The sequence below is a fragment of the Schistocerca serialis genome, chromosome 7, assembly GCF_023864345.2.
Source record: "Schistocerca serialis cubense isolate TAMUIC-IGC-003099 chromosome 7, iqSchSeri2.2, whole genome shotgun sequence".
Taxonomy (NCBI): domain Eukaryota; kingdom Metazoa; phylum Arthropoda; class Insecta; order Orthoptera; family Acrididae; genus Schistocerca; species Schistocerca serialis.
The window spans coordinates 331,235,506-331,307,594 of record NC_064644.1 but is presented as its reverse complement, the minus strand read 5'-3'; the positions used below and the strand labels follow the sequence as shown (position 1 = coordinate 331,307,594).

General features: G+C 42.3%; 1 protein-coding gene across 1 annotated transcript; it reads right to left on the bottom strand.

Moving 5' to 3' along the window:
* Window positions 1–33,025: 33,025 nt before the first annotated feature.
* On the bottom strand, window positions 33,026–55,984 carry LOC126413056 (myrosinase 1-like). The gene is made up of 11 exons (XM_050082954.1): window positions 55,825–55,984; window positions 51,176–51,309; window positions 46,981–47,115; window positions 46,765–46,887; window positions 45,601–45,784; window positions 43,108–43,202; window positions 39,740–39,887; window positions 36,565–36,713; window positions 33,981–34,115; window positions 33,443–33,549; window positions 33,026–33,152 (listed from the first exon to the last, which is right to left on the bottom strand). The coding sequence occupies exons 1-11, from the start codon at window positions 55,982–55,984 to the stop codon at window positions 33,026–33,028; spliced, it is 1,497 nt and encodes a 498-aa protein (XP_049938911.1).
* Window positions 55,985–72,089: the final 16,105 nt, after the last annotated feature.

The window sequence follows — 72,089 nt, the reverse complement described above, 5'->3', positions numbered from 1 at the left end:
GGACGAGTCTGGAACGATGAAAAAACTGGCAACGAGAGCTTCGCAGTACATGCATCAGAAAGTTAATCTTGAGATGAATCACAAGATCGCTACGTTCCTCACACCCCCTTTTCGAAATATGAGAATGCCTTCCTCTCCAGCAGAAAAAGAAGAAGAACGATCACCTGATAAAGATCTCTGTAGGAGAATTCCACAAAGTACAGTCGAAATGCAGCAACTAGACGAGACAAGGAACAAAGAATTCCAGAGGACCAGAACTGTTCACGACAGTGAGCGTACGACGCTGATGAAGCACAAAGTGACGGTGTGTCTGTGTATCAAGTAATTCACAAATCAGACTTTGACGACGATCGACTCCTTGATTGATGGAGAAAAAATCCTCAACACTCCCAAACTATCACAAGTAGAAAAAAATATATTTGCTATTCCTTCTACCAGTGCTGTGGGTGAAAGGACATTTAGTATGGACGTAACATTATTCAGGAAAAATAATCACGAATAAATCCTCAATATGTTCATGAACTTTTGTTCATTAACAGTTACTATAAACATACAGAGAACTGATTTCATACTCGTGATAAATCGTAATTTAAACAATGCGTAGATAGAAGGTAATTGTTAAATGTTTAGTATTACGATGCAGCTTCTCGTGTGTTAATTTCAATTCTATAAGTAAAAAGAAATCACAAAATAGTGCATGTTTGTTCTAATTCGATAAAAAATACATCTCATGTAAACACCTATGAATCTGTTTGCTTTTACGCTGTTGCACAGTACACTGATATTTTCTCGTATCTGCTTTCAAGTTTTGTACCTATTTGTTCATGATTCACAAGTGTTACGTGCGTTTCTAATGTCGTTATAAATGATTAACAAACCTTCTTGCGACTAGAGGGAAATGTACTCAACCACAAAATAATGTGGGTCTGAGTCGGGTTTAAGCTTCTGGGTACAGATCCGATTCAGACGTCTGTAGACCCGACTCAGATCTCATGGTATCTGGTCATACCCACGGATAGCAGACGTCTGCAACACACCTATACAACAGCGGCGCCAGGTCATTTACGAAGAATGGATTGGTGGCAGATCTCCTTCGCAACTATGGCGCCATCTACGTGAGGCTGTTTTACCCGCCATTGTGCTAGATGACACTCTTTGGTCCATCTGGCTGATCAAATTACCACTTCTAATTGAGGCCGCTTTGATTTCAAAGGAACACTATCTGATGGAGTCAGTTAAGTTTGGCTGACAGCAGTGGCGTGCATTCAGGAAAAGCAACTGGAACATTGCTTCATTAATGCAATCTGGGGCAAACCTATTCTTCTCATTTGATTGACAGGTCATTAACCTATTGTTCTCCTTTGATTGACAGGTCCTTAACCTATTGTTCTGCCAAAAGGATCCTTCCTTTTCATTGACAGGCACTTAACCTATTGTTCCCCCACTCCCTCCCACTACCCTCCCCCCTCAGCTAACCTCTAACCCCCACGCTGCTACAGGTACACTTTCAGGCCTGAGTTACTGGATAGCCGCTCTCACTCTTACCAATTTGACTACTTAATTAAATGGATCAATTAATTAACCTCTCCCCTCTGGTAAACCCCCTCCCCTTCCGCCCTCTCTCCCGAAAATAGGTATGAAAAGGACTCAGTTGATCGGTCATTTGGAGGGAATTCGATTGTAGTGTATGGAATATTGTTTAAACAATTCAGACAATGTATCGAATATTGTTTAGTTATTTATGGCAGTGTATGGATAGTTTATTTATTTAGTTAAGGAATTTGTTTGGAAATCGATTGCTGTGTATGGAATATGGTTCAAAAATGGCTCTGAGCACTATGGGACTTAACTTCTGTGGTCATCAGTCCCCTAGAACTTAGAACTACTTAAACCTAACTAACCTAAGGACATCACACACATTCATGCCCGAGGCAGGATTCGAACCTGTGACCGTAGCAGTCGCGCATGGAATATGGTTTAAACAGTTTAGACTCTGTGTGGAATATTGTTTATTTAAACAATTTAGGGGTTCAAGGCAGTGTATGGAATAGAGTTTGATTATTTATTTAAAGAATTTTTCAGGAAATCGATTACCATCCTCGCCACCTCATCCCCGCCCCCTCTCCTCTTCCCCTCCCTTCCTCTACCTGGAAATTGGCGGCTCTGCAGTGGAGGGGAAGGACCTCACGAAACACATATCATACGTAATTACACAGTTAAAAATCTTTAGATTGCGAAGCACGCACCGCCCACCATCCCCTGCCCACTGGACCTCGCAGGACGCTACCGCACACGCTCCCAGGAGTCCGGTTGCACCGGCGGCCTCCACGAAGTGACGACGCGGCTGCCGAACCACGCGTAGTGGTCAGTTAGGGTCCCGCAAGGATGAGGCGGTAGCATCCCTTCCATACATTACACCTGAGAAATACCTGTCAAAATACGTGTTCATCTAGGCACCATTGCTGGCGCAATGACGCAGACCTGCAGGTCCAGCACTAAGAGGGATGTTTGCATAGCGGTCACCCTCACAGGCGCAGCTAAAAGGTTCTCAACTTTATACTGACATCACATGTGTAGGTAAATAAGAGCCAAGTCTACCTCTCGGAAATAGTAAAGTGCTGCAGAAACAGTTAACGTCGCTTTTGTAGGAACTTTCGTGATTTCTCAGCTTGTCTGCATGGAAATTCTGGTTGCCTGTATGGAAATTCTTATCCTAACAGGATCTGTTTACGAAAATAGCCAGAATAACACCGAATGCATTCTTCATGATGATCGTAATGGGACAGCCCGTCTCTTATTGAATTTACCCGTCAAACTGCGGCTGCTGCCAGTGTGGGAGCATTGTCCGCCGTTTTTTTTTTTTTCTGCAGACGAGACTTTCAGCGGCAAAACTCTATTTTGTACAGATCGCCGTATTGCACTGACAATTAAAGCCTGCAAAAGTGGTCTACATATCGTCACATACATCCCACAGACTCACTGTGCCGCAGCGCAGCGCCGACGGCGGAAACTGTCCCCGTAATACAGCCCATGACCGCAGCCGCAGAAGCGCGTGTCAGCCAGAGAGAGACCAACTTGCCGTGAATGAGCGCCCACCCCAGGAGGACCTAAGCGATAGGTGTTCGAATGCTATCAATACTCCCAGTGTAAACACACGTCCATATTGAATCTTCTCAAATTTCCACGCTATCACGAAAGCTATCCAACACATACTAAGTATTAGTTCGCTATTCGGCCGTCTACAGGACGACACGGTTTAGTCAGCTACATTCCTGCATCCCAGTAGGCCTCTCCATTGCGACAGCTCCTAGTGTTAGTCGGAAACGTGAATCATTCTCGCCACAGGCCACTGGCGCATACAGAATCATCCTAGGAAACCGGCCACATATGTATTTTATCACTGTACTTACAATTAAATATTACGATCACAGTCTCAACTGGATGACATTCGACAATGAGCGAAGCATCGGAAGTACACCCTGCTGACGGCTGTGGCTCTGGAAATAGAAGTATCTGTACCATTCTTATTACTTGACATACTTTCCCCTTTGCTATCACAGCATTCCATGTCAAATAGATACCTTCCATACGACTGGACATAGTCATTCCCTTTGCCCATGTCAGAACACACACACATACTTTATAAGCCTGATGGTCAAGGCAAGCCGGCCGCAGTGGCCGAGCGGTTCTAGGCGCTTCAGTCCGGAGGCACGCTGCTGCTACGGTTGCAGGTTTGAATCCTGCTTCGGGCATGGATGTATGTGATGTTCTTAGGTTAGTTATGTTTAAGTAGTTCTAAGTCTATGGGACTGATGACCTCAGATGTTAAGTCCCTTAGTGCTTAGAGCCATTTGAACAATTTGAGCTCAAGGCAAAACTATCACGCATCCCCTACTACTAAGTATAATACTAGGCCAATAACTGATTGCTAGCGATACGAAATAATACTGACCGAAAATCAGCGATGGGTGGACATATCTCATAAGCTTTTCTTGCAAGTGGTAGCACTGTGTCTTAGAAAGAAAGACGCAATCGTCTTGCAAGCCACTAGATGTTAAAAAACACGACCATATTACTATCACAAGCGGTCTTGGTTCTACAGGTGCACACAAGTGTCCATGTTAAAAGCTATACCAGCTTTATAAATCGAGGTATGGCATTACCTCCAAATGAAGTGGTTTTTTCAGACAAATACCGCGACACTGAGTATAGACGGTGATCGTCAGAGTGTATATTATCAGACCAAAAGTGCGGTTACACGTCGCCGACGGTGCATCCTCGTAATTAAATTACCGAATTTAGAAAGTGATTCAGCTAAGGAATGTGGTATGAAACCAGTGTTTTCAACTCCCTAATGCCACCACTAGATATTTCTCCAGTGTTTGTAATGCATTATGTCTCGATGCCATGTCAGAGGTTCAGTGATATATCAACTGGGTTATAGGCGATGATTGATTGAGAAGGATCACGAACAGTAGGTGGTGTGCTAATTGTGATCGTTAGAAATGATACTAGCTTTTCAGATCTCTAGTGATACGCTTTCAGTAGAAATGATGTCTATGATTTGAAATCAAGTCTTTCCATTCAACAACATACCTGCACTGTATCTGATGAAGTCCTTTAATGATTACAGCCACTAGAGAATCATATTTCTGACACTATCGTATCTCTAAACGAGTCATCTTTTTCGAACCTATCTGCTACAGTAAAACTTCAGATAGTCCCTATAACAGATGGACAGGATGTATGGCTCATGTCGTCTATTTACGCTCAGTACTTCTATGATATAGAACCTTTCTTAGACGAAATAAAAGACACTGAACGACACTCAGAAAGAAAAAGGCTGCTCATTGTAACTGATATCAACGCAAAATCCCCCTTGTGGAACTCAGATAGAACCTACAACAGAGGGCAACTAGTGCTTGACGTGGTAAATGACTGCAACCTCTTCATACTGAATAGGGAGGGTCAGCCACCTACCTACTGCGGAGACGCCGGTGGTGTAAGTAACACAGACCTTTCTCTAGGGAACGCAAAGTCTTTTCCACTAGTCAATACATGGAGGGTATTAGATAGAGCCAAACGCAGCGACCACAAGCAATCGTCATAACCACGGACAGATATATCAATACACGTAACATGGACCATGAACATCAGCATTTACTCATAGGAAGAGCCGACTGGCAAAAAGTTCGAGATATTGTTGAGACGTCGTCATTACACACTGCTCAAGGCAGTATAGATTACAAAACGCATGTACTGACAGATATCATACAAAGAGCACAGGAAGCAGCTATACCATGGGCAAAAACTGGGTGGGGACAAAAACAATCCTGGTCGACTGAACTGGCAAGACTAAGGAAGGATTCACTGGACAGAAGAAAGTACTACTAACAAGCAAAGACAGCTTCAGAAAGACAGATAAGACTTGATCTGTATCGTGACGCTAAACAAAAATACCAAAAACAACTAAAGACAACAAAGCTAGGCTACTGGACCAATTTTGTAAAAACCCAGCTACAGAACGACATCTGGGGACAACCATTCAAGATAGAAACAGAACGAGTTAAGACACCGACAGTTCTGTCAACACCAAAACAAGCTGACGGCACAATGACCAGAGGATGGAGAAGCACTGCAGAACATCTTCTGAACAGGCTCCTCCCAGATGACGACTCCACACAAGACGAGCGACACCACGCTGACCTAAGAGAGAGCATGAGGCAACCATAGATCAGTGAAAGTGTAACCATGCCATTCGTGCAAGCAGAACTCCCGACGGTAATCAGCAGGCTTAAAAACCGAAAAGCACATGGCCCAGACAAAATACTTTCAGAAACATTAAAACAAACAGTAACACAAATCACACCTTTTCTTACTAACATGTTCAACGAGGCACCACTAACAGGCAGAATTCCAAAACTCTGGAAAACTGCTAATGTAGTAATAATTAGGAAACCACAAGACAAAGAGCCAACAGACCCCAAAACGTACCGACCGATCTCTCTTAAACAGTCTCGGCAAGGCACAGGAAAGGCTCCTGTGTGACTGTTCACAATCGCGCAGACACCTCCTCGGCCTAACGCCCCATCAATTCGGCTTCAGGGAAGGTAGATGAATAGAAGACGCCGTCAACCAAGCACTGGCAGTTACAAATAGCATCAGCGACAAATACATGGCCGCCATACTAATCGACATAGGCACGGCTTTTGACAACTTGTGGAGGCCGTCCCTCTTTGCCAGGTTAAGGGAAATGAGGCTATCAGCTTCCCTCTACAATAGCCTCCTCGACTACTGCAAAGGCACAGTGGCGAAGTGGAGGGCTGGTACAAGCAAGGTTGTCAAGATAATAACAAAAGTGATGTCCATAGGGCTCGATCTGGGGAGCTATATTATGGGATATCGCAATCGAACCCTTGCTGAATACCCTGGACAGTGACGACAGTGTAAGAGGTGTGATGGCTTATGCAGATGACCTGCTCGTAGCAGTGTCAGCCAACTCGAGAGCAGCACCAGAGACAAAAGGCACGCAACTCCTTCAGAAAACAAACAGCAGGTGCAAAGAAAATAAATTAAAAATAGCTCCCAACAGAACTGTATACCGGGTGATCAAAAAGTCAGTAAAAATTTGAAAACTTAATAAACCACGGAATAATGTAGATAGAGAGGTAAAAATTGACACACATTCTTGGAATGACATGGGGTTTTATTAGAACCAAAACAAAAACAAAGTTCACAAAATGTCCGACAGATGGCGCTGGACAGCAAAACGTCAGTGACTGCGCATGACAATCGTGTATAAAAGGAGCTGTAATGAGAGAGAGAATCAGGTGGCTTCCGCCAGCAGTCGCAGGATGTTGACGTTACCTGAAAAGGCGCTTTTAGTGAAGCTGTATTATCAGAATGGGGAATGTGCTAGTTCAGCGTTACGATCCTATCGCCATAGGAAGGGGATTCGAACAGGTAAAGGTCCGTTGACAAATGCAGCTGTGGCGAGAATGATTTCGAAGTTCGAAGCCACGGGTTGTTTAGACGATAGACCCCGTAGAGGCCGACCGAGCACAAGGCGTAATGCTGCTGAGACAGTTCAGGAAGAAATGGAGACTGTAGCGGGTTCGTCTATGCACGGGGAAGTCAGCGCTCGTGCAGTCGCACATCGCACCGGCATTCCATACACTACTGTTTGGTTGGCACTTAGGCGTACCCTCAGATGCTGTCCGTACATCGGATTCATGAACTGTTACCTGGCGATTTAGTCAAGCGTAGCCGGCCGCGGTGGTCTAGCGGTTCTAGGCGCTCAGTCCGGAACCGCGCGACTGCTACGGTCGCAGGTTCGAATCCTGCCTCGGGCTGGGATCTGTGTGATGTCCTTAGGTTAGTTAGGTTTAAGTAGTTCTAAGTTCTAGGGGACTGATGACCTCAGATGTTAAGTCCCATAGTGCTCAGAGCCATTTGAACCATTTTTAGTCAAGCGTAGGGCATTTGCGGTGTGGGCGTTTCAAAAGGTGGCGGAAGATGACGATTGGTTGAGTAACGTGTTGTCGACCGACGAAGTTCATTTCACGCTCTGACGGTCTGTCAACGCCCACAACAGCAGAATTTGGGCTACCGAAAATCCTAGAACTGTCGTGGAAACTCCATTGCACGACGAGAAAGTCTCGGTATGGGTTGGATTTACTACATCCACCGTTATCGGGCCTTTTTTCTTCCAGGAAATGCGTGATTCTGGTTTTGTAATTGCTACCGAGACGGGTGAGAGGTACGCCGATATGTTACAGAATCGCATCATCCCCAGCCTGGCTGATAAACGCCTGCTGGAACGTACGATGTTTATGCAGGATGGCAGTCCATCCCATATTACTAGACGCCTGAAAGATCTCTTGCGCGCGTCCTTTGGTGATGATCGTGTGCTCAGCCGCCACTTTCATCATGCTTGGCCTCCCAGGTCCCCAGACTTCAGTCTGTGCGATTATTGGCTTTGGGGTTACCTGAAGTCGCAAGTGTATCGTGATCGACCGATCTCTAGGGATGCTGAAAGACATCATCCGACGCCAATTACTCACCCTAACTCCGGACATGCTTTACAGTGCTGTTCACAACATTTTGCTCGACTACAGCTATTGTTGAGGAATGATGGTGGGCATATTGAGCATTTCCTGTAAAGAACATCATCTTTGCTTTGTCTTACTTTGTTATGCTAATTACTGCTATTCTGATCAGATGAAACGCCATCTGTCGGATATTTTTTGAACTTTTGTATTTTTTTTTTTTTGTTCTAATAAAACCTCATGTCATTCGAAGCATGTGTGTCAATTTGTACCTCTCTGTCTACATTAATCCATTATTTATTCAGTTTTCAAATTTATACTGACTTTTTGATTACCCGGTATCTACTGCTGAGAGGAACACGACAGAGGAATCCAATTCTAAAATTAGACAATACAAGCGTACAGATGAACCAAACCACAAGTTATCTCGGACTGCATCTTGATGAAAAACAGCCTTTCAACCATCATATAAAATTGACAACTGACAATGCCTACAAAATTATGCACAAACTAGAGTATTACCTATTAAGACGATAAGGACCTACCACATTGCGATATTTGAATCCTTCGCATGCTTCGCCGCAAGTGCTTGGGCTCACAGACTGAAAATACAGACTAACAAGACAACTGGAAGACGAGGTCCACGTAGTGTACTCCTGAGAATGAGAAGAGCCTTCAACGCCACGTCACTTGAGGCACTTTGCGTTGTGATGGGGACCTGCCCTATAGACGTAACAGTAACGTTATAGAGCTGCACTTTACTGGCTTAAGAGGGACAGGCTCGATAAAGTCACTGAAATTACGGGAACCAACATTATGAACAAAATACAAATGAAACAATGGCGGATTCAAATATGGCGGAGAGAGTGGGATGCATCAGACAAGGGTCGCCGGGTACACTCTTTCTTTCCTGATGTACGCGAAACAACTGAAACATGTCGACCTAAGCCGGGGGGATGGTCCATTTCCTGAAAGGCCATAGGCCGTATCCGGTACATTTAAACCATATGGGACTAATTAACGATGAAAAATGCTCATGTGGAGAAAATGTAACACCAGAACATGTCACACTGCTGTGGAACACGCTAGCACAAGTGAGACCTATACAGAACCACAATGACATCGCCAGAATAATACATAATCCCGATGGCTGGAAAATAATAAATAGCATAGCCGATATTGTGTCGAACACTCTGCAAGAAGAATACAAGTGCCGAAACCCATATGGAAGGAGGCATAGACAAGCGCAAACAACACAACAAACCACATGGAAGGACACAAAGACTACCACAGATTCCGAAACCGAGGAAGAAACACTAAGTGAACATGACTCAGTAGGGATGAACATGTAAGGAACCAAACCCAACACTGGATAACACTGCATGCCACAACACAGTTACAAACAACACAACAATCATAAAACAAATAAACACCAGCACCACACATGTACTTTTTAATATCACCCTTTCGACGACACTCACTTTCGGGAGCAGATGACTAGACATTTTACCTCATGATTTTGAGGAATATGAAATATATTTTCACTTCAGTTCAGGTATACACTCGATGAAGCATAGTGTGTTCATATTACGTTACGTTGCCTCGCCTTTGCAGTTGTTACTTGTAAGTAACTGAGAACCTGCCATACTTCACTCACACTAGTTCAGTTGCCTGAGCTACTGAAGCACGACTCACGCCCGGTACTCACAGCTTTACTTGTGCCAGTATCTCGTCTCCTACCTTCCAAACTTTACAGAAGCTCTCCTGCGAACCTTCTGGTTCTCGTGATACCAATTTTCTTGGAGGTCCATTACTGTATTCTCATGTTTGGTTCTTTATTATGATATAACGTCATTCGTCCCAGAAAATGAAAATTTGCACTTTAAATTGAACGAGGTTAAAAGTAGCCAATAGCGCGGAATGAAACACTTCGTTTCAAATAAACTAACTGCCTCAGCGGAAAAAAAAATTAACTGAAGCAAATTTCTCTATAAAACAGACAGAAATAGCTTCATTAAGACGTTAATGGTTGATTGCTAATAACGTGGAAATAATATAAAATCAGAAAATTGAAACTACTAACTTATTTTGGTCTCTCATGGTTCTGAGAAAGGATATTAATTCACTTGATGGCTCCCGGCCACAGAAATCTGTTTTGTTTTCATTTGGCGTGGGAGCTCTAAACGAAGACACGAAACATATACACGGCTACGGGTCACGTGGGGCTTGGGAGGAGAAGGCTTGAAGAACTTTTATTCCAAGGCTCCTCTTCCCCAATGACATACTGCATAGAGTGTAAAGTATACTGCACACAAGCAGTAATGTATTGCTCGTCTTATTGTGTGCAAGCAGAAGTACAGTATATTCTCCTCTCTATTCAAAGCTACAATCAATGAATTTTATATATCAGAAATGTATTAAGTTATTTAAGGAATATTGCATTCAAGAAGCAATGGACTATATTCTATTTCTACTAACAAATTACGAACATAAGCGTATTTTTCATGTGAAGTTAAAATTCATGTATTCCATGTATGAAGTGCTGAATCAGTATTTAATCTGTATAATCTGTGTAAACATACATTAGCACAAACTATTTCAGATGAGAGTAGCTCGAGGTTGTACCGAGACCTTCTCATCTGAAGTAGGTAGAAATAGACCATTATCAACCAACATGCTACTTAGACTGCATTACACATCCAAATACTACATACTGCAAATTATTTTCACCACTCTCATTGTATCACATTTTATTATTTTCATTTTTCTTTGGAATTTGCATTATATAAATTATATTCTCATCTACTAGGTAGTAACAAATTATGTGGAACCATTTTAACAATTGTTAAGCATTCAATTCGCTGTAACCTCAGAGAAGTCTTTATATATTATGTTCTTTATATTATTTCAAAAAAGCATTAACAACTATATACCAATAAGATTGTAATAATGAGAAGTCTTTGCTGTTAGATTGCGAAGCATCTGACCCACCTTACATTTCAAGGCAGAGGGTTACTCTGCACTGTTAATGAAATAAATAAATAAAATAAATGCTGTAAGTCGCAAGAGACGCTCCATGTGACCCTGTGTCGTTGTTTGAAACATTGCTTTTATTCTACTGTGACACACTTTGTACACTGCCATACATTTTATTTTTCAGCCATGACTTCGAGGTCGGTGCCAGGATCTAAACTGTCACTAACTCGTTCTAATCCATTGCTTCTTGCAGAAAACTAGACATCGCATGTTGTAATTCATGTTGTTACTGCTGTTACCATAAGACACCACACACACACTGGACGATTTTAAATAAAAGACAGTTACAACATAAGGAACGTGGAAGAGTTTGGCAGCGTTGTGGAGCGTTTCAAAACTGCAGTCTGAAGGTGATTATGACCTCTACATTTAAACTCATCTGCCACAATGACAGAGTAGCTGAAGGCTCTGCGTTCTGTTTCGACTGATTCCTCATATTGCAGTCATGTACGCGATCACTGTTTCGGTGCTAGCTGTCTCCAGAAGGTGTTGCCCTTCCACCAAAACTCTTTCTCCATCTCAAAGAAACGATGTCAGTCAATCATTATGTGGTAACCAACAGCATAACAGTGGACGAATGCGACTGAAAATACACAGTCATTTTACTGTAGTAATAAGCATCAAAGTTGATAGTTCAAACAATTTTAGCAATTTTACAGTAATTTCAACACCGACCAATGATGCGACGGCATGTTTCCCAATTTCACTATCATCACTAAACTGCCCATTCTCTACTTTGCTAGTATCATTGCGAATGTAGATAGATGACTTTGTATTACATCCATCCATTGTTAATTCTCGAACATATACATCATCAAATTATATCAGACAGTGCTCTCGTATTTCTAGCACCTCGAACATAGTGCATAATTTAAAATTTATTTCTATGCGGATGGTAGTCACAGAGCATTTTCGCAGTCTTAGGATAAAATTAGAGACTGAAAGACCCCGTCACACTGTCTTTGATCAACCTGCCCTGCAGCACCTTTACCAAATTAATCTGCAGCTGACCAGAATTAAACCGCTACGTTCTGCGTCTCCTCGATGAATGGACCTTGCGAGTACTCGCCCATCCAACTGCGCAAGATTTCTCCAGATGAGCCATGTTGAGGAGATAAGCAGCCCTTATCAGTGTATAGTAACAGATTTGAGTGTTGTAATAGCAGACGGTTAAGAAGATCAAGAGACAGGTGGTTTTTATGCATGATGGAGCTCCAGACAGACAGATTCCGTAAATCACGTAAATCAACTACACTATTAATTTTAAAATATTGCTCTAGTGTCTGGGATCAGTAACAGGAGGTTATTGGTAAGAAAGAACATAAACACACACACTCCTGAGGATACATGCTTCTGCACTTAAAACAGGTTATAATGTGAGATCGCTTCAGTTTCCGACTTGTCTGTCTGTGGAATGCTGCGCTGTTAATATCCCACTGTAAGAAAATATATATCCAGTGCATGATATATACCCTAATGCAGGTTTCTCTACGATAAACTACGGTGACAAATTGTCAAATGACAAAAACTACTTCCTTAGAAACACCGACTCTGTGTGATACATGTGCAATATAGGTTTACAAAGATGTATAGTGTCCACTGTTCACATCCGATCACGGTTGAGAAATTATACGACGCCCGCATCAGTCCTATATAAAATGATCGTTAGTAACGGAAAAACCTCTTACAAGGAAACAGATAAAAACATATCGGCGGCATCCAACGTAAAATTACGCGTCATGCCGCCACTAACCCTGTAAACAGCACATCTGTCAAGGTCTTAGGTCTTAGGTTAGTGGTGTTTAACGTCCCGACGAAAACGAGGTCATTAGAGACGGAGCGCAAGTCGGGTTAGGGAAGGATGGGGAAGGAAATCGGCCGTGCCCTTTCAAAGGAACCATCCCGGCATTTGCCTGAATCGATTTAGGGAAATCACGGAAAACCTAAATCAGGACGGCTGGAGACGGGATTGAACCGTCGTCCTCCCGAATGCGAGTCCAGTGTGCTAACCACTGCGCCACCTCGCTCGGTGCACATCTGTCAAGCAAATGTATACAAGAGGATTGAAGTCTCTTACTAACACCTACCGCTAACTTAGAATCATCATAGTTATGAAACTGAAGTCTCGATTTTCTATCCAAGATGCAACATGGAAATGGAATACATCGCATAAATTTTCGTTCGTTTAGAGGAATGCGTCGAAACATGATGGGAACATGATGGTCACACATCACACATGAAGGAAGTTCTCTGATAACCGAGGGGCTGCTATCGAGTGGTGGAGTGTTCGTCGCTGTTAGTAGTAGTTTATCCTGTAGTGAAGTAGAAGTGGATAGTTCCTATGAATTATTATGGGTGGAGGTTACACTCAACAATCGAACTAGGTTAATAATTGGCTCCTTTTACCGACCTCCCGACTCAGCAGCATTAGTGGCAGAACAACTGAGAGAAAAATTGGAATACATTTCACATAAATTTTCTCAGCATGTTATAGTCTTAGGTGGAGATTTCAATTTACCAGATATAGACTGGGACACTCAGATGTTTAGGACGGGTGGTAGGGACAGAGCATCGACTGACATTATACAGAGTGCACTATCCGAAAATTACCTCGAGCAATTAAACAGAGAACCGACTCGTGGAGATAACATCTTGGACCTACTGATAAATAACAGACCCGAACTTTTCGACTCTGTATGTGCAGAACAGGGAATCAGTGATCATAAGGCCGTTGCAGCATCCCTGAATATGGAAGTTAATAGGAATATAAAAAAAGGGAGGAAGGTTTATCTGTTTAGCAAGAGTAATAGAAAGCAGATTTCAGACTACCTAACAGATCAAAACGAAAATTTCTGCACCGACACTGACAATGTTGAGTGTTTTTTGAAAAAGTTCAAGGCAATCGTAAAATGCGTTTTAGACAGGTACGTGCCGAGTAAAACTGTGATGGACGGGAAAAACCCACCGTGGTACAACAACAAAGTTAGGAAACTACTGCGAAAGCAAAGAGAGATTCACTCCAAGTTTAAACGCAGCCAAAACTTCTCAAACAAACAGAAGCTAAACGATGTCAAAGTTAGCGTAAGGAGGGCTATGCGTGATGCGTTCAGTGAATTCGAAAATAAAATTCTATGTACCGACTTGACAGAAAATCCTAGGAAGTTCTGGTCTTACGTTAAATCAGTAAGTGGCTCGAAACAGCATATCCAGACACTCCGGGATGATGATGGCATTGAAACAGAGGATGACACGCGTAAAGCTGAAATACTAAACACCTTTTTCCAAAGCTGTTTCACAGAGGAAGACCGCACTGCAGTTCCTTCTCTAAATCCTCGCACAAACGAAAAAATGGCTGACATCGAAATAAGTGTCCAAGGAATAGAAAAGCAACTGGAATCACTCAACAGAGGAAAGTCCACTGGACCTGACGGGTTACCAATTCGATTCTACACAGAGTACGCGAAAGAACTTGCCCCCCTTCTAACAGCCGTGTACCGCAAGTGTCTAGAGGAACGGAGTGTTCCAAATGATTGGAAAAGAGCACAGGTAGTCCCAGTCTTCAAGAAGGGTCGTCGAGCAGATGCGCAAAACTGTAGACCTATATCTCTGACGTCAATCTGTTGTAGAATTTTAGAACATGTTTTTTGGTCGAGTATCATGTCGTTTTTGGAAACCCAGAATCTACTATGTAGGAATCAACATGGATACCGGAAACAGCGATCGTGTGAGACCCAACTCGCTTTATTTGTTCATGAGACCCAGAAAATATTAGATACAGGCTCCCAGGTAGATGCTATTTTCCTTGACTTCCGGAAGGCGTTCGATACAGTTCCGCACTGTCGCCTGATAAACAAAGTAAGAGCCTACGGAATATCAGACCAGCTGTGTGGCTGGATTGAAGAGTTTTTAGCAAACAGAACACAGCATGTTGTTATCAATGGAGAGACGTCTACAGACGTTAAAGTAACCTCTGGCGTGTCACAGGGGAGTGTTATGGGACCATTACTTTTCACAATATACATAAATGACCTAGTAGATAGTGTCGGAAGTTCCATGCGACTTTTCGAGGATGGTGCTGTAGTATACAGAGAAGTTGCAGCATTAGAAAATTGTAGCGAAATGCAGGAAGATCTGCAGCGGATAGGCACTTGGTGCAGGGAGTGGCAACTGTCCCTTAACATAGACAAATGTAATGTATTGCGAATACATAGAAAGAAGGATCCTTTATTGTATGATTATATGATAGCGGAACAAACACTGGTAGCAGTTACCTCTGTAAAATATCTGGGAGTATGCGTGCGGAACGATTCGAAGTGGAATGATCATATAAAATTAATTGTTGGTAAGGCGGGTAACAGGTTCAGATTCATTGGGGGAGTTCTTAGAAAATGTAGTCCATCAACAAAGGAGGTGGCTTACAAAACACTCGTTCGACCTATACTTGAGTATTGCTCATAAGTGTGGGATCCGTACCAGATCGGGTTGACGGAGGAGATAGAGAAGATCCAAAGAAGAGCGGCGCGTTTCGTCACAGGGTTATTTGGTAACCGTGATAGCGTTACGGAGATGTTTAATAAACTCAAGTGGCAGACTCTGCAAGAGAGGCGCTCTGCATCGTGGTGTAGCTTGCTCGCCAGGTTTGGAGACGGTGCGTTTCTGGATGAGGTATCGAATATATTGCTTCCCCCTACTTATACCTCCCGAGGAGATCACAAATGTAAAATTAGAGAGATTAGAGCGCGCACGGAGGCTTTCAGACAGTCGTTCTACCCGCGAACCATACGCAACTGGAACAGGAAAGGGAGGTAATGAGAGTGACACGTAAAGTGCCCTCCGCCACACACCGTTGGGTGGCTTGCGGAGTATAAATGTAGATGTAGATGTAGAACTTGGAACATATACAGATTGCGGTTGTTGCAATTCCTATCTGTGTTGTATTCCTTAGAACTTGGTTATATCCCCAACACAGCAGCGTCCAGTTTGTACAGTCGAAGAGAACTGGTTCCACTGGTTCAAATGGCTCTAAGTACTATGGGACTTAAGATCTGAGGTCATCAGTCCCGTAGACTTAGAACTACTGAAACCTTACTAACCTAAGGACATCACACACATCCATTCCCAAGCCAGGATTTGAACCTGCGACCGTAGCAGCAGCGAGGTGCCGAACTGAAGCGCCTACAACCGCTCGACCACAGTGGCCGGCAGAGAACTGGTATTAGCTTACAGTATGACTATCCTCCTGTAAAGCAAGTTATTCTACAAAGATTTCGATTGCCAGATCTGAAAGAGCATTTGAACTTTAATTTTTCAGAAATAATTTTGCGTTTACTGAAATGAAGTTAACCATCTTTTGTCAAACTTTTTCAGAGGCAAGATGGATGCAAGGTGGGAAAATACTATGTAGTAAAACGACTACCGTCTTTAAAGTTTTGATGTGTTCGTGCTGGAGTTGATTAGGACGGGAAATGAGCAGAAAATGTGGTCTCCGGTGGTCTTGGGAGAAAACCTTCGAAAGAAAAGACTGATTCCAGTTACCAGTGGAGGTTTTATTTTCCAAATGCCTATGCCTAAGGGCTACACCAAACTCAATCGCTACAACAGAAGGTTGCCGCAGTTAAATTGCGCTCCCAAAGGAAGGAACTAGTGGACACGTCCCGTCGCGGACGATAATGGGAGGCAAGAGAGCGCCCCGAATACCGAACCACTCTCACCTACTCATCCTCCACGCCCCACGTGACTGCTCCACAGTACTCCCATTGGTGAGCAGACGGTGCTGTAGTGGGCGACCCTCCGTCAGCGATACTCAACGATAGCGTCCCTTGTCAGCAATACTACTGTGGGACAGTGTGCATGTGGGCTGAGCGTGGGTGTTGTACGATGCATCTGTTGCTATGCCGACCCAGCCTTTGTCTTACCAGAGAGGCAGCACAGTGGGCCACCTGAAAGATAATCAACACGTAAAATCGGAAAGAAATTTGTAAAGCTATTTTTACCCTAATAAAACTGCTCACCACCTACATAATTTGCATAAGTATCGAAATTAATTACTGAAGAAACTGTGATATTACTTCAAAGCAAAATCAATTATCAGCAAATCAGAAACGCTACTACTTTTCTAAATAAAACAATAACAGATCTTTAAGGTGGAATTGTAAGATGTTGCGTTTTGCTACTTAAATAACGCGGTCGTTTTAATCTATTATTATAGCAGCAAAATGTCGTAAAGCAAGTAAAGTGTGTATAAATGCTTTATTTCTTGTAACTAAAGTAAGTGTATGTGTGTATATCTTCTAGAAAAACCACTTCTGTAACCAGCTTTACAAGTGTTCATCCAGAAGCGGCAAAGAACATCTATGCGGCGGTGGTTGACAGCAGCAACGCAAGCCAGAGATCATCCTGGGCGAGCTGGCAGCTATATAACGAAACGATAGCCATTTGAAGTGCCAAACAAACTGGTATACGCATGCGTATTAAAATATAGAGACATGTAAAGAAGCAGAATGCGGGGCTGCGGTCGGCAACGCCTATGTAAGACATGTGTCTGGCGCAGTTGTTAGATCGTTACTGCTGCTACAATGGCAGGTTATCAAGATTTAAGTGAGTCTGAACGTGGCGTTATAGTCGGCCCACGAGCGACGGGATACAGCATCTCCGAGGTGGCGGTGAAGTGGGGATTGTCCCCTACGACCATTTCATGAGTGTATCGTGAATATCAGGAATCCGGTAAAACATCAAATCTCTGACATCGTTGCAGTCAGAGAAAGATCCTGCAAGAACGGGAGCAACGGCAACTAAACAGAATCGTTCAACGTGACAGAAGTTCAACCCTTCCGCAGATTGCTGCAGGTTTCAGTGCTGGGCCATCAACAAGAGTCGGCGTGCGAACCATTCAACGAAACATCATCGATATGGGCTTTCGGAGCCGAAGGCCCACTCGTGTACCCTTGATGACTGCATGACACAAAGCTTTACGCCTCGCCTGGGTTCGTCAATACAGACATTGGACTATTGGTAACTGGAAACATGTTGCCTGGTCGGACGAGTCTCGTTTCAAATTGTATAGATCGGATGGACGTCTACAGTTACGGAGACAACCTCATGAGTCCATGGACCCTGCAAGTCGCCAGAGGACTGTTCAAGCTCGTTGAGGCTTTGTAATGGTGTGGGGGTGGGGGGGTGCAGTTGGAGTGATATGGGACCACTGATAGGTCTAGATAGATTCTGACAGGTGACACACACACGTAAGCATCCTGTCGGATCAGCTGCATCCATTCATGTGCATAGCGTATTCTGACGGACTTGGGCAAATCCAGCAGAACAATGCGACATCCCACACGACAAGAATTGCTACAGTGTGGCTCCAGAGACAATCTTCTGAGTTCCCACTGATCACCAAGCTCCACAGACATGAACATTATTGAGTATCTCTGGGATGCCTTGCAACGTGGTGTTCAGAAGAGATCTCCTCCCCCTGGTACTTTTACGGATTTATGGACAGCCCTGCAGGATTCATGATGTAAATTCACTCCAGCGCTACTTGAGACATTAATGGAGTCCATGCCACGTTGTGTTGCGGGACTTCTGCATGCTCGCGACCGTAAATAAAAGTTTTAAAGTCAACCATTGTGTCTGGTTTTGTTGCCTGTGACAGTTGATTGCACATGCCAGTGGATTTGGGTGGTGCGTATAGTTTGAAGATTTTGCAGTAAGAAAACTCTAAGGTAGGCGAGTGTTAGCTATTTGTGTAGATTAGTTGTACGCTGTGGATTATTTAATAATCGAGCGTCGTTCTCGAGTTTTTCTGGATCGTAGGATCAAGTACAGGAAGAAACGGACCGAAAGTGAATTGTGATTACCACTGTATTTAGTCCGTACTCATTGTTAGTGCCGCAATTATAGAGGTTCCATTGCACTAGCTGAGTCATTTGAAGATGGAAAACCCAACTGTTGCCATTATTCTAGTAGTGACGAGTGGCATTCAATTAAATTTGTGGTGGACGCGCGAGAAGCCAACACCTGAAATTGAGTTTTTAAAATCTGCTTTTAATTTGAACTTGAAAGTGGTGGTGGCGCGTAGTTTTCTCTTTTTTTTTTTTTTTTTAAAAAAAAAAAAGAAATTCTGTCTCGTTCAGTGTGGGGATTAGATATGTAGTCACTCGCTCATATCAACGTTTGTCAATGGAAAGCTCTGATTCATTAAAAATAAACTCTGATTCGTTAAAATTAAAATCAAGTCCCCGTATTATTATTTTATCCACTATTATACATAAACTGAAATCCAATTTTGAACTTTAAAAAGAAAAATATGTAACAAAGCTTGAAAGTTTAGTGCTCTGACGTATGACAAGTAGAGCAAGCACTTTCAAGTCAATGATATAAAATAAATAAATTAATGACGAGTATTTAAAAAAGATAGCAGAGAAGTATTTTATCAAAGTTTAACGACGCAAAGTTTACTATTTACGTAATGTTCTGAAAGGTAAAATTGGAGTTACAGTTAAAAAAATATTGACAATTATGAACCAAAACGCGAATATTTACATACGAAAGAATTCTGATTCAGTGCAAAAGACTATATTTAAACTTTATTAGCAGAGGTATCGCTAATCAGAGGGTGTAAATAACTGTTATTTGTTTCCATAGTAACCAATACGTGTCTGGCATGAGACGACAACTGCATTATAAAAAATAATTAGCCTCAGAACCTTTAAGACATGAAACGCGTAAGTGCTGTAATTAAGAAGTAAGAGTAATTAACTAAATAATTTAATGCCAAGTACAACGTTGTTGTTATCTGCGTAACGAGTTCAATGGTGTCAATATTAAAAATGGTGTCAATATTACTTGGTAGAGCACGACTGTCCTATATAATTTTCACTAATAGTAACTTTTACGGTTATCACGTTTGTGGTGTGTTGATGACCTCTATAACGATTTATGAGCCTAACGCAAAAAGTTAAAATGGCTCTAAGCACTATGGGACTTTACATCTGAGGTCATCAGTCCCCTAGACTTAGAACTACTTAAACCTAACTAACCTAAGGACATCACAAACATCCATGCCCGAGTCAGCATTCGAACCTGCGACCGTCGCAGCAGCGCTCTTCCGGACTGTACGCTGGCAGTCAGTACAGTGAGTAAACCAAAGACTACAGACATGTTTGTAAATAGTAGTAGCATTGTGTAGCCCCCACTCAAGAAATTTTCTTGAAAAAGGTAGGGCCCGGTACACTACAGATTGCATATTTTAGGGACTGGTGAACTGCAGACATAGGATCGATTATAGTTATGTCTGTAAATAGTAGCAGTATTGAGTAGCCTCCATCCTAACACAATTTCTTGGAAACGGTAGGGACTGTACCACTACAGACTGCCAGCTCAAAGGACTTGTGAACGATGATTAACAAATCGGGATTCACGATAGGACAGTGGTTTGCTGATTGACCATGCACGTCCACAACTTCGAGTGGCCTTGGTTTGATGTCTGCGTGGAAATGTTTTGAGGCATATTTGGTATAACTAGTATTAATTTATCCCCACTGGATGGTACAACTGTGTGTTGGATTTTTGCGATGTTCGTTGCTTTAAGAAATTCTCCAGTTGCGAGTATCTCGAATTCCCATTTGTGTAGGGTATGTAAACATCTCGCTTGAATTTGTGCGTCAAGAGGTAGGGAATGGCATGTTCTAATTGAGGAATGTTTTTTGTAAATAGAGTTCAGTAGAAAGAATTTTTGTGCAGATCACAAAAGCTTGACGTCTCGCCCCTCAAATTTGATGGGGCAAATAAGACGATAAATGCATAAGTGTTAGTGCCAATCAATCTGCCTCTCATATAATTTTGGTGGTTTTGCTTTGTCAAGCACGTAATGTGTGTGGAGTATCTTTTTTGTGAGTGCAATTGCTCATATTTTCCATCTCAGGTAGGAAGACGAAGCTAGGAATCTGAGTTGTGTGTCTTCATTCTCATCTTAATTACAAACAGTAGTCCTCACAACATGTACCTATAACCGCCTGTCCCAAAATTGGATGATTACTCATTTGGAATGAATGTGGGTATGACAACAAATGCATCCAACTAGGCACAGCCAGGTGGAAGCACATGGTTTATCTTTACAGTAGCAGTCTTGAAAGGCAGTTGAATCTTATTTTTGAAGCCAGCTCCGGTGGCGGCAATGTGTCGTGACATGGTTGCCACACATGGCAGTTTGCATCCTCGGGCATGAGGTCGCATGGTTAGTTATTTCAGAGCCAAGCGCTGGGATGCCTTCTTCAAGATTTTAGCCGTTGAACGTGAAAGACAATATTTAGCCACTTTCATATCGATTGGAGAAAAGTATCTCTCACCTGTTCTTCACGCTGACGGTACTGCATAGTGTGTGCCACGCTAGTTTTACATTGGGGAGACGCCACTAATAGTATTCTGGAAGCAATATGGGAGATATAATTGCTTTATTTTTGTCTTATATCGTTTATTCCTCAGTCCATGTGTTAGTGCATTGGATGATTGTTTGGGAACTTAGAATTTAATGCTTCATGGTGGCAGAGGAAAGAAAAATACAGTAGGGCAGGAATGACGCTTCTTCCACCCTAAAACTTTACGATGCTTAAAGCATGACGAAGACTCGTCTTGTGTGAGGAAGGCTACAAACTTTGACGAAAATCTCTTCCCTCCTCCTGAGATATTTTGGGAGTTAGAAATATGCCTTTGGAAGAGGGAGATGGCAAAACGTGCTATTGCTAAGGGCAGAATCATTGGCATGTTTCAATTCTAACGAAACTTCCTCCCCAACACTCGATAGAAAGAGCCAGTTTTGGAACTGAGAGAGAAATGCAGGACGGGAAAGACATAGAAAACCGCGTGCCCCAGATGGCCAAATTAGTGTTTTTCCAATCCACCAGCCGTCTAGTCTATACCATCTGCAAGCGAGTGCCGTTCTGGAATAGAACAGAAAGGCTAAGTATCAGAGAGAGACAGGATGGCGCAGAGCTGTAAGCTTTGTAATGACTGGCCATTTCAAAACGAACGAGTTTTACCCTCTCGCTTTGGATCTGAAAGTAAAACTCGCGAAAGTGTGGAGAGGGCAGACGAGAGAGCAGGATTGTGGATTCAGATTACTATAGAAAAGTTGCGTCAGACAGGGAAAGATTATAAATGGTCTCTTTCAAATTTGACGCATTTTGCTTTCCCCCCTCTTGAGGACCGCGTAATGACCTTACTATAATGACCTTACTTGCGCAAGTAATTCTCGGACAGATGGAGAGTCGCTGCGTTCGTCTAGGACGCATAAAATTGGAGATCTGACGGGCAGCCGAGACGATGGAATTAGCGCGATGGCTGATGGCAATGTTAAGTGTGCCTTTGCGGGTGGATGAAGACTTCCACGGTCCTCCAAAAGTCGGTATTTAAACCATTTTTGGTCACGTCCTATCGCTTGCGTGTTTTGCTCACGTGTTTCGGTGAAGTTTTGGAAATGATTGGAATTATTCTTGCATCTTAAATGACGGTGGGTTCAACAAAAGCATGACTAGATGTCCGTTCCTACTGCGCCGTGTTCTTATTTACTCTGCCGCCAATGTTTGAAATGGTGATCAGTAGTTAGCAGAGAAACATAATTTTCTGGCGTGTCTGCAGGTTACGTGAAAGAACCACCATTGGCTTCTCTCGTATGTAACGACCTCGTCATTTCATCTGCACATGAATGTAATCCCATATCTTTACAGAATTAATGTTACGGTGATCACAACTTGCTATGAAACGTTTTACTAATCTTTCATCATCCATGATCTTGTCCGGCGGTTGTTCATGTTTTATCTACTAACTAACCGTGTCCTACGAAATAAAGACCATTTATATTGTTAAAATAACTTGACATGCTCTTCCAAGACATCTCCCGCCACCTTCGCACGAGAACACATTTCCATTGCGAGAGGATTCGATGATTACTACCTTAACCGTGATTCCTAAATCAGCTGAAAAGAAAGCTGGGCTGAAGGAGCATATACAAGTTAATATTCCATTTATCCTATCCCATTCTAAACTTCTTGAGGGTATTTTTGTTCTATCGTTGCAAATACAAAAATGCGTGATTCCTTCACCAAAAGCGTTTCGCTTCATTGAGGTAAAGCATCATCAGTGATCTATAATTAATTTTTTTACATTTTGATTTGCTTTTAGATCGAAAAACAGTTCGTTAAGAATGTGTTGATTTGTATTTGCGGTGAGTTTTCGGCTTTCTCGCTTACATCGGGAAATTCCGTCTGCTAGAACATCGTTGTTTTCCTGTGTTAGACACCGATAATTTTGGTCTAACTTTTAGATGTTCTGCAGCACTATTCATTTCTTATGTTTTTCACAACACACTTTTATGCGCACCACTGTATTCTGTTTGTTTTTGTACTTCAAGTATGTGTAGTTGTTTGTGTTTAGTAGTGTTGCCAATATAGCCTTTCCACTACTTTGTCTTTGACTTGTCACATTTTTTAAAATTAGTTATTGTATGTGTGTAATTCTATTTAATTATGTTTCTGTGTATTTATGTACTTTGTAAGAGTAGAGAAGCAATAGCGATGGATGGATTTTCTTTTGTAGGGGAGGAGGAAACCATGATGAGTGGACATATCCAAAAAGCAAGGCATAAACATAGCTTACAAAGAAACAATTCCATACAAAAGCACATCCCAAAACTGAAATCAAAACCAGGGAGATATCAACAATGTGGTATCAGTCAGCTCAGTCACAGAGATAGTGAGAAACTTACACTGGAATGACTAGCAGGACATTCGACACAAAATGTAAAGAACTCATGAGAGCATTTAAATACGGTGCAAATCATTCAACATTTGTGGATCATCTAAAAGAAGAACACCATAGACCAAACAGTATTGAAATCGAAGGAATATCATAAAAATCAGTAAAGACAGACACCTCCTCCCTTTCCAAGAAAATTTCCAGATAGAGAAAGCATTAACACAAAATAAACAGTTGCTCAATGACCAGATAAACATTGGAAACCAGACTCTATATAGAATAATTTATGAAATTACATGAAATCTTCTCCTCTAACTCACACTCCACTACACTGCTATATACTTATGTCCACTCATCTTGATTTCCCCCCTCCGCCCCCACAAAAAAGAATAAAATCCCTCCATCGCTATTCCTTCTCTACCATTACACAGTACATAAATACACAGAAACATAATTAAATAGAATTACACACATACACTAATCTAATTTTAAAAAAGTGTTGTAGGTCAAAGAAAACTAGTGGAAAGGGTATGTTGGCAACACTACAAAACACAAACAACAAACATACCCTCAAGAATTATAAAGCGACTACAGATACTATGGCCACACAAATGAAGAATTCATTCTAAACTATTTTACACCAATCCGACGCTCGACAGGACTACGTTCATTTTAGTTTTCCTACTAGGATTACTATTAAAGCTAGTGAAGCAGACTTTCTAATGGAGTGGAAAATTTTAGACCAAAGAGACCATGCGTTTCCTCTCCTGTCTGGTTGGAAGAGGCGCCTACTCATTTTGTAAAAAGCAACTTGATGATGGGTCAATACACACCACGAAATTATCGATCTCTGTACACTGTGACGAGTCGGTTTAAAGTTGGGCAGAGAACTTATTGGGGCACGGATGAGGCCAGTCGTAGCAAGAAATCATTGCTATGTGACCAAGTGACCAGTGATTTTTGGATGGGAGTTAGGGTGACTTCGTATTAGGCTACTCTGTATTGATGAAATTCCGCCTAAAGAGCAGTGGAGAATTCTCACAAGTAATGATTTCAATATCGTTTTATGTAAATTCAGATCAAACCGAATTAGGTGTTTAGTCAGTCACCACGAACTTCTGTGTACTCAGTTGGTTTTTATGATTATTTCCGCTGTGAGTCACGAGCTGACCATGATGATTGACATATTAACGGAAATTGGTGAACTTTGCGTTCAAATCTTTGTGTGTGAGTAACTTGCCTGTCCATTTTGCATTTCCTTAATGGAATCAATTCTTTACTGACAGATGAGCGGTATGTTATTATCGTTTGCTCTTACAAACCATAGGTATGGTATTTTTATGTGTATTCCTTGTAACACTGTCTCAGGGGTACGCTTCAACAGCTTAATGTATCAAACTCTGCCCCAACGTGTGTACTAGCACGCTTTTTCCCATCCCGTAATCTCTGACCACATGTATCCTTTGAGAGAAAATTACGTGGAATTTCTGATTGGTCTTCCTGGAGTTCACTAATTAAATTCCTGTTGAGCAGTTTTCTCTTTAGGATAAAAACTCGGACTAATAATCAATTAATATTCAAGGGACATCAGACAATTTGGCACTCAGGGTCGAGAAGCTAATGTTAAGCACTATATTTGTGTACATTTAGCGCTCAACTACCCAAAGAACTCTAAGCTTTGATTTGTGGCTATTAGCGGAAACCATAGACAGCCTTGTGACAGATATTGGTAAAATCAACTACACTGAAAATGATTCTCTCCTTAGCAAAAAGAATTGAAATGTTCTTGGACGCATTACATAAATGTTGGGTGATAATATTATGGTAGTTAAAGTTGTGACCTCTTGGGCTATCATGAACGATTGGACAAGGGACAGTCTGTAATGTTACAGAAGGGAATTTGTGGTGTATTTAACAGCTTTCTATCAGATAAATTCTCCAAATTCATCTCTGGGAGACATAATGTCAAGACGAACTAATATTTCTCCTACACGGATATGATAAGGTGGCAGCAAGAGAAACACTGGGAATAACTGGCAAGGGAGCAGAGAATCCCGTTTTGGGGAAATACAAGAATCTTGTTCCTACAACATATGAAGTGGAACTGACTGACGGCAGAATGGATGTTCTGATGGACCAACTGGCTGGAGTATTGCAGCATCTTCTTCTAGATTACGGTTAACTAAATGTTATTAATATTACAACAATATTTTGCTGCGATTTTTAACAAAATCAAATATGTGACTACCCAAGATTAAACCACGACTTCTGTGTGCAAGAAGACTACCAAGGACACAGTAATGTGATTGTAAGTAACGACAAGTCTGTTGGAATAGACTGTATAATTGTGGATGAACTCAAACTAAACAGTAATGCTATATTACAGATTTAAAGACCATATCACCAATATCTTTGTTCACTCCAGCTCTCGTAACTGCTTTATCAATTTTATAAAGTGTCCAGACATGTAGCTAAAAGAAAAATTTTACGTCTTTCTTGGTTAAAAAAGAGTGTGATCATCAGACTGTAGACTACAATAAACAACAAAAGAATGGTCGATTTGAACCCGTGGAAGATCGTTTAATAAATACCGAAAAACAGTATTTACAATGTGCTCCACTGTACTCTGTACAAATTGCTTCACAGTGATGTAAACTATTGTTATGTTTAATCTACATCTACATCTATAATTTTCTAACCACTGTTAACTGCATCGCAGGGGGACCTCCCGCAGTACTAATTATCAGTGTTTCTTTCCGTTCCATTCACATATGGAGCGCGGAAGAATGACTCCTTAAATGCCTCCGTGCGTGCCGTGATTAACCCAATCTTATCCTCATGATCCCTACCGTAGAAATGTGTCGGGGGATGTAGTATTTTCCCAGAGTCTTCATTTAAAGCCAGTTCTTGAAATTTCACAAAGAGACTTACTCGGGATAGTTTACATCTATCTTCAGACGTATGACAGTACAGTTTCTTCAGTATCTCTGTGACACTCTCGCATGGGCCAAACAAACATGTGGCCATTCATACTGCCATTTTCTGTATACTCTCAATATCAACTCTTAGTCGACTTGGTGCGGGTTCCACAAACTTGAGCAATTTTCTAGAATGGGTCGCACGAGCGATCTGTAAGCTACCTCTTTTGTAGACTGCTTGCTTTTCCCCAGTATTCCACCGATAGACTAAAGCTACCACCTGCTTTACCAACGACTGAACCTATGCGATCATTCCATTTCATGTCCCTACAGAGTGTTACCTTCCCCCATGAACCATGGACCTTGCCGTTGGTGGGGAGGCTTGCGTGCCTCAGCGATACAGATGGCCGTACCGTAGGTGCAACCACAACAGAGGGGTATCTTTTGAGAGGCCAGACAAACATGTGGTTCCTGAAGAGGGGCAGCAGTCTTTTCAGTAGTTGCAGGGGCAACAGTCCGGATGATTGACTGATCTGGCCTTGTAACATTAACCAAAACGGCCTCGCTGTGCAGGTACAGCGAACGGCTGAAAGCAAGGGGAAACTACAGCCGTAATTTTTCCCGAGGACATGCAGCTTTACTGTGTGATTAAATGATGATGGCGTCCTCTTGGGTAAAATATTCCGTAGGTAAAACAGTCCCCCATTCGGATCTCCGGGCGGGGACTACTCAAGAGGACGTCGTTATCAGGAGAAAGAAAACTGGCATTCTACGGATCGGAGCGTGGAATGTCAGATCCCTTAATCAGGAAGGTAGGTTAGAAAATTTAAAAAGGGAAATGGATAGGTTAAAGTTAGATATAGTGGGAATTAGTGAAGTTCGGTGGCAGGAGGAACAAGACTTTTGGTAAGGTGATTACAGGTTTATAAATACAAAATCAAATCGCGGTAATGCAGGTGTAGGTTTAATAATGAATAAAAAATAGGAGTGCGGGTTAGCTACTACAAACAGCACAGTGAACGCATTATTGTAGCCAAGATACACACAAAGCCCATGCCTACTACAGTAGTACAAATTTATATGCCAACTAGCTCTGCAGAAGATGAAGAAATTGATGAAATGTATGACGAGATAAAAGAAATTATTCAGGTAGTGAAGGGAGACGAAAATTTAATAGTCATGGGTGACTGGAATTCGTCAGTAGGAAAAGGGAGAGAAGGAAACATAGTAGGTGAATATGAATTGGGGGGAAGGAACGAAAGGGGAAGCTGCCTTGTAGAATTTTGCACAGAGCATAAGTTAACCATAGCTAACACTTGGTTCAAGAATCATAAAAGAAGGTTGTATACCTGGAAGAATCCTGGAGATACTAAAAGGTATCAGATAGATTATATAATGGTAAGACAGAGATTTAGGAACCAGGTTTTAAATTGTAAGACATTTCCAGGGGCAGATGTGGATTCTGACCACAATCTATTGGTAATGAACTGCAGATTGAGACTGAAGAAACTGCAAAAAGGTGGGAATTTAAGGAGATGGGACCTGGATAAACTGATAGAACCAGAGGTTGTAGAGAGTTTCAGGGAGAGCATAAGGGAACAATTGACAGGAATGGGGGAAAGAAATACAGTAGAAGAAGAATGGATAGCTCTGAGGGATGAAGTAGTGAAGGCAGCAGAGGATCAAGTAGGTAAAAAGACGAAGGCTAATAGAAATCCTTGGGTAACAGAAGAAATATTGAATTTAATTGATGAAAGGAGAAAATATAAAAATGCAGTAAATGAAGCAGGCAAAAAGGAATACAAATGTCTCAAAAATGAGATCGGCAGGAAGTGCAAAATGGCTAAGCAGGGATGGCTAGAGGACAAATGTAAGGATGTAGAGGCTTGTCTCACTAGGGGTAAGATAGATACTGCCTACAGGAAAATTAAAGAGACCTTTGGAGAGAAGAGAACCACTTGTATGAATATCAAGAGCTCAGATGGCAACCCAGTTCTAAGCAAAGAAGGGAAGGCAGAAAGGTGGAAGGAGTATATAGAGGGTTTATACAAGGGCGATGTACTTGAGGACAATATTATGCAAATGAAAGAGGATGTAGATGAAGATGAAATGGGAGATAAGATAGTGCGTGAAGAGTTTGACAGAGCACTGAAAGACCTGAGTCGAAACAAGGCCCCGGGAGTAGACAACATTCCATTAGAACTACTGATGGCCTTGGGAGAGCCAGTCATGACAAAACTTTACCATCTAGTGAGCAAGATGTATGAGACAGGCGAAATACCCATAGACTTCAAGAAGAATATAATAATTCCAATCCCAAAGAAAGCAGGTGTTGACAGATGTGAAAATTACAGAACTATCAGTTTAATAAGTCACAGCTGCAAAATACTAACGCGAATTCTTTACAGACGAATGGAAAAACTGTTAGAAGCGGACCTCTGGGAAGATCAGTTTGGATTCCGTAGAAATGTTGGAACACGTGAGGCAATACTAACCTTACGACTTATCTTAGAAGAAAGATTAAGAAAAGGCAAACCTACGTTTCTGGCATTTGTAGAGTTAGAGAAAGCTTTTGACAACGTTAACTGGAGTACTCTCTTTCAAATTCTGAAGGTGGCGGGGGTAAAATACAAGGAGCGAAAGGCTATTTACAATTTGTACAGAAACCAGATGGCAGTTATAAGAGTCGAAAGGGAAGCAGTGGTTGGGAAAGGAGTGAGACAGGGTTGTAGCCTCTCCCCGATGTTATTCAATCCGTATATTGAGCAAGCAGTAAAGGAAACAAAAGAAAATTTCGGAGTAGGTATTAAAATTCATGGAGAAGAAGTAAAATCTTTGAGGTTCGCCGATGTCATTGTAATTCTGTCAGAGACAGCAAAGGACTTGGAAGAGCAGTTGAACGGAATGGACAGTGTCTTGAAAGGAGGATATAAGATGAACATCAACAAAAGCAAAACGAGGATAATGGAATGTAGTCAAATTAAATCGGGTTATGCTGAGGGGATTATATTAGGAAATGAGACACTTAAAGTAGTAAAGGAGTTTTACTATTTAGGGAGTAAAATAACTGATGATGGTCGAAGTAGAGAGGATATAAAATGTAGACTGGCAATGGCAAGGAAATCGTTTCTGAAGAAGAGAAATTTGTTAACATCGAGTATAGGTTTAAGTGTCAGGAAGTCGTTTCTGAAACTATTTGTATGGAATGTAGCCATGTATGGAAGTGAAACATGGACGATAAATAGTTTGGACAAGAAGAGAATAGAAGCTTTCGAGATGTATTGTTACAGAAGAATGCTGAAGATAAGGTGGGTAGATCACGTAACTAATGAGGAGGTATTGAACAGGATTGGGGAGAAGAGAAGTTTGTGGCACAACTTGACTAGAAGAAGGGATCGGTTGGTAGGACATGTTTTGAGGCATCAAGGAATCACAAATTTAGCATTGGAGGGCAGCGTGGAGGGTAAAAATCGTAGAGGGAGACCAAGAGATCAATACACTAAGCAGATTCAGAAGGATGTAGGTTGCAGTAGGTACTGGGAGATGAAGAAGCTTGCACAGGATAGAGTAGCATGGAGAGCTGCATCAAACCAGTCTCAGGACTGAAGACCACAACAACCACAACAACAGAGTGTTACATCCACATCTTGGTATGAATTGACTAATTCCAACCATGGCTCGCTTATACTAAGGTCATAACACACTACGCTGTTCCGCTTTCTGAAGTTCATACTTTTACAGCAAGCTGCCAAATTTTTACACCACTTTAAAATTTCATCAATATCTGACTGAATATTTGGGCAGCTTCCTTCGGAGAGTGCTTCATCATAGACTACTGCATCATTTGCAAAATGCTTGAGGTTACTATTTATATTGTCTGCAACGTCATCAGTGCACAAAATGAACAGCAAGGGTCCCAGCCCACTTCCCTGGGGAACAGCCGAAGTCAACTGTCGATGGCTCTCCATCCAAGATAACTGGCTGCATCCTCCCTGTTGTGGTGTGCGTCGACAACAGTTATGCCCCCGTTGCTAATGACAAATGGGTGGAAGGTGACCAAAGTATTTGTCGCCGTAGGAATCTGGACAGGTAAGGAAAGCGCAGGTTGACGCAAATACACTTTGAATAAATACATTGTGTCCACCTTATTCTGGAGAAATGTTACACAGTTGACGAACATTACGTCTGAGCTCAGAATTATATTCAAACTTTCTGCAACAGATCGATCTCAAGTGTATTGGACGACTGTTTTGTGGATCACTTCTACTACTCTTCATGTAAATGGGTTTGATCCGTGCTTTCTTCCAATTACTGGGCACGGTTGTTTTTTCGAGGGACCTACGATAGATTATAGTTAAAAGAGGGCCCGATACGGCCAAAAATCCAGTATAGAAACCTATGGGGATTCCATCGGGTCCTGGAGTTTTGGTCATTTTTAACGATTTGACCTGTTTCTCCACGCCACTGACACTAATATCTATTTGACTCATCTTCTTCGGCGGTACGAGGATTAAATTGGAGCGGTTCTCTGGGATTTTCCTTTGTAAAGCAGCATTTGAAAACGGAGTTAAGTATTACACCTTTGGGTTTGCTACTCAATTTCAGTTTCATATCATCTATGAATGACTGGAAAATAACTTTGTTGCCACTAACAACCTTTATATACGACCAGAATTTCTTTCGGTTTTGTGAAAGATTTTTGGGCAGTATTCTGCTGCGATGATTATTGAGGGCTACACGTATTGCTCTCTCGACTGCCAAACTCGTTTCTTTTATCGTCTTTCTGTGTGTAACCCTATGCTTTGTTTTAACCTATTATGTTGTTGTCTAGAAGTTTCTTTACAGTGACTGTATGAGTATACCACGGAGGGTCTCTCCTATTACGAGCTACCCACTGCATGGTCAACCATTCTTTCTGGCTCCTCTACATGATCCTGTCCTGTACTAAAAGTTTCAAGTTCTACATTGAGAAATGACACTACTGCATATTTATCCTGCTTACTGAACGTATATGTCTTCCTACTTATTTTAGTTGTTCTTTGTACTTCGGTAACCATGGGTACCACAACCGTTTCATACTCACTGATACCAGTTTCGATATGGCCTCCACAAAGAGGTCAGGTCTAGTTGTTCCCATTAGATCTAAACTATTTTCACCATGAGAGGGTTCCGAAATGTCTGTTCCAAATTGTTCTCAGAGAAGGCATTTATTAATTATCCCCGTAATACCTTGTCTCATCCACAATTAATAAAATTGTAATTATCTTAATTGTTAGTTGGGTGATTAAAGTCCCCTCCGATGATTACTGCATGATTTGGGAACAAAATTACAAGCGAATTGACGTGTTTGGTTATTTCAGGAGGTGAGTATGGTGGTCGATAGAAGGAACCAATTAATATTTTGTGCTCACTTTGTGATACTGAGTGTTGCTCAGGAAATCTCTCATGCAGCTTCAATTTCTGTATCGGTGGTTCTGAGTGACTTGTCTACTGCGACAAATACACCACCTCCATTTTCTATTAGCCTATCCTTTTGATATAGTCTTAAATTTTCCCTATAATTTCACTGCTATCAACTGTAGGATTTAACCAGCTTTCTGTACATAGTATTATTTGAGCGTCTCTGCTTTTCAGGAGCGTTTCAAATAAAGTTTTATAGTTTGCCTACATGGGCAATAAGAATATCCGACAGATGACTTGTGTACAATTAAATCTTCCAGATAATCAAGACGAAGAAAACATTATGAACAATATTCTGTCTGCCTATAGTTTTCATTATTTACCTGAAAGTAATGGGGGAAATTTTTAACCCCGAACTCCAACAACGATGATTCGTTACTGTTGTAACGAATCTGGAGAAAGATACTTGTATCGATCTAGAACTGATCTACACTATACCAGAAAATATGTTGTTGAGTAAGGATTGTATGGACCAGGCGTGTACCATTTCCTATTAGAAACAAGAAATTACGCTACAATAGTAAGTATTTAAATATTAAGTGTTTCGAAATTCACGGAAAACAGATAAAACTTCAGAAAATTTGTTTGATGGGACTCTAACTCAGAACTTTCTGAGCCAGAAACAGTTCATTTTTCAACCTTATTCCAGAGAAACGATTCCAGATTATGGGAAATTACGTCCTCAGGTGGAGATCGAAGATACTCTTTACGTAAGTCATATATGGAAAGTGGGTGTAATAGAGAAGAAAATACATGATGTGAGTAATTAACACAGTTTCTTTATTGTTTCCACAGTGCACACATTCTCAGGCATTACTTCAGGTATTTAGCTGGAAGTGTTTTCGTTTTGAAGATCTGTCCAAGGACCTTGCTGGATGCCTTAGGCGTCCTTTTGCGATCCGGATCATTAAAGTCCACATAGTGAAGTCCAAATCTTGTCCTGAAACAACAGAAAAGTATAATATTTAAACAAGCTGCACATGAAGTGAAAGCATTTTATGGCTGCAATTAGTGTATCTTTTTAGTTATCACGTTACATCTACATGATTGGGTGTAATAACAGATGTGCGCGTAGCAGTTACGTTTACAAGACACACATCTTGCATATGTCCTCCTGGAATTGGTAAATTTTTTATCCTATCTAATTGAGATACTCCGAGAACGTCATAGCCCGTAGTAGTAATAACAATGTTTGAAAGCAATTGATCACGTTTGTCTAGAATTACTTACGTGAATCCTGTGCCCCACTCAAAGTTATCCAGGAGACTCCAGGCTGTGTAACCTATGACGTCGACGCCGTCTTCATTAATAGCCTTCAGCATCTCAGCCAAGTAGCTCTGTTAACAACAAAAGAACCTATATTTTCATAAATAGAAGCTATGAAATATATGTAATGGTTAAGATGATGGAACCACGTTTACAGAAAAAACGAATCCAACACTGTTTATCTGTTTCATGTAAATATGGGTGCGATGGTGTAGTGCAACATTTTCAAAGTCCCACTGCAGAGAGCTCTGTTACCATGTTCACAAATAACACGATAATTGTTTTTTAAATGTTGTTGAGAAATATTTGTGAGTGTGACGTGTCCACAGTGTCTCCTTATATGCTACGCAACATCAATAATTTCATCTATTTTTCAAAAAATGTGACCTGTGTATGGATTTTCTACTTTTCCAAAAAATTCTCACTGACAACCTACTGAAGACATACAGCATAAGTTTCTGATAATGTCCTTTGCATCAAAACAGATGGACAGAGTACACACCGTGTAGTAGTCTATTCGGCCCTGGTCCTCGAGTTCTCCAGTGTCGGACCAGCCGTTCTCCATGACGAAGATCGGGTAGCCAGGGTACTGCTGGGCGAGCCAGTTGAACAGCTTGCGGAAGGCCCAAGGAGTGCTCTGCAAGAGTAACGTGGCAATTAGACGTGCTGGCATGAAGGATAACATCGTAGAAATGTTCAGGTGTTTCCCTTTGCCTTGTCTTTTATTGTTTAAAACGTGAAGCTACTGCAGAATATTGCATGTAGCAGACATGTGACATGCGATAAACTTGTGGTAGACGGGGGGAAGACACTGTGCCATCTTGCAAGACACATAAAGCTTGTCGGACAAGGCAAGGAGGATGTAAGAAGCGAGCTATCATAGGCAAGAGGGAATTCTTCGCTAAAAGGAGTCCAGTGGTATCCAAAATAGGTCTCAGATTGGAGAAGAATTTTTTGAATGTCTACATATGGAGTACAGCGTAGAATGGAAGTGAATCATGGGTTGTGGGATACTGACGAGTACTGGAATATGTGGAGAATACTGAGTAGAAGAAAGGGTAGGACGATAGCAAATGTGCTAACATATCAGGGAGTAGTTTCCATGGTAGTAGAGAGAGCTGTAGGATATACGAACTGTAGAGATGATAGGAAACTGGGATATACAGGGTGTTTCAAAAATACTTCCACAAATTTTCACACAGGTCCCTTTCACCAATATAAGAAAAAAATTCACATCAACGTTTGTCCGAAAATCCGTTTTCAAGTTATATATGAACACTTCCTGCTTAGGTAATCGAAGATCATCGAGTCACTAACTCACAATAATGCTTGAAACGTCCCCTCTTGCTTCTAAATACGCATGCACTGGTCAAAACATAGACTGTCGCGCCATTACAAATACTGCCTGATGGTTTCGAAGGGTTTTTCAGCCTTCCCTGATACGTCATTGAAGATTTTTATGCATCTGAGGGGGGTCTGCTGCATAGGCCAATTGCTTAGGATGTCCCCAAAGATCATAATCCAAAGGACTGAGGTCGGAGGAACGTTGAGGCCATGGAACTGGATCTGTTCTACCTGTACATCTGTCACGGTAGATACCAGCCAGTGCATCCCTTACACTGAGACTTAAATGTGCTGGAGCTACGTCACTCATAAACCACATGTTTCTTCTTGTTTGCAGGGTCACATCTTTTATTAGGTGTTGGAGTGTCCTGAATTAAGTCCCTTTAGACAGATCTCGTAAGACATACCGAGCGGGGTGGCGCAGTGGTTAGCACACTGGACTCGCATTTCGGAGGGCAACGGTTCAATCCCGTCTCCGGCCATCCTGATTTAGGTTTTCCGTGATTTCCCTAAATCGTTTCAGGCAAATGCCGGGATGGTTCCTTTGAAAGGGCACGGCCGATTTCCTTCCCAATCCTTCCCTAACCCGAGCTTTAGCTCCGTCTCTAATGACCTCGTTGTCGACGGGACGTTAAACACTAACCACCACCACCACCATCGTGAGACATGCTTGGAGAACGTATGACCCTACCAGACAGTCTCATCCAATTAAACTGATGTTGATTCTAGCCTGTATTGTAGTATCAGGACTGAGATCGTCCCATATGGTTTGGTCGATGCAATTTGTTGTTTCATGTCCTCTAAACGTTGCCTCGTTTATAAACAAAACTGAAGAGACAAACAATGGATTGGCAGTTTTTGCGACATACCACTGGCAAAAGTTCTCCCTTGGTGCGTGATCGACAGGCGTGAGGGCCTGCAGAAGTTGAAGATGGTACGGATACGCGAGTGGTTCGTGAAGAATCTTCCATGCTGACCTTGGAGAAGTATGATATGCCAGGGCCACATGTCTTGCGCTGATGTCAGGCTCTTCTTCGATAGCCCATAGAATGTGATTTTTCTTGTCAAGCGTATAAGCAACACGTGGTCTTTTTCGATTAACAACCTGTGATGCTAAGGATCTGAACTCGGCAACGCACCGATACACAGCACCAGAGGCTGGATGACTCAGTTGTCTTCGCTCTGGAAAAGCCGTCTAACGTAGATGTGCGGCCTTGTATCTAGTAACATTTGTGTGGTTGTATGTAAAAATCATGTGTGGCCGTTCACGAAATAAACATCCAGTCATGTTAGAAAGAAGCAGTTTTAGATAACTCGGTACTTCTAGTAAATACACGCAATGGACACGTTGAAGAGAGACGAATGACGAATGTAAATAATTCTCCCTGGCAACAAAACACCATCTAGGTTGCAATGAGTCAAACGGCTGCATAGCTAAGTGCCATTGTTAGATTGCACCTGGAAAGTCGTGGAATGTTAACTTCCATTAATAACTCGAAAACGAAGGATTTTCGCACATATGATTATATGAATTTCTTTTCTTCTTTCGTCGTAAGGAACTTGCCTCCAAAGTTCGTTTAAATTTTTTTGAAACACACTGTATACAACAAATAATCGAGGACGTTGTGTGTACTATCTTGCAAGTCTCTCGTTCGGTTTCACTAAAAATGTATCACAGAGCAGAGCTATAAAGCACAAGACAGACAGAAATGAGTGACTCTCTGTACAGCGAGGCTACGAACCCTGAGCCAGGTGGATGCCGCCTGCGGTGCGTCCGTGTATTCCCCGATAACGACGCCCGCGTCAAATTCCATGGAGGGGTCGTAGCCGCTGGAGCCGTCTGATACTGGGTTGGCCGTGTAGTGGTTCAGTCCGTAGAAGTCAGACGTGCCTGAAATCGGATTGTCCACTGTCACACACGTACTTATAGCTGATACAGCATTTTCACAAATGTAGAAGTTTGTTTAACCATGCAAGAAACGGATCGAGAAAATACTTCATAAATCGCACAAGCTGACAGATTTTTCTCTTATCGATAGAAAACGCGAAATATTCAGTTGCGTCAAGGTTCACGGTCACCAAAAATAGTCTGAAAGGCAAGATCACCACACTACCTGTTATTAAATTAATTAAAATATCTGTTTATCTTGTTTTCATTACTGTGCAATTTCTATTGCGAAACTAATTTCAAATGCTTGTAAAGTATTATCGCGAGACGTCGCTATAGTCCTGTCTCTTTGTACATTTTCGTTCTTATCATTGTGTTATCTGAAGATCCATTTTTTATTGGCTATAGATTTGCAAACATTTGTTAACGGCTCCAGGGCAGAAATTTCGCAGTAATGAAAACAAAACAAAAGAATACTCTATAACACCCAATGGTAACCAGTGAGGTAGAATGGTGTAATCCTGCAATACTGACATATACATGAGTTTGAAATGATGTGGTTTATTTCTAATTTTTATACCTGATAAATTCACCCATTCATTTTTTGTGGGTCAGAATCTTAAAAGCGACTGATAACTATTACAAACAAGATAAATTCACTATCAGTTCATGAAGATAACAGGCAGTACTTGTTTGGTACTCTTAGAGAACATGTTATGTGTTTTTATGTGTGATAATAGCTGTACACTGCATAGGAAAGTTTGTCCTTTAGCTGCAATATGCAGAAGATCCTTCGTTCCATTTACGGATACAGCATTAGTTGCTTGATTGTTTGTACACTATTCAATGACCGGTTATATGGCTAATTTTTATCTGTATTGTATCTACGAGAACGGAACATCCAATGCCGGAGCCTGTTTCTTGATCATACCCCAGTTACTAGTTCTTGGAATTCTCATTGTAGATATTCGCGAGATATTACCTATTTACCGTGAGGCTCTGTTAGTAGAGATTTTAAATAGTTTCTCGCATACTCATGTGCACATCAAATAAAGCTGAGACTCCACCTTTCTTTGTATACACTTAATCAATTCTGGAAGTGACAGGTCAAAGACTTATCAGCATTATCAGTGAATCAAAGTATGAAGCTCAAGTTATACAAACTGTACCAACATGATCAGTCACTTCATGCCTCTCCATGTTTTCATCTCCTGATATTTGTATAACATAACTGAATCCAACAGAGTCTCATTAACAGCGAAGCTCAAGATACTATTATCGCTTCATGTAGTCCAAAAGAATACATTTCCCTGCATTTTTGTCTTGTTTCCACTTCGATATTTTGCCAAGAATAAAATGATGTTAATTCCTTATTCATAACACTTATACCTGAGAAAAGTCTGGCCCCGAATGCAACTGAAACAGTGGAGAACTCTAAGTAAAATACAGAAAAACTTTACAGTATTTCCTAAGTGCATGGGAGCAATATCAAGATAGAACTTTCGGTTTGGGTATGATTGCTCTCTAACGTTTCTTATTAACAAATGTACTGTTCCATTGTGAGAGTCTTTCCTGTTTGACGAAAAAGAGTGAGGAATTAAAAAACAATGAGGTGTTACTTGAGTGTAAGTAGCTCGGTCCCCTATGACTCCTAGCTGTAGAAATGTGATTTGTGTTTGGCATTCCAACAGGATTATTGATAAGTATCTCTGAGGTTTCAGAAGAGGACTGCACGAAAACTGCAAGACATGCAGAAAAGAGACACATATCAGTGACATGAGCATGTCTCCAAGTTTTTAACTTATTACAGGTGCTGAGTATAAGCGCTACTTGCTACGTGGCAAATGTCAATACTTTAGCCAAAATCTTGACATATGGATCTCAAGGAGTCACGGTCGATATCAGCGACTGCACTAATTATCTTTCGTTGTCACTTATTCAGATTTAGTGATGGCAGACGCAGGAACAGACTGTCTTCTACGTAACCCAAAATTATAAATCAAAGACAGATGACTGTGGGCTGGAGAGGAAGAGCATTATGATAGGAAGTATGACCAATCCAACGCTGAAGCAATTCGACACTGAGGTAACCATCATGTTGCAAAATGAAATCTCTGCTGTCTTGCTGTAATGGTGGAATAAGCCATTACTGCAGTGTGACCAAGTACATGAAACCAGTCACAATTTTCTCCGCAAAGAAAAATGGTTCATAAAGCTTTTGAAGAGGATGTGGCGTACAAGAAGTTAACTGTAAGTGAATCATGAATATGTTCTATAATCTTTTTATGTATTTTCTGTGCCAAAAGCATGAACGTTATGACAATTCACCTTACCAGATACATGGAATGTGGCTTTGTCACTGAAAATCGATTTCTGTGTTACTGCAAGTCATTCCAAAATACAGGACGAAGCTCATTCTGCCAAGCAGTCAGCGCACGCAAGTGAATCCAGTATGGTTTCACAAGCAGACGATTGTATAGGATGAGGTGACAGTTGACTGTGGTATCTGCAGTTCTCTGCTCGCATGTGTCGACTATTTCTTAAGCCTCCTGACGAACGATTCCCACAATTGCTCACTGTCTCTGCTGATAGTCCTGGACAGTTTGTTTCCTTCACACTACATAAGCAGCTAGTCTACCGGAATCTGTCGTACCTTCATGGATTCTTCTGTCCGTTGGAGATTTTAAACGATATCTGGCCCGAAACTGACGCTGAACGTCACAACTGACTTTCATTTAGCGAATTCAGCGACAAGAAACGCACCCATCAATCTATTACATGCCATATTCTTAAATACCTGCCAATAGTAGTGCGCTCTCCAACTATGGCAAGGCGCAAATTACCAGTAGAATCTTGGAGACAAGCTATATCCGCTGATACGAGAAGTTTTTTCGTATTTCTTGATGTTTTCATGCTGTGGTCATCTGAAACCCTGAAAGTACTTTTGAAGAACCTTTTATAATGGACAGAATTCAAGCACGAACAAGCCCAGCAGACCGCACTAGCTGTGGCTGGTGTCGTTTACTCACCCCTGATGTATTCCACCTCCTCCGGTGTGAGCTCCACTAGTCGGGACCTGGGGTAGCCCGCAGCCTTACTGTTTGCCGCAATCCTCTGCTTCACCACCTCAGGCCAGTCTCCCTCGGCCGTGAAAATCGGGTGACTGTACAGGCCAGACTGGAACATAAATTCCTTAGGTGAAATCAGTAGCCAAAGTGCAGAATCTTAAGCTAGTAATTCTTCCACACATACTGTCTCAGATGATCATAAGTTAAATAGTTGCATGTATTTGGAATGCGAAAAATGATTTTGGCAAAACGAATGGAATTTCTTTTCGTCTTGGAAAGAGTACTGAAAGTAATTAAGTGTTGGTCACACTGTCAATACGGAACCTAGGAGACGATTGACGACATGGGCATGTCCAGTAGTGACATGCTGCAAATTAAGGCATGTGAAGCTGAGATCATGTGACTTATATTCGACCCTTCTAGCAAGCTGCTCGCTTGCATACTTATCAATTGGAATTATCTGCGACAGTTTCTGTTCTTCTGGACCCTTCTGGGATTTTCTGTGATACAGCTGCAGACAAACTCTGTTAATGAAATAGGCTGTAAGAGGGTGTTGACTACAGTAAAGCAGTCATCAATATGAAAATTCCTTTGAACACCACAGTACTTTTCCAGGCATGGTCCTGTTGCGTTCTCCATTACTGTACAGACTTTTCCTTCGCCCCTAATCTATGTACTATGTGGCATGTGACTTCCGTAAGGATGGTGAACTCTGGCCTGTAGGGTAGCTAGACACATAAGTAAGGCTTGAAAGTGACTGTAAATAATATGTGGCCGAGCGGCTCTAGGCGCTACAGTCTGGAACCGCGCGACTGCTACAGTCGCAGGTTAGAATCGTGCCTCCAGCGTGGATGTATGTGATGTCCGTAGATTAGTTAGGTCTAAGTGGTTCTAAGTTCTAGGGTACTGATGAGCTCAGAAGTTAAGTCCCATAGTGCTCAGAGCCTTTTGAACGAACTGAATGGTAGTGATTGTAAATAAAGTTTGTGGTAACAGCCTGATTTGTAGCGCAAGCCGAAGTCTTCCTACGTCGCTGGCAACATATGCGCCATATTTAACGCACAGCATTCTGACTATATGTGCATTGTGCTTTGTTGTTCGTTTAACTATCTATACTTCTAGTCTGCAGGCTCTGTAAGAAGCTTTTGCTTCATAAATAAAAGCACTTTTCTATATACATTTCTAAACCTGCAAGATGCGTTAAGAAACTTTTTTGGAGGCAGTCCAGAAGGTGAGACACTGTACTTTCATTCGGCAGTACGTTGGTTCAAATTCTCATGTAGCCATTCAGATTTATAGAAACAAATTGTATTTCTCATCCATATTCAAAATTTCTGATTTTTTCCTAAACTAACTGAGGCAAATACTAGGCTGGATCCACTGAAAGCCAACCTTTCGATTTCCTGCACTATGCATCCCCTTCCCGAATTTGTCCTTAGATTAGTTAGGTCTAAGTAGTTTTAAGTTCTAGGGGAATGATGAGCTCAGAAGTTAAGTCCCATAGTGCTCAGAGCCATTTGAACTATTTGTTTGTCATCGACGAGACATTAAACCCCAATACTCCTATTCCTTTTCTTCGATGTTCGTGTTCTCCCAACAGATTTATATCTTTGAAATCACTAACATCCCTTTTGTTTGAAACAGTAAGAAGCGGAATTGACGATGGAACTGAATTAAATCCAAGGGAACATCCGTTCTAACAAATTCGATAACTTTTTTACATGGAAGAAAAAGTCGCAATATTTTCTGTGTATGTGTAGAATCTAGCTTTATTGTGCGGATGCAATTGTTCACATAAGTGACCAAAACATATATTTACACACAAGGGCAAAAAAATCAAAAAAACACACCTCTAAGAAATTATCCGAATGGGACGGAAATCTGTAAAAGTGACATACATGTACAGACAAACAAGTGATTAAAATTTGAGAAAAATTGGATGATTTATGAAAGAGAAAGTGCTTGCCAAATTGATCAAGTCAATAACACGATTGTCTGCCGTCGGCCTTTATACATTGACTGACAGAGTTTTTGCAAGTCCTCCCCAAGCGATATCGTGCCAAATTCAGTCCAACTGGCGCGTTAAATTCGCAACATCCCGAGATGCATGGAGAGCACTGTCCATATTGCTACAAAATTTTTCTACGGAGCGTAAAATATTGTCGACGTACCGCTGTGATCTAAGGGCGCCGTGGATGAAAACAATATATGTCCTGCTTTGAAATGAAATGGCACCCCAGACCTTCACTCCTGATTGTCAAGCCGTATGGCGATTGACAGACAGTGCGTCATCCCATCGCTTCTACTCCAGGAATAAGATTCCGTACCGAAAACGTGTCTGGAAAGACAGTGGTGGGATACCGGCGTGACTGCCGCCCGCCATAAGGCTCAGTAACCAAGAGTGATGGTCTTGGGCCCCATTTCATTTCATAGCAGGACCCCTATGGCTGGATGGGTGGCATCCTTACAGCTCAGCAGTACGTCGACGATATTCTATACCCTGTTTGGGTGCCCTTCATGGCACGACATCCTGGGCTTACAATTCAATAATACCCACCCGTACACGGCGAGAGTTTCTACTGCTTGTCTTCGTGCTAGACAAACCCTGCCTTGGCCACCAAGATCGCCGGATGTTCCCAGGTTGAAAACATTTGGAGCATTATGGGCAGGACCCCGCAACCACCTCAGGATTTTGACGATCTAACGCAACAATTGGACATAATTTGGCACGATATCCCTCAGGAGGACAAGCAGAAACTCTGCCAACTACTACCAAGCAGAATAACTGCTTGCATAAGGCCCAGAAGTAAACCTACGCGCTAGTGACGAATTCAATTTGTGAAGCACTTTCTCTTGAAGAAAACATTCAATTTTTCTGAAATTGCAATCATTTGTTTGTCTGTACGTGTACAACCCATCTACCCATTTCCGTTCCATTTGTTCCATTTGGATAATTCCTTCATGGTACGTAGCTTGTTTGTCTTAGAGCGTAGCTTTCCTTAGTATGTTTATTCGTGACTATAAGGACTATAAACAATCTTAATAAAGTCATTCAGTGGGTTGCATTTCGTCTTGAACAGTATATTTTGGACCTGATGACATAACATTGTCTGATCACTATTAGAAAAGCAAAACACAAGAATGGTTCTAAGAACATTGTCTCATAATGAATGAAACTCTGAAGAAACAGTTCTTCAAATTTAGCCAGGAATTAATGTTGGATGGCTGGTTGTCTAAATAATGTTATGGCACACCGTGTTAATCCATCTGAAGGGTACTAACATCCTTATTGTAATACAGGAAAGGTTATAAGAGTTCCTGGTACTTACGTAGAACTGCATCTTGCGTTCTGCTGCCTCAATGTCTGCTGCAGAGTCGGTGGCGGGTTCATACCACATGTTATTAATTGTGATGCCGACCTTTCCTGTGATAAGAGAGATACATGCCAGTTATACACTCTGTACGATAGCTAAGAGAAACAACACACGAGGCACTAACAAGTGGACGACGTTTCGGCAAATTAATGTAAATAGAAAGCATTGGTAGCATGTTTAACAGTTTTGAAAGATAGGAAATGTATGTGTATTCAATATGCAGAGATAGGACAGCGAAGATAACTGAAATGAATATCATGTCCCCAATTTTCACCCAGAGGAAGTAAAAGATGGTTTGAAAGTTATTCACAAACTTCTCTCAAAAGCTAAGAGCGTATTCACATTTAAAGGGCGCTGAGGACTAATCTCATAGACGAAATGAAACAATTTTATGAAATGTTGAGGCCAGTAGCAGGGTGTTGATGCCCATGGTGTTTAGTGACAAACCATTAGTCATCAACATCTTCAGACAGTGTAATACTGATTCGAAGTTATACAAGTTGTATGGACCAAATATTTGTGAATTCCGTCGGGGCGAACCAAATAAGATGTGTCATCATCTCTATCTGCAAATGTCATGCGCAATCTCTGCGCAGTGTATTGCGTATTGGTAAAACTCGACATTTCGTACAGAACTTGCACACTCAGTGGTGAGGTATATTCAGTGTGTATCTCATTGATCTGATATCTAGCTGAACAATGCTGCACTCAAATCAGGGTTTTCTGCAATGTATTGATATAACATGACATGTGATAGCAAGATCCTTAAGTTTTTAAGAGAACTACATATGAGTCTTTGTGTTTGGAAAATCCAACGGGATAATGCCAATGTGATAATATACAAAGTTATTGTAAATTAGATTTCTGTTTTTTACTGTCCGATGTAATTTTTTATTAGAGTAAATATGCTCAGGAATAATAATTTTAATTATGGACAAAGCAATAACCACCATCCCCTTCCAACCACTTGCTTTCCTTTCACCAATTCGCGATTTACTATTTTTGTACTACTGCTACATTGCAGCCGTTAATCTAAACGTCCCTCGTTGCTGGTTACCGGGACGCCACATTTTGCTAACCTCAGAACGAGTGTATAAACAGAATATGGGCGTAACGACTCACAACGATTCGTGGCACCATGAATTTGTACTGCAACAGCGATTAGTGTTAGAAAGTGCGTCTTTATTCTACAGGCACTGAGTGCGGCACAACGTACAAAATTGGAACTAATACCTAATAAAAATTATATTTTTAACAAACCTACACTGCTCTTTGTGGGACTGCAATGCGAACGTTAGTTGCCTTCAGCGGTCGTCTTAACATCTAAACTCGATTGCTTTTAGCACTAAACTGTTAAATATTTAGATAGACCTCTGCATCAGCGGTTATCAGCTTGTGTTCTGCAGAAGATCAAGCTCAGTAAGGCATTGTTGAGCTTCCGTGAAAAAAAATAAGGAATTCAACAAATTTAGGAGCTGATACAGAGTTTTAGGGAGAGACTGTTTTGATTGCTAGGAGATAAGCTTAGTATTCCTCTTGAACAGTACTACATTATGTAACATTAGTTATCGAGGTTTATTGCGCAACAATGCTGTTTTATCCTGCACAGCGATCGTGAGAGAACGATAAGAGTTTATAGTGGCACACAGACAATCAATTTTCACCCACACCATATGTAAATGGAATAGAATAGGAATGATCAAACGAGACTGTATGGTTCCAGAAACCTTTTCAGGTCTCAAATATCTATATCGCACGTATGCATGCTGGAGCGATGTATGGAAATTTGTACCAAGGCCGAGATTCGAACCCCGGTCTCCTGCTCACTAGACAGGTGCGCTAATCACTACGCAACGTGGCACAGTGGTTTTGCACAACTACGTGAACTACCCTATCACGCCCCGCTCCTCAAACCAAATTCCTCTAAATGCTGTTCGAGTTTATGGAGAATAGCGAGTGGACTGAGGCGTGAATGGGAATTTGCATTGAGGAGGCGTGCTAGGGTAGTCCACGTAGTTGTGTAAAGCCACTGTGCCCGGTTGCGTAGTGGTTAGCGCACCTTTCTAGTAAGCAGGAGGCCCGGGTTCGAATCTCGAACTTCCAGCATACTCCCCAGCATACAATGAGGTGCTTAGTGTATACCTAGTTGTAGACGCAGTGACGTACAGGGTGTGAAGTGACTGTTAAAGGCAAATTGTGATCTTTGGTTCGTATAATGTAAATTGGACGAGCTGTACTAATCAAACCTAGGAGGCCTCACTTGTTGAGATCGCTCACTACATGACTTGCGTGATATGAGACTTGCATTTACAGTAAACAGATCTTCTTAAAAGATTTTAGAATTTCATTTACCGGGTCGCCAAAGATGGTTACTCAAGTTTGAATACCACGTGGCTCACATTTGCTTCACTCTTCGTGAGCGGAGCCATAATGACGAACGATATTTACCTTTTTGAGTCTGTCGGTACTTCTCGTCGTAGAGGCGGTAGGCCCCAGCGTGTGCTTTGAGCAGGGTGTAGGCCGCCATGTAGTCTCCCACGCCTGACGAGTTGATGCCCGGGGCGATAAGGAAGCCTCCAGAGTAGACTGAGACGAAACTGGCCGGCTCGTTGAACGTCTGCCACCACTTCACCTGTTCACACAACACGTGGTTAGTTCATTAAACAGGACTATAGCTGTCATCCTATGTTCGTTTACTTTAATCCATTGGATATCACCTCAGTCTAATTATGTGGTAGAGCGATAAATGTTTGATATCTGCAACCAACAACTGGTTGAGCAACTGACGCGCTACTAAGTGCAGACAGTGAGATGGGGACACATGCAGATGGAACTAAGATCACCTACGTTTAGAGGACGAAACCAGAAATCCAGAGACCATACAGTGGTGTGCACGTGAGACAGAAGGTGGTGTGCCAGTACACAGTAACAAGTAGCATTGTACCACATTACACTCCATACAATAGCGTCATTGTGCGCACGCACTTCTGTTGCGTGCACCTTGTGGTGTGTATAGAACACGCAGCGTTGTTTTTAGAGTTAGCGTAGGTTTGATGAAGTCACTTCGTCACTGTGATACAGATTCCGGATGGCATAAGGCAAACGCAAGAAGCGTTAAATGAACAAGCGACTGCGACAGTTCTCGGAATATGTGACTTTTTCTGTGGACAGTCAGAAGGAAAAACACTGGCCCATTGCACTACTACATTAAAATGCTTGTTAATGTGAACAGCTGCAACTATAGGTGGTGATAGTGGCACCGAAATCGATCATGGCTCAATAAACGAAATTGAAGATCATTTTTGCAGTCAGAGGCACATTTATAGACAGTCATAAGACTGTGTTCCCACGTACCATCACGGTTGCAAGTTTCAATACATCTATTTCATCGCAATAGAACTCTCGTACCTTTCTTCTGCTTCTGGTTTTTCTAAGTCAAGACAGCGTCGTTTCTATTAAGCTACATATTTTTATTCTCGAACGACTAACTGTTGATGGAAATGCCTATTTCCTTATATTTCAGTAGTTAATTCCAGCGTAATATTGAATAAGAAGATAAATGCATAGTTGTACGTCGGTTTTGTAACCCCAGAACACTCCTTTGTCACTTACCCTGTCACCGTAGTTGTCGTAGAGCACTCTCGCGTACTCAACAAAGTAGTCTGCCAGCCTAGGGTTGGGCCACCCCCCGATGTCCTGCAGTGTCTGTGGCAGGTCCCAGTGGAACATCGTCACCTGCAACAAACATATACACCACCGTGTGACGTCACTTTTGATTAGTGATCTAATGTCAAGGTACAGAAACCGGATCACTGAGGTTGCTCTTACCACTGGAGTGATGCCTTTGGCGATCAAGCCGTCGATCACCTTGTTGTAGTAATCGATTCCCTCCTGGTTGATGTTGTTGACGTCTCCGGTGGGGAGAACCCGGGGCCACGATACGGAGAAGCGGTATGCGTCCACCTGCGGCACAAACACAATGCTGACAGACTCGCTTAGAATTTCAAATTACGTTTGACTTTGTCCCTACTCATTTTTCACGAACTCAGCATTAGGTTTACTTTGTGGAATCCAAACTTCTGATGTATCCTTTTATAGCGCTAAAATAGTCTGTAGGTCATTTCCATTTAATTTCTAGAACAAACTGACTAGCAAGGTAAAGGTTAAGTTCCCTGTTCTGCCCTTGGACGGGTCAATAGTGTCCGACCGATCACCGTGTCATCCTCTGCCAATCGCGTCACAGGATGCGGTATGTAGAGGCATGTGGAACTGGCCACTAGCCTACGTATAATCGAAAATCGTGCAGCAATCAAAACGAAATTTAAGTTTTTATATGTTACCTGGCCGTGTAAGTCAGTTCGAAGGTCGCAGGAAGGCATCGGCATACGACCATGCCTAATGAAGCACTGTGTTGTTCAAACCATTCCTCGAACTGATGATATGTTAACTTTATTCAGCTTGTTAGCACTAAAGTAGATTCGCTGTCGATGTAACTAAATAGCCTTATTTTTGTCCATGAATGTAATTTTACCCCACATTCCTTGTCCCGCATTGACGATTCCACCCCGTCCCTACTTTTTCCTATAAATTCATGTTATTTCTTGTCTGGTTTTGTTTTCACCATTCCTGTTTCTTCAATTTTCCCCATCCTTTATCGCTATTACTATGACGCTGCCATCAATTAACTAAGCTTATTCTCCCCCTATTGTTGTCACAGTCTTTGTTAGTAACCATTTGGTATTAGATGCCAAACTGCTGCGATATTAAAAATGTGTTTTCGCCTCTTTTAATATGATCCTTATAATTAGTTATTTCTTGTTGTCTTTTTGGTGTTTTTGTCCTGCGTCAAAGAGGGGGCGGCCGTGTTACTATTGATTTGGCTGTGTTAGGTGCAGAGGGTGGCCAGATGCTCTTCCTACCGCCACCTCGTACCCCTCAGGACGAGATTTGTGTACCCCAGCTCTCTGCATCCAGTGGAAGTCATGGAATAGTACGAACGTTTTCAGATGCCTGCGAGTCGTGTAACTGATGCGAAACGTGGGAAACAACCCGGTATTCACCCAGCAGGATGTGGAAAACCGCCTAAGAACCACATCCAGGCTTTTCGGCATACCAGCCACCGCTAATTCGCCGGGCAGATTAAATCTGGGGCCGGCGCACCTACCCGAGTCCAGGAAGCAGCGCATTAGCGCTCTCCGCCACCCTCCGTCGATCAATTAGGTACGTTATGATATTCATTATTATCACCATTACGATTATTACTATTATTTGTATTTCATTACTATTATTTTTCAGATGTTTAGAACACGACTACTACTGGCTTCAGTGTTTAGAAAGAGAACCTCAGGAGGAAAGCCTGAATGGCTGTGAGCGATGGCCTTTAGACCGTATACCGATCAGCGTAACTAAGTACATAAATAATTAAATTAAACTTTCTCAACATAGAATCAGACGACCTCTTATGATTATAGCACCCACAAACACACGCGCAAGAACTGCTAACACACTCATTGTTTCCTCCGTTGCTCTGAGTGTGAAACGACGATTTATAATTAGGAAAAGTTGTTAACAGAGAACATGATATTAATATAGAATAAGCACTTCTAAACGCAATAGCAATTTTTAAACGATTAAGTATATTACGTTTTGATTCGCAATTTCGAACATTTAGTAGAAATACCTTCATAATTTTTGAGTATTTCATACCTTTCAAGAGAGGGCTACATTCAGTTACAGCTATCCTACAAAAATGCTTTTTCTGAATTATTCCCTCAAAGAACAAGTTAATTAACTGAATGCTACATTTGTGTCTCGCAGAACATGACGATATTACGAAACAAACGACATTTTTCTAAACTTCTGCGAAAGTTATTTCTTTTCTTTTGTTCCTAGTGAGAGCTACTCTCCGCCAGCTGAGCTAGCCGATCGGTACTGCTGAACTGACGCAAGGCCGCGGCTCTCTGATCACTCACCTCTTAGTTATGTAATACTTCTGTAAGCCTCAGCGTATTTACTGACAAAAGGCTGTGATATAGAATGGCAGACTTGTAGCTTAAGAATGGTACCAGAGGAAATACTTCGTTCATCAAATTATACATAGCCAAGCAATTGTAGTTGAGGATAATAAATTCGGAGAATTTGATGACGAATCGTATTCCGCAAATTATTCCTTATACAATACAGAAAGTGTCCTGATGTTCGACATTGATTTAACATCCTTTTCACTTCTTTGGTTGATGATTACATCATACTGTCGTCAATTACGACACACAATAGTCATATGCAATGAATTATTTAGTGTTTTTCCTTTAGGTATGATAAATACACTGGTTGATAATTTCTAAGGAGCAGCTAGACTAGTTAACCATAGGCAATAAAGGATGACATGAAACACAGTAACGGAGGGAGAGAAAGCAGGGTAACAGATATAAACAATGTTTATGCTCGACACAGGTCAGACTACCGACATAAAGACTGAATTCGGACACTCAGTGAGTAGTATGTCATCCTTGGCCATTAATGCACTTTTTGCACCTGTTACGCATAATGGCTACAAAAGTGTTGAGGCGTCCTTGGGAGATACTGCTCCATCCCTCTCTCAAGGCGATTTGAGGTATTTCAGGTTTAGGAGAGACGGTGTTCGTTGAGCAGTATGTCTGCCAAGAGCATACCAGGCATGGGGTATAGGGTTGGGCCAGGAGAGTATACAGAGAAATCCGTGAAGTTCAATATCTTGACTTTCCAGTGTGTCCGACACCTTAACATTCTGGTGTGAGTGGGCACTGTCGTCCGTAAAGAGCAAGTCAGGACCTACTACTCCCGTAACCATATGGACATGATCTAGAATAGTCTCCCTGCATTACCGCTGTGCTGTTACTTCGCGCAAAGATGTGCAGCGGTGTTCGGTCATTGTGCATAACGACTGCACACACCAAAACTCCTAGGCAATACCAGTGACGTTCATGAACAATCTGTGGTGTGTAACGTGTTCCCCTCTTTCTCCGCATTAACCTGTGGCCAGAATCACTTGTCACAGAGAAACAGGATTATCGAATAACATGACTCCGGACCTCTGTTGCTGCCCCTAGCCAACATGCTCCTTATACCAGCGAACGCTTTCTTGACCGACCGTGGCACGACTGTAGTGAGATGCATTTAACAGGCTTCCGATCATAGAAGGTAGCCTGATTTAATCGTAGCGAAATGGTTCAGGGTAGAGACACGGGCAGCGGTAGTGGCTGCAGGGTCTGCAGCGATCTACTTAAGAGTGAGATGTCTCTTTCTTTTCCCCTCTAGGGCTACGTATCGATACTTTTTCGGTGTGGTGGTCCGCCTTCAACCACGGGCATGCTTTCGCATGGCATCTTCATCTTCAGCGGCCTTTTTTACTTGCTAGATGACACATTTGTAGGCTCCCATCACTGTGGCCATAGTAGTGACACCCCGATCAGCTTCGAGCCTTCCATCTACTAAAATGATATCTCGAAGACGTGTTGTCGTACCACAAGCCCGAATGTCACGCTAATAGGTTCGACGACGACCTTCGTGAAACACCTTGATGCATGAACTATCCAATGCATCCAGGATATTCGTGAACAGGTTTCTCTGGAGTTAACTCATCCCGACCTCCATAATTCCTTTTGCTATTATTGGCTGGGTGTTCCGCAGCATTTGCCGATTGCTCCATAGCAATTGCCAGTTATTCCTTAGCAAGTGTCAGTTATTCCTTAACAATTGCCAAGCAATGTAATTAATCAGACTACTATTACTGAAGTCTACAGAGTGAATAATGTTCTTGATTTTCAATTTATCTAGAAAATTGAAATCAGTGTTGATATCTCAAGCAACGCATTACAAGCATCGTCAGTTTTCGGACTCCTACAAATTTTGAAGCTACGGCGCCCTTATTTTGTGTATCGTTAAATAATGAATCAAAAATTTCACTAGACATTAAAATAGATCACAGTTCTGTAGAGGATCACCACTATGTTGTAAGAGTAATACAACTACGAAAAACACTCACGTTCATATCCTTGGCGAGTTGTATGTCTATCTCGTACTTGTGGTAGGAGTCACACGCCACGTCGCCATTGCTGCCATCGGTGGTGATGTTCGGAATTGTGTGGAACATGCGATCGAAAATGCCCTCACCTTTGCCTGCAACACATATTGATCAACAGTTAAAACATTGTACAAAGAAGAATTATTAAATGAGGGTAATTATTTTGTTCTCCAGCCACCAACTTACATTGAATATCACTCTGCACAGATTCTTCGCTCATGTATCTCAGGATACTAGCGGTTAGAAAATACATATCATAAAATGTTTAGAATGAGAACGCTATTTGGTTTTATTAAAAGAATTCGGTTGGGGGAGTATTGGTGGATGAAATATATGCTACAGTTCATGCATAGTCCTCAAGCTACCGTATAGTGCGTGGCGGAGTGTACCCTGTACCACAACTAGTCATTTCCTTTAGTGTTCCATTCGCCAATAGTGTGAGGGAAAAACGACTATCTATATGCCTCTGTACGAGCCTTAAGCTCTCTGATCCTATCTTCGTGGTACTTACGCGAAATGCACGTTGGCGGCAACAGAATCGTTCTGCAGTCAGCTCCAAATGCCGGTACTCTAAATTTTCTCAATAGTACTCCTCGGAAAGAACATCGCTTTCCCTGCAGTGAATCACATTTGAGTCCCAAAGTATCTCCATAATACTTACGTGTTGATAGAACCTACCGGTAATAAATCTAGCAGCCGGACTCTGAATTGTTTCCACGTCTTCCTTTAATCGGACCTGGTGTGGATTTCAAACACTCGAACAGTACTCAACAATGGATCGCACGAATGTCCTATATGTGGTCTCCTTTACAGATGAATCACACTTTGTGAAAATTCTACCAATAAACCGAAGTCGACCATTCGCTTGCCTACTACATTCCTTACCATGCACATTCCATTTCATACTGCTCTGCAACATTATGCCTGCATATTTAATCGATGTGACTGTGTCGAGCAACACACTACTAATACAGTATTCTAACATTACTGATTTGTTTTTGGGTTTCATTGGCATTAAATTACGTTTTTCTCCCTTTAGAGACATCTGTCATTCATCAAACCAACTAGAAATTTTATCTAAGTTATCTTGTATCCTCCTACAGTCAGTCAAAGACGACACCTTCCTTTACACCAAGTATCACCAGAAAACAGCGACAGGCTGCTGCTTACCCTGTCCGCCAGATCATTTGTGTATACAGAAAATAACAGCGGCCCTATTACACTACCCTGGGGCGCTGATAACGATATCCTTGTCTCTGATGAACGCTCGACGTCGAGGACAACATACTGGGTTCTGCCACTAAAGAAGTCTTCAAGCCGTTCACATACCTCGCAACCTGTTTCGTATGCTTGTACCTTCGTTAACATTGGCAGTCTGCCACCGTGAGAAATGATTTACGGAAATGTAGGAATATGGAATCCGCATGTTTCCCATCAGCCATGTTTCACAAGATCTCATTTGAGAAAAGGGCAAGCTGAGTTTCGCGCGAATGATGCTTTCTAAAATCGTGCAGTTTTGTTGACGGAAGCTTTTCCCTCTCAAGGAAATTTATTGTGTTCGAACAGAGAATATGTTCAAGGATTCTGCAACAGACCGATGTAAAAGATATTGCTCTGTAATTTTGCAGGTCCAATCTTTTACCCTTCTTATATACACTAGTCGCCTGCGCTTTTTTCTAATAACTTGGAACTTTGAGCTGGGCGAGAGATTCTCAGTAAATCCAGACTAAGTAAGGGGCCAATGTTTCAGAGTACTCTTTGTAACCTCAAATTGGGATTCCATCAAAACCTGGCGACTTATTTGCTTTTCTGTGATTCGCTGTGGTAGGCATTCCCGAAGTGTTTGGATGTGAGGACAGCACCCCGCCAAAACTCGTCGTTTGGCACGTTAAGTGAATATCGACTCTGATGTTGTTTCGGGTCCTACGCAAGGTTTTCACAGAGGTTGTAAGTTTATGTAGCAGTCCTGCCACTTCATTACTCTCGAAAGTTCCTCGTAGCAATTAACCAGAGATTTAGACAGACTCGACAATCAGCATCTTGGATGACAAGTTTGGTAATATTACTATCATCGTTAATCTGACAAGGAATTCTGCGGAATTTTAATGTCTTGCAGTTCGATGGAGCCGTTCTGACTCTTCGATCTAGTTGCCTGGACCAGTGAACTAATTCCACGTCATTAAAACATGGGAAGGTCTCCCGGAGCTAGTAGCATTAGTGGCCTACGAAGTTACTCCAAAAGGCTTTCTATCGTTCGTGATGAACATGATTCCGTGCATTCGTCATATACCAGCAGAAAATATATTCATCGAAAGAAGTTTCCAGTCTTTCATGGTCAGTTGTCAGCATATCTTCCTTCACCCACTTTAAATGAAACAGTTTTCTTGTGTGAATGAGTAAACGTCTCATGGGAGAAACTCTGTTTCCAATATCGGTACGATCGGACTGAACCCGCAAGGTTAGCCGAGAGCACTAATGCGCTGCTTTCTGGACTCGGGTAGGCGCGCCGGCTCTGGATATAATCCGCCCAGCGGCTTAACGACAGAGGCCGGTGTGTCGGCCAGCCTGTGCGTGGTTTTTAGGCGGTTTTCCACATCCCGCTAGGTGAATACTGGGCTGGTCCCCACGTCCCGCCTCAGTTGCATGGTTCGCAGGCATCTGAACACATTCGCACTATTCCATGGATTACGCTGGACACAGACAATTGGGGTACACTAATTCCGTCCCAGGGGGTACGGTGTGGCGCAGGAAGGGCACCCCTTAAATTAACCTTGCCAAATCCGTTTAACCTTGCCGAGCCTGCGTCATTGTGGGAAAAAGGCACAAGCAAAAGAAAGAAAAGAAAAACGGTTCTGTCCGGACTATTCGTTCTCCAACAGGTCCAGAACGTCCAGCACTGGCTTTAGATAGCAATTTCTGTTCCAGAGCAAGACGAGATTCACACCAAAGACAGAAAAAGGGCTGTTTGTTCCTTTACCTCACGTTCAGCATACGACATCAGTTCTGACCAGAGTTCCGTCTAGACCGTTTTGTTTACCACTGTCGGATAATCCATCAAAAATTAAGGCAATAGTCAAACTATTCCCATGTCTGAAGTTACTGCGTTCACTGCTATTGCTGTGCGGCGTCGTAATACGCCCAAAGCTGCTGAAAGGGTGGCACATAAGCGGCGTCTTTCACTACTCTCCACAAAAAATTCGCAAATCTTGAGATCGTGCGACCTAGGAGGCAAAACTACTTTTGTTGCCGTCTTATCGGCATCGCGACTCAGCACAAATTGTGCAACAAAGGAGTGAGCGAACTAGATAGCTGCACCACAGTGACCCCTGCCGGTAACGACACGACATGAACTGGCACCTTACAGCTGGCGCCAAAGTCAACTTTTACTTTCGATGCAAAGTTAAAATTGATCCCAAGTTTCAGCCTTCATTCACATGAAAGATGCAGTGTTGTGAAATAAGATGCATCTTTGAAACAGCTTGTAGTTTGTAATGATTTGCCCGTTGACTTCCCTGCTTCCTTCATTTAAGGCAGTTATTCCGTTTTATTTTTGAATCATGTGACAACCTTGTACCCAAAGTTGTACTTGACTAACGAAACAAACATTGTCCTATATACTTGTCACACCGTTTCCCCTGTTCCGCCTCGTTTTAAAGCATCACAAGGTATTTTAGTTGTAATACGGTCCACAACTGTCAGCAGTTTACGGATAATAAAATTTCCTGCACACTTACAATAATTTATTTGATTAAAATATCCATTTATTTTACAGTCACTACTGCGCAGTCTCAGCTGAGTGGACTTTTTGAAGCACATCAAATGCAGATACTTGCGTCACAGTACAAGCGTTCATCAAGTCACACATTAGTAAAAACCATAGCGGGTTGAACAGACTTCACAGTTATTGAAGATAAGACAATGTCATCCAGTCCGTATGCTGTAGTTTTACCTTTCACGAATAATATTAATTAATAGTCTTTGTAGTCATTAGGTTTTCTCTGTTTTATTCATCGCCCACATCATTCTCGTGTTTCGTATATCTATTTGAGCTCCATGTAATTCCACTACTCTGATTCCGAATGACTCATGAACGTACTGGCCCAACTAGACTCAAACAACTCCCTGAATATAAGTTCGCGTTCTCGATTGAAGAACTTACGTTCGCAACATTACAATGTCCCATCCAATGGAAGTCCGTGCGGCTATCAAAGAACTTGGCCCCGGTAGATATTAAACAATTACAACAGTTTCTGCCTCATAAACAGCCATTTCATATGACATGCAATTCGCATGAATAACCTCTGTCGTTGTACGTGGGCGAAATCGATCGTGCTTTTTGATTTGTCTATTTTTTTGAGTAAGAAATTTTATATCTGGAGTAGCTACTATTGCCACCAAATGTCTGCAGGTGTTGATTCAGATCAATGTCTCCATGAACTTCGCAATATTCATGCACTTAAAATGTCTTACTGAGAAAAACTATCACCTTGACAAATTGCACATGAGAAAGGTCTTCCAGGGCATTTCTGTCTTTTAACACACAAGAACATGCTGGTGCTTAAGCGTAGGTAATACCGAATGATTCAGGCGCGAAGACAAAGAGTTCTTACCGCCTTCATTCCAGGCGCCCTCCACCTGGTAGGACGCGGTAGCAGCTGCGAAGATGAAGTCCTTGGGAAATTTGTTGGTAGGTCCTCGTGCTCCAGGTCTTCCCGGGCGACCCAGAACACCGGCTGCCAAAAGAAAGAGCAAGCACACGGAGGACCTCATCTTCACCGCTGCAATCTGCCTGTGCATGTACGGTTTTATACTCTGCGTATCTGCCTAATCTAACCGCAAGATGTGTTTTCAGTGAGACTGGAGCACACACATTGTCGATTAAAGGCCTAGAGAAATTTTTAGATGGGCGTGGGTGTGACCTTCGTATCATCTTGTTTGTAGTCCGTCATTGTGGCACGAGATGCCTGTTTGATGAGCTCGAACTTTAAAGCAAAAGTAAGCAAACTCTGTTTTTGTTGCGACGACGAGAATTATGGTGTACGATTAGCCCAGCGTATAATTTCCCCCGGTGTTTACTTCAAACGGCAGTTTATCTGCCGCGAGGTATTTTGCACAGTCACTGGACCTGCCCTACGTTTCCTTATCTCTTGGTAAAACGCGGTAATCTCCCAGAGAGTAGGCCGTGGCTGAGCTCATACGAAGCGATAAAAGACGTCGGAAAGACACTCCTCCTTTCTCTCAGCCGCTCCTCCGCAGATGCTACGCGACTCTGTCCCTGTCAGTATCTTCATCAGTTTCCCTGCGTTCTCAACATCTCCTGGGTGGATATTTCCCACCTCAGACTGATTCTATCCGCATAGTTCAGCTGCGGCAAACGACGGTGAAGAACAGTGTACACAAATCACTCTTTTCTGCTGGGTAGAAAGTTCAGACAGTATTTCCGCTTTGCAGTTTCACATAGCTGCCGTTTTGTTTGATGTCCATATTAGCCACATGCTCTTTCTATACGAACATTATTGTTAAATTCTGTGACCTAACGACAAGAAATCTGATTATCAAATGAAATGAAATTTTTTTTGGTAAGTTGCTATGGGACAAAACTGCTGAGACCATCGGTCCCTAGGCTTACACACTAATTGAACTAACTACAACACATACACCCAACCCCGAGGGAGGACTCGAACCTCCAACGGAGGGAGCCTCGCGAACCGTGACAAGGCGACCTTAGACCGCGCGGCTACCCCGCGCCGCCATGAAATGAAATAATGTAATTTCCGAGTCGGTTGCAATTAGGCTTTGAAATAATTTCAATGGCGACAAGTGAAAAGTGTCTCCAGACCGGGACTCGAAACTGGATGTCCCGTTTCTCGCGAGTAGTCGGCTTGACTGTCTCAGCTATCCGTACACAAGTTCGGTCCCACCCAAATTCCCATCTTGCCGCACACTACTGATGTATCGACCTTGTCCGTCGTAGTCAGTGCTCGACGGCATTGGTTACAGTCCCCAAGAGTTCAGGAGAGAGAGAGATCTTACGTTCGTCTAGCCGTATATGCATTTATATATGTGTGGTGTCTATTCTTTCGGACATGCCAGGAATTTTCACTTTTCACCAGTGAACTTATTTCAGTGCTTAATTGCAGCCGAGTGAGAAATTATTTCATCCCATTTCATTTCATCATGTGTATGTGTTCGCCTCCCGGTAGCTGAGTGGTCGGCGCGAGAGAATATCAATCCTAAGGGCCCGGGTTCGATTCCCGGCTCGGTCAGACATTTTCTCCGCTCAGGGACTGGGTGTTGTGTTGTCCTAATCATCATCATTTCATCCCCATCGACGCGCAAGTTGCCGAAGTGGCCTGAAATCGAAAGACTTGCACCCGACGAACGGTCTACCCGACGGGAGGCCCTAGTCACACGACATTCACATTCGTTCGTCATGTATATGTCTGCAGCTCGTGGTCTAGTGCCTAGTGTTGCTGCCTCTGGATCACGGGGTCTCGGATTCGATTCACGGCCAGGTTAGGGATCTTCACTGTCCGGGGACTGGGTGTTTGTGTTGTCCTCATCATTTCATAATAAATCATCATTAGTGACTGTGGATAGATTGGACTGTGTAAAAATTGGGACTTTCTACGGGGGCTGATGACCGCGCAGTTGAGCGCTTTACGAACCAAATATCATCATCATGTATATGTTCGGGTGCAGAATCATGTCCCAAATAACAGGCACCACACATATATGAATGTACAGAGGGCGTTCAGTAATTAATGCAACACCTTTTTGTTTTCTGAAAGCAGGTTGGGTTTATTCATAATTCCAGAACACCATATTAGTTGTCACTATTCTGGCTAAAAAACCTTATTTTTCAACACAATCTCGGCTAAATGCGACGGCCTCACGTCTCCTTACTGGGAGGGGCTATACGCCCGCATGGTACCATCTACTGGGCGAGGTCTCAGCCAACGTCTCGCTGCATCAATAACCTCGCAATCATCCACGTACTGCTTCCTGCGGCGTGCATAATTCATTCTGCCAAAGACTTGGAAGTCTGAAGCTGCGAGATAAGGGCTGCATGTTGGATGAGGATGAACAGTCCAGTGAAATTCTGTGAATTCCTCTCAGACGCACAGACTTTTATGAGGAATTGCGTTGAAATTGAGAAGGAGAATTTCGTTTGCATTTATGTGGCGACGAACGCACTTCAGTTTCCTGATGGTAGCACAGTTGCTTACATTGCCTCATGTATACGTATCCGAAAGAATACACCAAGGCAAACCATTATGTATTGGGAGTCCAAAATAACACTGGCCTAGAATGATTTTTCATAAGTGTGACACGAAACAAGTTAGTTTTGTAAATGAACAAGAGAAAAGCTCTTTAAAGAAGGAGTGAATATTTTCAACGTTGACAACCAGAAGATTTTTCTCGGGATGCTGACTTTTCTCCGCATCAGATAACTGATGAACTGGTGCATGTGCTATTGGTTCTGTATCTTATTGTTCCTTATATTTTTGTTTTTATTAATATTAGGCTTGTTGTCGTATAGGTGCAGCGCGTCGCCGGGGTGGTTGCACAGTGCAGTCGGTCAGGGGACATCTGTAATAACCTACTGTATGACCCGTAGGAATGTGACACAGAGATTGGGAATAAACTGAACTGACAGACAGAAACCATCTTGAGAAAGCCTACTTCCAAAGTTTCCAGAACCGGCTTTAAATGATGCTCTAGGAGTATTCGCGTATAAAACTTCACTCACGCTGGAGCAGCGTATGATATACCATCGTTTGACCGTCGCACAGACTCCTGTATGGAGGATTAAGAAATAGGCATTCCTGGCGCTGAGAAGCAGCTGAAAGAGTTGATAACAAATAAATCGCCAGGTACTGATAAAATTCCTGTTCCATTTCACACAGAGTACTCTGCGGCAGTAGCCTCTTACTTAGCTTGCATGTATTCAGCGTAAATTCCAAAGCGACTGGAAAGAAGCGCATGTGAATTCTCTATATAAGAGGGATAAGAGAACGGATTCGCTTTTTCCTTTCCTTGTCTGTTTCTTCGTCGCCTATCTTCCGCGTGGAGATCGTTTCTGTGCGAACGTCATGCGTCCCTCAATAGTCTAAGATTGGAAAGTTGGTGTTTCATTACAGACGTCCCGCAGGGACCGCTCTGTGGCGTGGGTGATGAATTCTCTTGTGCTGTAGCGCTTGGCACGAAGAGGTTCCTTCATTTTGGAGAACAGGTCGTAATGGTACTCACTAGACTCCACCCCCTGAAGGCCCCGTGTTCAATCCTGGGAAGATGCAAGGACTTTTCCTCTTGTAATTCCTCCAGGACGGCCCCAGCTCCATTCAGCCTTCTATTAAATGCAGTCCCAGTATAGGCTTTACCTTTTCTTATTATTAAACTTTGTAAAGCACGTAGACTATTCCGTACGGAGTGAATATAGTGAGCAACTTTGCTGTCTCCTACCAAGTAATTTCCCAGTCTGTATGCAGTCTTAATTATTTCGAATAACTTTGGTTGTTGTCAAGACATCTTTTACGTGGGCGTCCAGTGGCTCTTATGTTCCTGCCCTGTCGGTCCTATTTGATCTTGTTTGAATGGCATTCCATTGCAATACTTTTACTTTAATCTTTGCTACTGTGTATGGTCCCTTGTGTAAATAAGTATGTTAATCATTATGTGGTATTCTCCAGTCCATACATTTCCTTTGAGATTTCAAGTCGAACATCATTAGCCAGTTATCTAGTGGACTAAACTGTTTCTGGGCATCCCAATCAATCTTTAAAAGTTCGCTCAAAGAACTGTGCTATGACGAAACCGGATATTATACACCAGCTACCAATCTTGTCTTTATGGAAATTTTTGGAAATTTGTGGTAAGGTCTTATGGGGCCAAACTGCTGAGGTCATCGGTCCCTAAGCTTACGTACTACTTAAGCTAACTTAAACTAACTTACGCTAAGGACAACACACAGACCCGTGCCCGAGGGAAGACTCGAGTCTCCGACGGGGGGAGCCGCCCGGACCGTGACAAGACGCCTGAGACCCCGCGGCTACCCCGTGCGGCTTATATCTGTGCAACAGCTGTCTAACGTAGTGACTGAGAAGTTGCCTAATCTAGTGATTTCTTATGCATAAGTGCGTGTATTCTGAGTTTATGTATCTTTCCAGGGTTAATCAGGAAAAAACACTTTTCGGATCCATTTTATTTTGACCACCTTATAAATCACTGTGATATAAGAGAATTCATAAGTACTGACGTAGTTTATTTATTTAAGGTACCGTGCTCTTGAAAAATTATAAGCACATGAACAATTACAAAAGAAGAAATTATAAACAATCGGTTAAATGAACAAAAGGGAAAAAAACTCCGAGATCAGTGGCGAGGTTTTCCAACTGCTTTAGTGGCAATGTAGCGGGCAGTCCTGAACAAAATGTGGCGTCGTGTGGTCCACCTCAATGCAACCACCGCGTTGAGAGTCTCAATATCTCCGACTGTGGAGAGCAGCAGCTGTTCTGTCCGGTCCCACACGTGGTGCACTTCAGTCTGCAACGGATGTCACGAGGAAGACCGAAGCCTGGAAGTTTCATAGCTGAGTTCTCAACTCGCAGGAAGTCTTTTTCTTGTTTGAAGATGATCGCTCCGTTTGTCGACCAGCATGCTCTGGAACTTCTGCCTCCTCAAGTCCCGAATTCCGCAACCTGCCAAAAACTGCTATTACCGAGAGTAAACGAATTCCGCAAACAACAGCAGTTCTGTGATTTTATCTTGCCAGCACCCCACAGAAAATAACCCATATTGTAGGAGTGTTACAGTATTAAGCTAAAGAATGCTACGACTCTTTTTACGAAATTATATAATGAACTTCGGTTGCTAGCACTAACTACATGGGTTGGATAAAAAGTAGTGGCGACGCTACTGTAATGCATACCAGACTTTATTAACAGGCATTCGCCGTATTACACGACCTAAGTATGATCACCCCGCATCTCGATCACCTTCCCCTACACAGATGGAAGGCGCCGTACACCATTAGCGCGTCTATTTCCGTCGATGTCGGCAAGCAACGGGCTGTGGCACGGATGATGCACTCTATTGCGGTGAACGAAGAGGTTCCTTCACTTTGGAGAAGAGGTGGTAATCGCACAGACTCATTTCGGGTGAATACGGTAGGTGTTCCAGTATTTCCCATCCCTCAAATGTGCAGGAACCCATTCACGTGGTTCGTCGTGTAGCATCGCGCATTACCATTAAGGATGATGGGATGCAGTGCCAGAAAGTGCTCCCGTTTTCTGCTCAATGCCGGACGAGTGTGAGGTCGCAAGAAATTTAAGTATTAGGCTGTCGTGACAAACTGTTAGTGCGCTGGAGGTGGCCTCCAGCACTTTCAGATAGTACACACTGCAACTGACTCAAACACAGTCATCGCCGCTCACTGCATACTTAACTGGCCTGGTGCTACCATCTACAGACAGCGCGCATGCCATTTGAAGCACATCCTTCATGTTACGGTAGTGTTGCCACTACTTTTTATCCAACCCTCGTATAACATTTAAACTTGGTACGAAACATACTTCAGTAATACTCTTTTCAAGTTACCAACAAAAGCGTATTACTGTGAGATGATTCAAACAAAGAGATAAAACTTTCACACGAACTATTGGTTCCCAAAGAGCACAGAAGTCATTGCTTGCCCAGATATATCTACACTCTCTTCTGCATGAGGGAAAATTGCGGAACTGAGATACGGTGGTTAATACACATTTCCTTGACTTTTCCTGAGTTGCGCAGTTCATGTTCGTCCTAGCTAAAGGTCTCAAAACTCCTGTTGACAGACTCATAGTGGTTCTCCAGCATGGTTGACAAGATTTCATTGGGATTATAGAAACTTTCTGAACGATATCTTGATTTGGTAGCTTCTGATTTTTCTGTACTACAGTCCATAATCGACCGGGAGCTTGATGTAGTTCTGTACGGGGTGTAGTGATATTATTTAGCATCGTGAGCTACTGAAGAGGCGTAGGCAGAGACTTGGAACATTGCACTGTTCTTGTCGATGCTGAACATCGTCTAGGTCTGTGTGGAAGCCGTTAAGCGGTACAGCTGAACACTGTTCAGCTGAAGAATAAAGTAAAGCAAGTGCTCTTGTTTGCAAAATGTCTGTGTCGCTCTCCATGAAGTACCAGTTATATTTCGCAATATATTATTGTGGCTCCGCACTTTTGCCGTTGATTTCTGAAGATGGTGTCGTTAGATAAGTGTGAAGCACAGGTACTTTGGACGGTTTGCTTGATCCTGTTCTGTCACGATGTTTGAAGGTGAGTCGTGACGAGTTTCCATGGCGAGGATAGAGACGTTTTTTGCTTTTGCATGCTTGGCCAAGCTTCTTCGTACCTTGGTAGCCGAAAGATAAAGCAGTTGCGCCATTGAGCTCTCACATTACCGCGTGTCCTCCAGCTGCTGGTGTGTACGAGATCTGTTCAAAAATTTCCGGAACATTCGTAATTTCGCACCAGTGGTTTGTTGGAGTGAAAAGCAATTTGAATCCTTGACAATCTTGTGTTTAATGTGTAACTGCCGGAAGTTTCACTGTTTTGTGTGTGTTCAGCGCTGTCTTGAGTGGAACGTTGTGTCACACATTTTACGAATTTCGAGATGGCAGAGTTAGAGGCGCTACGAGTCTTCTTTAAATTTCGCGTGAAGCTCAAGAAAACCTTTACAGAGACGCACCAAATGATGCAGGAAGCCTTCGGTGATGAGTGTTTAAGCCGCCCTTGGTGTTACGAATGGTTCACAGAGTTTAAAAATGGCCGGCCGCAAGCTACAGATGAGCCTCATTCAGGACGCTCTTCAACATCTACCAACGACACTGATGTAAGGAACGTCAACGGAATTGTGCATACCAAGCAAGACCGACAGTCCGAGAGATTGGAAAAGAATGTAACATTTCAATTGGATCGGGTTATGAAATTCTGACACAGCATCTTGGAATGCAAAGTGTTACGCCAAGTTCGTCCCAAGGCTCATGAGTCAATACCAGAAAGACCATCCCCTCTCAATCTGTGAAGAGCTTTTGGATCGCGCAAATGGGAACGAGATGTTGCTTAAGAGAATCATAAATGGTGATTCGACATGAGTCTACGGTTACGGTGTTGAGACCAAGGTTCAGTCTTCACAATGAGTCGGGACAGGTTTTCCAAGACCAAAAGAAGCTCATCAGGTCAAGTCAAATGTCAAAGCCATGCTGATAGTTTTCTTTGACTTTCAAGGATTAGCTCATCATGAATTCTTGCGAAAGGGACAACCTGTTAATTGATGGTACTATTGGGGCGTGTTGGGACACCTGCGAGAAAATGTGAGAACGAAACGTCCTGAAATGTGACGAGACAGTTATGGCTATTGCGTCACGATAACGCATCCACATATTTATCCCTGTTGGTGCGTGACAGTTGCACAAAAAGCGAAATCGCATTGCTGCCTCATTCTCCGTACTCTCCAGAACGGGTCCCTGTGAACTTTTTTTTTTTTTTCCAAAGTTGAAAGCCCCCTTGAGAGGTTGAAGGTTTGCAACGATAAAAGAGATAAAAGAAAATCCGCAGACGGCGCTTCGCACGATCCAGCAAGACGCTTACCAAGACTGCTTACGAAGTGGAAACGGCGTTGGGAACGGCTTATCAGTTGTGGAGTAGAGTATTTCGAAGGGCATGCAAAATGAGTAAAAGGTAAGTGTAGAAAAGTTTTGTGAACTAACTTCCGGAATTTTTTGAACAGACCTCTTTGCTACGTCTTTAGGGTTGTGGAACTTACGGAGGGAGTGTTTCACGGAAAAAGATGTGTTTCAAATCTGCTGTGATGATACTTCTGCAGTAGGAATGTGAGAGAATTCCAAATGAAATTGCTACGGTACATCCTAAACATTGGCTGTGGATAGCATGGAGTTGTCGCTTTAGCGTTTGTTCACATTTCTCATATGCAAAATAAAATACTTAGGACGCAGATATACTATACGAGGGCCTTGGTTGAAATAGTAATTTCTTCCTTTCTCCAAACTCGTGCAGAATGATGCACAATTACTGTCGCTGTTCCACTAATGAGCCTGTCTATCTCCTTCCTGCTGGAGATGTTATCAGAAATGATCATTAACTTTGAGGACCATACTAGTAGTTTAATCAACTTTCCATAGCATAATGACATTCTCATTTGTTAGTGTTCACGTTCAGTCCTTGTGATTGACAGGGTTGGCCTAGTAACGAGATTACCTCTTGAAGCTCTTCTTCAGTGTCTGTAATGGAAACATCATCAGCATGCAGCAGTTCTCTTGGCAGTTAGATGTAAATGTTACGTCCCTGACTTTATATAATTGCAATTATTAAAGTTTTCCGGGATTTTAGCGGTGAGTGGTAGGAAGTTCTAGATGAATACAAAGAGCCACTATGTCCTGTCTATAAAAACCTCAACACCTTATGAAAATATCCTCGCGATACCGCAATGAAACAATGAGCTCAACTAGAACATCCATTCGGATGTACACTACTGGCCATAAAAATTGCTACACCAAAAAGAAATGCAGATCATAATTGGGTATTCAGTGTACGAATATATTATACTAGAACTGACATGTGATAACAGTTTCACGCAATTTGGGTGCATAGATCTTGAGAAATTAGTACCCAGAACAAGTACCTCTGGCCGTAATAACGACCTTGATACACCTTGGCATTGAGTCAAACAGAACTTGGATGGCGTGTACAGATACAGCTGCCCATGCAGCTTGAACACGATACCACAGTTCATCAGGAGTAGTGACTGGCGTATTGTGACGAACCAGTTGCTCGGCCACCATTGACAAGACGTTTTCAATTGGTGAGAGATCTGGAGAATGTGCTGGCCAGGGCAGCAGTCGAATATTTTCTGTATCGAGAAAGGCCCGTACAGGACTAGCAACATGCGGTCGTGCATTATACTGTTGAAATTTAGGGTTTCACAGGGATCGAATGAAGGGTAGAGGCACGGATCGTAACACATCTGAAATGTAACGTCCACTGTTCAAAGTGCCGTCAGTGCGAACAAGAGGTGCCCGAGACGTGTAACCAATGGCACCCCATACCATCACGCCGGGTGATACGCCAGTATGGTGATGACGAATACACTCTTCCAATGTGCGTTCACCGCGATGTCGCCAAACACGGATGCAACCATCATGATGCTGTAAACAGAACCTGAATTCATCCGAAAAAATGACGTTTTGCCATTCGTGCACCCAGATTCCTCGTTGAGTACACCATCGCAGGCGCTCCTGTCTGTGATGCAGCGCAAGGGTAACCGCAGCCATGGTCTCCGAGCCGATAGTCCATCCTGCTGCAAACGTCGTCGAACTGTTCGTGTAGATGGTTGTTGTCTTGCAAGCGTCCCCATGTATTGTCTCAGGGATCGAGACGTGGCTGCACGATACGTTACAGCCATGCGGATAAGATGCCTGTCATTTCAACTGCTACTGATACGATGCCGTTGGGATCCAGCACGGCGTTCCGTATTACCCTCCGGAACCCAGCGATTCCATATTCTGCTAACAGTCATTGGATCTCGACCAACGCGAGCAACAATGTCGCGATACGATAAACCGTAATCGCGATAGGCTACAATCCGACCTTTATCAAAGTCAGAAACGTGATGGTACGCATTCCTCCTCATTACACGAGACATCACAACAACGTTTCACCAGGCAACGCTGGTCAAGTGCTGTTTGTGTATGAGAAATCAGTTGGAAACTTTCCTCATGTTAGCCATCGGCGCCAACCTTGTGTGAATGCTTTGAAAAGCTAATCATTTGCATATCACAGCATCTTCTTCCTGTCGGTTAAATTTCGCGTCTGTAGCACGTCATCTTCGTGGTGTAGCAATTTTAATGGCCAATAGTGTAGTTTAATAGACCGGAAAATTTTAGTAACTGTGTTGCATAGTCACATTAAAGATTTAATTTTATGATTTAAATGTTTAATATTGAAATATATGTCGTTTTACTTTGTATGTAGGCACTGCCCGACGCCGTAATTTTCATAATCCACTAAGGCATTGCTGAACAATATTCTGGGTAGTGACTGCGTAGTACACTGTGTGACATCTTAGTCTGTGTTAACATCTTCAGATGCTTCTCATCAAATATTTAACTGTCTTCTGGCAATGACATTTAACTATACTCGATTTTCTCAGACATGTGCTATTGGTATAGATGAAAGAAATTGAAAGCTGCACATTAAAGAGTCGCCTTTCAATTTATTAATTTCATGTGAGTTCTGAGTAGATGAGCTGCTTGCACGACCAATGGAACACTGCATCGTTCTTCTTAACGACACAGGTACCGCAATATCGTATTTGTCTGCCGATACCAGGCAGCGACCGAGCGACGTGGCGCAATGGTCAGCACACAGGACTCTCATTGGTAAGGGCAATGGTTCAAACTCGCGGCCGGCCATCCTGATTTAGGTTTTCCGTGTTTTCCCTTAATAGCTCCCAGCGAATACGTGGCCTGTCTCTAGGGACCTCGGTGTCGACATGACATTAAGCCTAATCACCCTTCCTCTAGGCGCGGACTTTCAATTAAAATGTTCTTCCCTGTACGAGAATTACATAATGCGTGTACGATTACAGATTACGACGCAGGAACGACGACATATTGAAGGTTAGGTCTGGCTGCGAGTCGTACACGGATAGCCAAACCAGTTAAGGCGACCATTCCTCGTAAAGCGGGAAATCCGGGTTCGAGTCCCGGTCAGGCACAAATTTACACTATCGTCATTACCTTATCCATCTGATGGTTTTTCGTACTTGCAACTTCATGTACAATGATCAGCCAGAACACTATGACAACCTACACAATAGCCAGTAAATCCACCTTTGTCATGGATAGTAGCAGCGACGTGTCATGGCATGGAAGAAATGATGTCTTGGCAGGTCGCTGGAGGGAGTTGGCACCACACCTGCACACACAAGTCATCTAATTCCCAAAAATTCCGGGGAGGAGGGAGCGATGAGCTCTGACGCCTCGTTCAATCACATCCCAGATAAGTTAGATCTGGTTCATATCTGGCAGTTTGGTGGGCTATCACATCAGTTGAAACTCACCAGTATGTTCCTAGAACCATTTCTTCACATTCCTGGCCTTCTGAGATGGCACATTATCTTGTCGAGAAATGCCGCTGCAGTCGGGAAACATGATTGTTATGAAGGGGTTTACGTGGTCTGCAACCAGTGTACGATACTCCTTGGCCGTCATATTGGCTTTCACGAACTCTACTGGACCCATGGATGCCTGAATGTTCCCAGCTTGTCCCCACCCCGCAATACCCTCGAAGACGACGCATTCGCGCCCTGCCATCGGTATGATGAAGAAGGTGTAGGGATTTATCAGACCATACAACGCTCTGCCGCTGCGCCAACGTCCAGTCCCGATGGTCACGTGCCTATTTCAGTCGTACTTGCCGATGTCGTCAGCTGCGGAGGACCATCATTAGTAGTATTCGGCGCATCATGTGTTCAGACACACTTGCACTCTGCTCTCCATTAAAGTCTGTTGTTAATTCCACCACAGTTAACCGCCAGTCCTTAGTTACCAGTCTGCCCAGTATACGACGTCCGACATCCATAATGAGGGGTGGCCGCCCAGCCCCGCGATGTCTGGGCGTGATTTCACCACGTGTTGGATACAGTCACCACAGCACTCCTTGAACACCCGACAAGTACTGAAGTTTCCGAATTGTTTGTGCCGAGCCTCCCGGCCATCACAGTCTGCCCTCAGTCAGACTCAGATAGATCGCACACCTTACCCATTCTACAAACGACCAGTACGCTCGCTGATACTACATGTACCGTGCTTTTGTCTGACTAGCAGTCATTCCTGGACAGGCGATGCTACCGTCGCCTGAAGGGTTTATATCGATAGTAGGCCGCTGGTCATAATGTTCTGGCTCATCAGTGCACGATTCATGTGTTCTGTACTTGGGTTGCGATTGTAAGCGACTTTGGCTGGTAAACTGAAGATATGTCTGTATGTGACACTTTCGAGGTAGAGTGAGCTGGCCAATGGCAGACCCGCATGGCAAAGTTGCATGGCGATAGGGCATTTTATTTCTATTTCCTCCACTTTATAGACGGCTCGTGTTTCCTGCTTTTCGGTGCTTGTCGGAGATGTCTTATGGACGTTGTGTACCGAGCTGAGGTTACTTTGCGAAAACCATTCTCTAGCTGCAAACTACGATAATTTTGGTGAGATCGCTGCATGCTCGTGTAGCTTGGCGAAACTTTTTTTTTTTTTTCAGCGCTTTCGTGTTCTTACAGGTACCTACAGTTGTATCCAGATTTAACTTCTGGTGCTCAGAGGGATAGATCTGGCCCATGCTTGTGGCACATATCGGTAATTCAGTTATCCACTTGTGAGGTTAGTGTACAGGCTTCGTTACTTTCCCACTGATTTAATGTTGTTCAAAGTATTCAAGTGTGTATGAAATTTTGTTTATTGTGATTTTCATACACCGTCAAGTCTACATCCATTCGTTTCACCATAGCACACACTTATTCTCTCAGGTTCAAATTCTGAATATAGTTCCTGACATATTTATTGTGTATTAATGATGCCAAATCCACATTATCTCTCCAATATATTCAACTCCACTGTCCTTATCAACTAATCCTCAACACTCATCAGTATCTCCTCCGCAAATTTTCCTTTGCTTAACTTCCCTTCTATCAACCTTCTGCCTATAAGTGTTCCACCTCTGAGTCATATTTCTTGCCAAAATTATCACTACAGTAGCAACAAATTTTAGTTTTCCAAATTCTGTCCTAGCTGCTCACCTTTATTGATTTCAGACTTACTTAACTATTTTAGATGTATAGATTTTCTCGATTCTGCCTGTGAAAACCCCTTAATTGTGAATGTTTCTCTCCCATACACTGGTTCCACACAACTTGATTATGAGATCTAATTTGTTTAGGTTCCCCCCAGTCCCTATTTTTAAAAATTTTGCCTGGCACTACATCAGATCGTAACTGATTTGCTCTTTCATTTTTCCAGATCTGATCAAGACCCAATCTTTCCATAAACATAACTCCTGATTCATCATTCATATCTTGTGCAAAATAAATCTTGCTTCAACATGTAAATTTACTGTCATACATTTGCTTACACCTGTGAAAATTTAACCACTAGGTGTCTGCATCACAGGACACCTCGCATTTCCAGACACACTCCGTAATTGTAAATTACTTATTGTACTGTTCTTCTGGCTAACTTTGCTATTATTCGTAACAAATTTTACTTCATTAATATTTAATGTGACATTTACAGTTCCTGCAACAAAACATCATTATCTGCAGCTATAATCTGCATATGAGTTGGTACCACCAAAAACATCTGATAAGGGACCATTTCGTCTTGATGATTAACCTCACACTAAAAAAATCTACTACCTTAAATTGCAGCTCAACTTGTCACTTCACTTATCACAACAGATTTGGACTCATCATTGCTAGCCACAATCTCTTCCTCTACATCAGCCAGAGTTATCCTCATCTCAACATCCATAGCGTCAAACTTTTGCCCATTCGAATCTGTTTCCCCGTTCAAGTCAGTCCCGACTGCATCAACTCTTGATGGTGGTTGGTGTTCTATTACATTAGATCTGATAAATACCCCATCCCCCCCCTTTTGACATCCAACTGAATTTGTCTTTCAAAATAATATCTTCTCCATATTTTAATCCATGTTTCTTTATTGTCTACCACATCATCTAAAAATTTCTCAAACATCGCGCTAACTTTTTTTTCAAATGACTTGAAATATTATGAAAAAGACCTTCATTTGCATTTCCTTGCATCTGTAAACTCACAGGGTGATTCACAGTATCCTTGACTGACACAATCATTGGGTGATGTTTTGCTTTTCTGCTCTATCTCTGTGGGTAGCAGGACAGCTGAAATTACGAAATAATGTGCCTGCTGCCAACACCCAACTTCAACTGTGGTGACTGTGACTCTGCTGCTGCTGTTGCTTGTGTAATAGGCTACTCCAATGCAGTGTGACGTGCCTCCATATTTGTAAGGTACAGCTGTGGTCTGCTACTGTCAGGTGGTCATCATCTGACACTGGAATGATATTGGTGTGATGTGATGAGGTACAGTGTGGCAGCGATAGCGGCTGCAGCTCCAACTGGCGCTATGCCACGTCTCCCTGTTACTGAGTAGCTGATGACCACTCCAAAATGTTTCTCGTAGATCGTCGAAGTCGTAAATAAACCTTCACTGCCGACGGGTCACTTCACTGTGAACTACCCCGGAAGAGCTTCTACATCTGGCACTACGGAAATGTCATTCGTTAAAAATCCTGATTTCGACTTTTTAACCCCCCCCCCCAAAACTCTGTTAACTAATAGTTCGTAAGCCTCCATGTGCACTTGCACAAATCACAAATCGAACTCAGATTAAAATCGCTGTTTATAGGGTTTTCAAACGTGTGGTTGGATTTGTAAGAGTTGGTTATGCCAGAGTCTAACGGCCAACCAGTGCGTTGCCACATTTACTGTAAAAATCCAGTCACAAAGTTCAAACTATTTGCATGTATGAATTTGTGGTGTAAAATAATGTTCGCTAGTCACTGAATTTTCAAGATTTAACGAAATGTCGTTTATTCAAAAGTTCAAATGGGTGAGAATCCCTAAGGGACCAAACTGCTGAGGTCATGGTTCCCTAGGCACATTCGAAAGGCGACTTAGTGCCACTCGTACGTAAACACTGTCCGAGATCTCAAAACAGAACACTCCACTCATAGCGAACAAAATCCTGCCTGTTTAAGCCATGACTTTGACTTGAGACAAGTGCATACACTTCCACCAACTTCTGTAACATACTTGACAACTATAAAGTTAACGTTAGACACATGGATCACTTTGAATTAAATTTCCTCAGATTTCCATTGCTGTTCTTTGTATCCATCTAACTTTAATAGTTCTGTTCAAGAATAACAATTTTGTCAAGGTATACATCACTCTACACAGTTTTGTTGATAATAAATACAAACAATTAAAACTAAGTACAATCATACGTCCTTGTCTATTTTTACTTAGTAATGATGCCACTACTGTCATTGTTTTATTTTTTCTTGGGTAAAAATTCATGTATTTAGACACTGGATGCACATTCCAATCCCGTAATTTAAAATAGGTAATATTTGTAAAAATTTATTTTGATCTCCTGATTGTGCTACCTGAAGACCTTTGTTTGTGAAAATCGCTTAAGTTATTGTCGAGATAATAATTTTCGAAGCTTATGGTATGCACAAAAATTTAATATTAAATGAGTACCACTATTTCGATCGAGGGCACATTCATACCCCCCCCCCCCCTCCCACACCAATCTTTAATTTTTCATGATAACCTTCTTACTGGTTTCTCAGTAACTGGATGGGTTTAGTTTTTATTAGATATAGTCTTATTTAATATTTATGTAGATCACTCAGTTTAGCCGTGGCAGTCTCTCTCTCCACGTTTTTCACCAAAGGTCTGGACACGTAGGTTTTTGCGATCATGCGTCCGGAGCATGCATTTAAGTGGCTGCTGTCCTGTTATGGTAACATCACAACAAGAAGCCCACGCATGATCACATACACCTCCTTAACAGTTCGCTGTCATTCTTAAGCGTATGTACACTCTATGACTACTAGCACCGCATGAGATACGCAGTAAAGATGTACTAGGAAAGAAGCTAATTCCGCAGCATTCTGAAATAAAATCTAATTTGAATTCCGACAAGACTCCGTGCCTTGCTTGCTTAAAGCAGTTTGAATAGTTTTTCAGTATCGAGCGGTTCTTTTACCAATATGTCT

Excerpts from the sequence above, each read along its gene's own strand:
- LOC126413056 (XM_050082954.1), bottom strand. The coding sequence starts at position 55,984 with ATGAGGTCCTCCGTGTGCTTGCTCTTTCTTTTGGCAGCCGGTGTTCTG. Across the intron at positions 43,203-45,600 it reads GTACCGACAGACTCAAAAAG|GAAAGGTCGGCATCACAATT; the intron begins GTAAATATCGTT and ends CTCTTATCACAG. Across the intron at positions 33,153-33,442 it reads GAGTGGGGCACAGGATTCAC|GACAAGATTTGGACTTCACT; the intron begins GTAAGTAATTCT and ends CTGTTGTTTCAG.